The 72,089-nt window shown below is 46.7% G+C and overlaps 2 protein-coding genes across 2 annotated transcripts in view; both read right to left on the bottom strand.

Annotated features, from left to right (window-relative positions):
* Positions 1-31,309: 31,309 nt before the first annotated feature.
* LOC149328384 (uncharacterized) lies at positions 31,310-34,571 on the bottom strand. Its single transcript, XM_089558981.1, has 4 exons — positions 34,250-34,571; positions 33,120-33,317; positions 31,499-31,856; positions 31,310-31,448 (listed from the first exon to the last, which is right to left on the bottom strand). Exons 1-4 carry the CDS (start codon positions 34,569-34,571, stop codon positions 31,310-31,312), a joined length of 1,017 nt encoding a protein of 338 aa, XP_089415107.1.
* A 30,281-nt stretch (positions 34,572-64,852) lies between these two features.
* The window catches only part of LOC149328383 (organic cation transporter protein-like), a 38,480-nt gene continuing 31,243 nt past the window's right edge, over positions 64,853-72,089 (bottom strand). The window contains exons 5-6 of the mRNA XM_089558980.1: positions 67,061-67,242; positions 64,853-65,011 (exon numbers count right to left, since the gene is read on the bottom strand). Coding sequence (XP_089415106.1) covers positions 64,853-65,011; positions 67,061-67,242 — 341 coding nt within the window. The remainder of the gene's footprint in view (positions 65,012-67,060; positions 67,243-72,089) is intronic.

Raw genomic sequence — 72,089 nt, 5'->3', positions numbered from 1 at the left:
AAACGTGGCACGAAAACGGAACGTGCGCGGGCCCAGCGTTACGATTAACCGACCAGAAACGTGTCCAGTGCCGGGTCTTCAGGCAGAGCATGAAACGCTGATAAGCATATTTATATTCCATTCAGGTGAAGTTCGCGCTAGATAGATAGATAGAGAGGGAAAGGCAGGGATGTTAACCAGAAAGGATTCCCGTTGGCTACCCTGCACAGGGGAAGGGAATGAGGGGAATTAAAGAGGAAAGAGAGATGTAACGGAAAATAGTCACAGTCTGTCAATCAAGGCGGTCTCTCTCAAAAAGCGAAAGAGTGCCTTCTAAGCCTTGATGGCAGTTGACTGTTGTGGCCACGGACCGAGGATCTTGGCCTCTGTGAAAGGGCGAGGATCCAAGCGGTCCAGAGCACATCGCAGCTTATGCCGTTCGGCCATAAAGGCAGGGCACTCACACAAGAGATGAATGATTGTCTCTTCACAGGCGCAGTGCCCACAACAAGGGCTATCGGCCATCGCGATCAGGAAAGCATACTTATTCGTGAAGGTAACACCGAGCTATAGACGACACAGTAATGTTGCTTCACGACGCACTACATCCCACAGAAGGTGGAGGCGCAGTCTGTAAGTTCATTATCAGTGGCACGGGGTGCCTTGTTCCAAATTTATTTTAAGGCGGAAGCCTTTAATGTCTCATCGTTGTAAGCAGGAGTTGTCGACAGAAATGTCACGCTTTTCAGTTGGTCGAAACGGTCGTGACGTCACAGTGGGCCAATTTCAAACGGGGCCACTTGTACTTTGGCTAGTAGCCATGAAACCAATTGAAGGGATCGTATAGTGATGCTCTAAGTGGGAGTGAGCTTCGTTAATTCCTGAATTACTCAATTAGCCTAATTAACCTTTCTAGTCAGGCCATATAAATAAATAAAACCGAGTAGGAAATCGGTCGAGCTCGAGAATCGAACCCCGGTCTTCGGCGTGCGAGACGAGCATGCTATCCACTCTGCCATGCCAGCTTTTTTTTCTTTATTGCCTGGCTTTGGCTCATGACATTGCACAACAACTGCCATGCCAGCTCGATGGTTTGGAATGAACAAAGGCGCGCCTAGGGAATACGGTGTCTTCGCTCACTCTCATCCTCCTCCTTTCCCTTCCGGCGAGGGTTAGGTGTCCACCGAGATATGAGAGACAGATACATTTCCTTTCCTCAAAAACCAATTTACCGACGTGCGAGGCGTAGAACCGAATGGGCGATGGCGTTCTATAGACTCCATGGCAGCGTTGCAAGATGCTGTCGCGTTCCACTCTTAGAGTCGAAGCTTAACATCTTAACCACACATCAGTGACCACACTTTAGGTCAAGAAAGTGACCCCCTGAATTTTGACGGGTGTTCACCTAGATATGTGACACAGTTACTGCGTAATTTCCTTTCCTCAAATACAATTTCCATTTTCTTCATTACGGCCCTCTTTGTCTTCTTTCACTCCCACTTGCTCCCTTCCCCTACGGTGCCGTTCGGGTGTCCACCGAGACGACAGAGAATTACTGCGCCATTTCCTTTCCCCAAAAACATTGCGTTCAAAGGGCAAGGCAATATTAATTAGAGATATTAATTAGTGGTTTCTCATTAATTAGTAATTACTACTCAATTATATGTGACGCCAGCAGTGCCACAGAAGCAGCGAAAGTGGTGCGGAAAAGGCTTTCGCCTCTACGCACTTTAGACAGTCAAAGTGCCCCCTGAATTTTTTTCTTTATCTCACAGATGCTTGCTTTAGTTGAAGAGCTGACATGTGTCCGATATTAATTCGGATACAGGAATCAATTTAGCCGGCCTTGCTCTGCCAAGTGTGTCAGTGTTCTTGATATATGTATATATATATATAGCATAAGAGGGTTCTGACACAGCTTCCACCCTCGCCGTTCGATGACAATCGGCGTCATACCAACGGTAACTCAGGACGTACTATATCCGCCTCTTACGAACGTGGGTGGCGCTGATAAACACTCTCAAGGTTAGGTTACTTGTGAGCATAAATACTCCTGAAAGCACATTTCACAGTCGTCGCCGTAGCTGACAGGTAGAGCACCGGAACCGTAATTCGGAGGTCGTGGGTTCGGTTCCCACAGGCGGCATGTGATTGTTTTTTCTCCTACTTTTCCAGTCAATTATATTTAAGCAACGACATATTCAGTAATGATCTCTATTGGTCAACACCACAAAATAAATAAATATAAATAAAATCCCCCGTGTTCCTTCGTTTCTGTATATGTTGGCTTCTCTTAAAAAGTATAACGAGCCCCTCATTCCCTTTCACTTGTCTGCTTATATATATATATATATAGCACAAAAAGATAAACCTACTTGGTTGCTAGAGGTAAAATGCGAAATTGAGAAACGCTTCATTTAAGTAAACATTTATTGGGAGTCGACGTTTCGGACAGAGCCCCTCCTTTTTCAAGACTTCTTGAAAAAGGACAGTCTCTGTCCGAAACGTCGACTCCCCATAAATGTTTACTTAAATGAGGCCTTTCTCAATTTCGCATATATATATATATATATATATATATATGTGCGAAATTGAAATTGCGAAATTGCGCATATATATATATATATGCGAAATATATATATATATATATATATATATATATATTGTTCCGGCTATAATCTCACAGCCGGGGTGTTCTAGCTGGTTCAACAGGCCAGCGGCGAGAGGTTGAATTAGCGAACACTCTCAACTTCCCCTTCTTTCGTTCTCCGCCTTGCCCTTCCTGCGTTTCTCCAAGGCCGTAACACTTCCCCCGTCGCAGGCGAAGCCCGCTGGGCGAATCAGGCGTTGGCACGCGGATAACAAAGTTTCAGCCGTGCGACATGGGTGAGTTTTGTGCGGGCAGAACGTCGGCCGCTTGCGGTGACGCGCGCAATCCTATAAGTCAGGTCACTGAGTCGCTCCAAGATGACATAGGGACCGGTATAGTTCGCGAGCAGTTTCTGGCTTAAACCACGCTTCCTGAGTGGACGCCGAACCCAGACCAACTCGCCAGGGAGGTAGTTGACTCGGCGATGATGGTGGTCGTAGCGGGCTCTGGAGCGGTCTTGTGAGGCGAGAGTTCTCAGGCGAGCTAGTTGATGGGCTTCCTCAGCATTGCAGAGGATCTCAGCGATGCCAGGGTTATCGTCGGTGGAGAGCGGAAGTATAGTATCCAGGTTGTGTCGTGGAGAGCGGGCATAAAGGAGGAAGAACGGACTGTAACCCGTAGTTTTGTGTTGAGCGGTGTTGTATGCATATGTGATAAAAGATAGGATTGAGTCCCAGTCTTTGTGGTCAGGATCGACGTACATGGAAAGCATGTGGGTGTGTGTCCGCTTGGTTCGCTCCGTTAAACCATTGGTTTGTGGATAATAGGGGCTAGAATGCCTGAACTGCACTGCGCACAGTCGAAGGAGTTCTTCAACAATATCGGCGGTGAACTGGCGGCCACGGTCGCTGATTACGACTCGCGGGGGTCCGTGGCGCAGGATCACAGAATGCAGCAGAAAGACAGAGACATGGTACGCAGTAGCCGAGGGGAGAGCAGCTCTATCACAGTAACGAGTGTGGTAATCTGTACAGACGACAATCCAACGGTTGCAGCCATGGGACTTGAAAAAAGGTCCCAAAAGGTCTACCCGGACCTCCTCAAAAGGAGATATGGGGGGCGTCACTGGGTGAAGAAGACCAGGTGGAGGACCGGTGGAACATTTGTGACTCGCCTACTGTACACATGGCCACATACTTCTCAGTCGTATCGCTAATATGTGGCCAGTAAAAGCGCTCTTGGATGCGGTGGAGTGTCCTCGCAGAACCCAGGTGTCCCGAAGTGGGATCGTCATGCATGGCACGCAAAACAGAGGAGCGTAAGCTGTCAGGCACCACCAGAAGGAATCGAAGACCAGTGGCGGAGTAGACCTTCTTGTAGAGAAGACCATCGCGTACACAGAATCCACAGGAGGTTGTACTGGCCAGCGCAGCGATAAAGAGTGGTGTGAGATGCTGGTCCTTCCGTTGCTCCTCGTGGAATGTACGGGCGTCGGGGAATTTAGGTTCTGCAGATGCGATGTAGTGGTCAAAATGGTCGGCGTCACATTCCGTCGTTGCAAGCGGCAACCGAGAGGGACAAAGGTTAGAGTGGGCAATTAAAAGGAATGAAAAATAATAGTGCCCCGCCCGCACCGCTAAAAGCACAACGGGCTTAAACCAATATAATATAAATAAAAGGAGAAAAAAAAACAATTTTGCATTGCAGAAAAGGAAAAAAAGGGGGGCGGGTCTACCATCATGAGCGAAACCACAGCCGAGGGGGGGGGGGGGGCCCGGCTCAGCGGCTTTTATTTAATACAGCAGGTTATGTAGTAATTACATGGTATTATTGAGTTCTTGGTTACAAATCTCTGATTCTTCAAAGATTCTGACAATAACTGTTAACATGTTAAACTAAATATGCCAATTTATGACAATCACTGTCTTCTCTTCTTCTCTTCTACAATTCTTCATGTTGTGTCGTCACTGGGCGGTCATGTTGCTGAAGCAACTATTCTCCAGCTGGATAATGGACATCCAAAAGTGTCGGCCATGCCCATTGGTGTCGGCTGTCCCAGAATAATTGGAGATCCAGGCATTGCAGTCGCTGGTTCCCATATGCCATGCTCCTCCAAGTGCCAGAGGGACAGTCGGCGTGAGCTTGTCGGCGTCCACTCTTGTGCAACACGGCATAATAAAACACTTGCAAACGGATTGCCCACCGTGCAAGACGGCCAGGTGGGTCACGGAGGTTGATCAGCCAACAGAGGGAATGGTGGTCAGTAACCACTGTGAAAGGTCGCCCATACAGGTAGGTAGCAGCGAAACTGCTCAACGGCAAAAACTACCGCAAGGAACTCCTGTTCAGTAATGGTATAGTTACGCTCAGATTTGCTCAGGCAGCGGCTGGAGTAAGCAATGACGTGTTCCTTGTCGCCATATCGCTGAATTAGCATGGCACCAATGCCAACACCACTGGCATCAGTATGCATTTCTGTTGGGGCAGAAGTATTGAAATGGCGAAGATTTGGATGCTATGTAAGGAGAAACTTAAGCCGGCGAAAAGAAGAATCACACCGGGATGTCCAATCATAGGGAGCGTCTTTCTGGAGCAGGCTCGTGAGCGGGTGAGCAATGTCAGAGAAACGGGGAATGAAGCGGCGAAAATACGAATAAAGTCAGAGGAAGCTGCGAAGTTGCATTGCAGTCTTAGGTGTTGGAAAGGATGCTGCAGCCGCGGTCTTCTGTGGGTGAGGGCGGACACCTTCACGGTCGACGAGGTGTCCGAGCACCAACGTCTGACGTTCACTGAAACGACATTTCTTCGAATTAAGCACTAGACCAGCGCGTTTGAGGAAATCCAGCACAAGGGTCAGGCGTTCGTTGTGCTCATCGAATGTCCGGCCAAAAATGACGACATCATCGAGGTCGCCCATACAAATATGCCATTTCAAGCTCCGTAAGATCGCGTCCATAAATCGCTCAAACGTTTCAGGAGCATTGGAGAGCCGAAAAGGCATTACGTTAAATTCAAAAAGGCCGTCCGGTGTGATAAAAGCAGTTTTCTCTTTGTCCTCGGGATGCATAGGAATCTGCCAATAGCCCGACCGTAGGTCAATGGATTAGAAGTAGGATGCAGAGAACAGGCAGTCAATGGCATCATCAATCCGAGGAAGTGGGTACACGTCTTTCTTTGTTACAGCATTAAGGCGTCGATAGTCCATACAAAAGCGCCATATCCCATCTTTCTTTTTAACCAGAATGACAGGAGCGGCCCAAGGACTACAGGCCTCTTGTATAACACCCTTTTGCAGCCTATCCCGAACTTGTTGATTGATGGCCTGGCGTTCTGTTGGGGACACTCTGTACGGCTTCTGTCTAATGGGGTGTGTGTAACCGGTGTCAATCTTATGCCGTTTACGTGGCACGGGAATGCTACGGGAACCACTTGGCTCTGAAAATTTGACCAGCAAGGCTTCTAAGGCATCACGCTCGACACTTTTCAGAGACTTGCTGGTCATCCGACGCAGTTGTGAGTAGTGGCTGGAGTAGCAGCAACTGCGTATAAAGAAGGGCGTCGAGGTCGGCGAGGAAGCTGGGCGATCAAGGCCAACACGATCTGCGCGATGATGATGATGATGATGATGATGATGTCCTCGGGCTGAATGGCACGATGTCGATTCCACAACTGCTTCTTCTTCGTCGGCGTCCAGCGAAGGGATCCATCTTCTTCCTCACAATTAACTTAAGGGGACGAAGATACAATGGGGTCGTAGAACGGCTTAAGGTGCTGCGTATGTACAGCTTCATGGCCATAGCGCCGAAAATCAGAAGTGGGCGTAAGAGGATCAACAATATAATTGACTGGAGAAGTGCGCTCGACGACACGGTAGGGCCCATGGTACTTGGAGACCTGTTTTGTTGAGAGGCCGGGGCTGCCAGATGGAACCCATAGCCACACGAGTGAGCTGAGCTCGAAGTGTAGTGCATTCTTTTGATTGCTGTCATGGTGATGTTTTCGGCGCCATTCAGAGTCGGTCGTGAACGACAGGGCGATCTGGCGGCATTCTTCGGCATTCTGTGCAGCTTCGGTAACTGTGGTACATTCAGATGCATCAGGGTTGTAAGGGAGCACAGTACCAAGGGGAGCAGATGGACGCCGACCGTAAAGTAAATGGAACGGAGAGAAACCTGTGCTGGATTTTGTATAAGGAAGGACAATGTCTCAGTTGGTGTGACTGGATCCGACGTACTTCGCGAGCATGTCACCGAGGGTGCGATTAAATCGTTCAGTAAGCCCGTTTGTTTGCGGGTGGTAGGCGGTGCAAGCGCGCAGAATGATTTTGCTCTGAGAGATCAGGGCTTGTATGCCCTCAGATAAGAAAGCACGGCCTCAGTCGCTGAGTAATTCGCGAGGAGTACCGTGACGGAGAAGCAAGTTCGTCAATAAGAAACCGCCCACATCTCGGGCAGATGGAGCTGAGAGCGCGGCGATTTCGGCATATCTCGTCAGATGGTCGACCGCGACCATGACCCAGCGATTGCTGTCAGCTGTGTACGGAAGAGGGGCGTAGAGGTCGATGCCAATGCGGTCGCAGGGTCTAAGCGGAGATATGAGAGGCTTAACTCACCAGCCGAACAATAAGAGGCAGGTTTATGGCGTTTGCAAGCCAGGCACGATCGAACGTAGGTACCTAAGAACCGAGTTGTACATACCGCGCCGATCGTAGCAAAGACGGATTCTAGTGTATGTCTTGAAAACTCCGGCTTGACCGCACTATGGATCGTCGTGGAAAGCTGTACATATTTCGGTCCGTAGATGTAGCGGAATCACGAGGAGCCATTTCAGTCCACTTGAATTGTAATTGCGCCGGTAAAGGAGGTTGTCCCAAATCTTATAATGGGAAGATTGGTGGCGAAGGGCGCGTAAAAGGGTAATCATCGAATTGTTGGAAAGGTAGTCACTAAGAGAGGTGATCCATGGGTCCCTGCGTTGTTCGGCGGACGTGTCATTCACGTCAAGCGTAAACGCCACGGAGTCCAAGACGGAGAGGCTGGCAAAATCGGCTGGAAGCGGCGAGCGAGACAAAGCGTCGGCTTCTTTTCTTGCGGCCAGATTGGTAAACGACACGGATATCATGTTTTTCGCTTTTCGCGACGAAGAGCCCATCGTGCCAACCGGCCGGCAGGGTCTCTGAGCGATTGCAGCCAGCAGAGGGCATGATGATCAGTGACTGCATCAAAAGGATGGCTGTAATGATAAGGTCGAAACTTTTTGAATGCCCAGACAATAGCTAAGTACTCCTTTTCCGTTCCTGAGTAGTTCGTTTCGGCTTTCGTGAGAGTACGGCTGGCGTAAGCGACTATGTATTCCCCAAAGCCAGAGGGGCGCTGAGCAAGCACAGCGCCGAGGCCACGCTCGAAATGCACGCAGACGCCAGTGGTGTCCACTGGCGTCTGCGTGCACATCGGTGGTCGCCTGGGGGTCAAAATGGCGCAGGATGGGCGGGGCTGTTAGGAGGCGGCGCAAGGTGTTGTACGCGGCGTCGCATGCTGGCGACCACAGGAAAAAATCTGAGTTATTGCCAAGTAGCTTAGTCAGCGGGGCGACAATGGAAGCAAACTTCCGTATCAAACGCCGAAAGCGTGGAGCTCCCAGATGTAGAGGCGAGACGAGAAAGTTGTTCCACAGGCCCGGGAGGCGTTCCAGTGATGAGGCGCTGCTTGCGCAGCACATCGCAGCTCTGGTAAAGGTTGACAACTTGGGCAACAATAGTCAAATCCCGGGATGTTAACATTTGCAAGGCGTCATTTTCTATGCCCTATCAGGATGTGCTTTATCTTGTCTTTCTGGGACATCTGTGCGTTGACGCGACTGCACAGAAGTACTACATCTTCAGTGTAACTTATAAATGCTTCGGCGAGCCGCTGTGGTCGATCGTGCAAGCCTTGTTCGGCGTGGAGCTTGCGTACAGCAGGATACCAAACACGGTGATAAGGTTAGCCTTGAATGTGTCCCATGTCGTGATATCGGCTTCGTGGTTATGATACCACGAGTTGGCAACGCCGGTCAAATAAAAGATGACGTTTGCTAACTTCGTGACGTCGTCCCACTTATTGTATGAACTCACTCGCTCGTACGAAGCAAGCCAGTCGTCACAGCCTGTGTCGTCAGTCCCGCTTAAGAGCGCAGGGTTGCGCTGGCGTAAGGAGCCCGAGCAGACAACCGGCTGGGTCATCGGGGCGGCCCGTGGGCGTTCGTCTTCAGCCATACGAGCTCGTCTTGCCATACGTATGGCAAGGAGATCAGGCCGCACCTCCACCAAATGTAGAAGGACGTCGGGGTCGGCGAGGAAGCGGGGCGATCAAGACCAACACTATCTGCACGATGGGAATTCCACAGCTGCTTCTTCTTCGTCGGCGTCCAGCGAAGGGGTCCATTTTCTTCTTATATATATATATATATATATATATATATATATATATATATATATATATATATATATATATATATAAATATATATATATATCGGGTGTTTTTTTAGGAGGTCCAAAATTTTTAAAGAAAGGCAAATTTTTTTAGATTTCTTTTAACCCTGGGGCTATACTGAGGGCTACGGCGGACGCCAGGTAAGAGGAAAACTACTTTAATTAGTTCGATGATTAACTGAATACGTTAATTTACTCTTATAATTTTTATTTTAGGGGATATGTTGTATTAGCAGGATTGTAGACCGTCTTCCAAACAGTCCAGCCAAGAAAAAAAATTTTCATGAGAACATTTTTTGCGCGCGTTACGAAGCGATAGAAAGTCACCCTGCTAGGCAGCTTCACACTGTAACACAGCGTCTGTGAGCGCCTGTGACGTAGTTCGCTCCGCCCTGCGCTTCGTGCCAGTGCGTTTTTGTTCCAAGGCGACATTCCGTGAGGCCGCGGAGCGAAGCGAGATAAGCAGCGATAGCGCTGGCCGCCAGTCCGGGACGCCTGACGCAAAGCGCAGGGCGGAGTGAACTACGCCAGAGGCGCTCCCGCCGCTGAGCTACAGTATGAAGATGCCTACCAGGGTGACTTTTTCGCGCCTCGTAACGCGCGTGAAAAATTTTAAGTAAAATTGTTTTTTCTCGCTTGGACTGTTTAGACGATGATCTCCAATTCTGCTAATACAACATACCCCCTAAAACAAAAATTAGAACAGTTTATTAACATATTTAGTTAATCAGCCAACTAATTAAAGCAGTTTTCCTTTTTCCTGGCGCGCACCGCAGCCTCCAGTATAGCCCCAGTGCTAAAATAAATCTAAAGCAATTTACCTTTTTTAAAAATTCTGAACCTTCTAAAAAAAACACCCGGTATATACACCAGGTGTTGCAGTGAAAGCGATCAGTAATTTTTGAAAAAAGGGTTTTTGAGGTAAGAGCAGTTTTTTGTGGCATAGTAATAACAGTGTTGGCGGATGTCAAAAACAGGGGAATAATGTTAACCAGTAATGTTATTAATTAAATTCTGATAGCTAATTGTTTACCTTGCTGTTTGGAGCCCTCTTGCAATTAGTGATTAGTAGCCGGCTGCTAGTAATAAACGCATCAGCTTTTAGAATTTAGAAAGCTCGACTACCCTCGCCGCTGTGGCCCATCTATTTTGGGCCATTTGTGGCCCCATTCGAAAAACGCGCGCCAGCGACAGGGCTAAAAGCGACGTCAATTAAATCACGTCCCTTTGTCCCGTGGTCTGCACTGCCCAGCCCTGGCTGGAACACTATGACAATGCGTGCGTCTGCTGGCACTACGCCCATGAAATGTGATAAGGTGCTCTGACGGCACTCGCGGTGTACATAAGCTTAGGTGATGCATGGCGAGAGTGATGACCTATGAACGCCGACAGCGCATGCAACGCAGCATAAACCGGCGCAAAGTATTCAGAAATAAAACAAGAATGAAAGCAGCGGAGACAGCTTAGGAAATGTCTGGGAGTGGTCACCTTGTAAGCATCCTGTCTTCGCGTCAGTTCAGCGCTGACAAGGCCGCAACTGTTGGAGACAACTTTTCGACCTCTGAAATGTCTGACATTGTTACCGCCCACGTGCGCAAGCAGAATAATATCGCTTTAGCGGCACGATTGTAGGAATATGTGCATCCTGCTTGTTGTGGGCCCTCTCGCTGCACTTTCACAAGAGTCTTCAGTCCTTTTGTGAGAACAGCGTCGGTACACCCTCAACGTCGATAAAGTGGCTCAGTTTTGAGCGAATAGTGTGAAACTGGCGGCTTGGCCTATGTGAACGTCAACTCACAGGCAAGCGTGAGAGAAATCGGCGATGCATTAGGATACAGTTTCTCTTCTCTTCGGAGAGTTCTCAGAAAGCACAACATGTATCCGTACAAGGCATGCCTGTACCGAGCATTAGGAGGGTCTGATTTTCAGCGCCGCCTTGATTTCTGTGAGTGGTGCCTAATCAAATGCGAGAAGAGCCCTTAATTTTTCGACAACGTCATGTGGACGGATCAAGTGCACTTCTTCAGAGATTCTACGATAAATCTGCACAACACCCAATATTGGTCGGCCGCCAACCCACATTGGGTGCGACGTCAAAGACATAAGGTTAGGTGGTTTGCAAATGTATGGTGCGGGATATTTCAAGGACTCAATGTAAGCCCCTACTTTATCCATGGGAACCTCATAGGCAGGAACTACATCGAGCGCATCCTAAATGATGTGGTCGTGAGGTTCGCCTCAGAACTTCCGTTTAACGTGCTGAAGTTAATGTGGTTCCAGCATGACGGGGCTGCACCACACTCATTCTCTCGTGCTATGGACGTTTTGGCCACAAAATTTCCCAGGCACTGAATTTTGGCGAGGTGGACCTACGGCTTGGCCTCCAACGTCACCAGACCTATCAACCCTGGGCTTTTTTCTCAGGGGATACGTACAGAGTAACTTTTATATGACGCAGGTCTCCAGCTTTCATGACATGAAGCATAGAATTACTGTGGCCTCGACAAGCAATCCGCCGACCATGATTGAGCGCTCTGTCCACGCGATGAAAGGTCGCATCTTTGCTGTGCATTCCCATGGAAGGACTGATTTTCGACCACGTTATGTAATGCACTTGTATTGTACAGGGGCGATGGAAAGAAATGGGAGCTAAGCAGAGCCTAGGCGCTTCGTAATTCGTATTTTTATGCGAAGCATGCTAGCCGCACAACCGAGCTCTTCCTTGCTGCGCCGCGCGCGGCCGCGTAGCTACCACTTGACCTACATCGGCGCACCACGTGATATGACGTCACAACCGCTGTGAAAGCTGGGGCTCAACTCGTGCGCTCGCTTGCGGACGCGCAGCCTCCACCGGCGGCCTAACTCCCGCTCTTTCCGCTAGGGGCGCTGACGTCACAACAGCTGTGAAAGCTGGGGCTCAACTCGTGCGCTCGCTTGCGGACGAGCAGCCTCCGCCGGCGGCCTAACTCCCGCTCCTACCGCTAGGAGACACTGACGTCACGCAATTGTATAAAAGGCGACACACTCGTTGAGTCAGTTGAGCAGCGAGATGTCGGCCAGGGAGAGGGCGGCTCGCCAGACCGAAAAGCACGAGTTACAAAGAGCCACGGAAACGGGAGAAGAACGAGAAGTACGGCTATGCTTCACATCCTAGGCTTAACCATAAGCTAAGCCAGGCCATTTTTTTTAAGCGAAAAGCTTCACTACGAGGGTCGAAGCTGAGCCTCGCGTATGCGTATGCCGCGACCGCGTATGCCGTATGCCGCGACCGAGTGACGTCACGCGCTGCGCAGGAGCAGCCGCGCGCTACTGCGCATGTGCGCCACCTTCTTACGGTAGCTACAACAGCGCGCTTCGCCTCCTCGCCCACCGTTTGACCTTTCGTTGCAGCGGCGTGTTGCCCGCGTCGCAGCCGGCAACCCTCCTCTCCGCATCCCTGCGGGTAGTTTTAACCGCGCCGATTTCCGTCTCCTCCTCCCCCTCCGTACAGGCAGTGTGTGGACGGCCGAACGCCTTCACCGTTATCGTGGTGCTCCCAGTGCATTTTGCGTGAACTGCTACAGCCGTGACGTCAAACCAAGTATAACTCAAGCTTTTCGCTTGTATATCCAGGCTTAACCAGAGCTAAGCCACTGCCTAATTTTTATCGCTCTTTTACTTCGGTGGTAGCCGAAATACGCTGGATTCTTCCGTGATGCATTCTCGGACACCTCTGAGGTCTTTTTCTCACCACCCAGGTGTAAGCGCCATGAAAAGAAATTCGAAGCGCGGGCAATGTAGGCGTCGCGTTGTTCGCGTTTCTTTCCTTCGCGAGAGTACAAACAGCATAATTGCTGACTGAGACAAACACATTTTTTTCTTCCATATGGGCAAATTTTCTGCCGTTTAATAAATAGATTTTTATAGATAAATCTTTATTCCTCATGGTTGCACTGTCGAATATGTCGGACACTGTTTTTGAAGGCTCAAGGTTAATTTAGTCTGCTTGAGCGTCAATACCTTCCCGCTTAAATGTCACCAACATATGTTATTGATCTTCAGCCTTGTAAAGGTGACCTGCGTAGTTTGGAACAGAATCCATAAACTCATGTCGGCATACTGTTAGGTCGTGTGTTTTCTTTCTATTTTACAAATGATCGCTTGGGAAGAGACACCAGCACAGAAGACATACGTGTCGTTCTCTGACTCAGGTTTTGTTGAATATCAACGAGTCACTGCCTTGTTAAATATAATGTAAAATTAATTAACGCTGCTCATGTCCGCACACATTCATGCTAGTATTGAGAAAGCTATAGTTATTGAACAATCTCGGCACACGCTTTAACAAAATTCAGAGCCTGTGAAAAACTATTAAAATAATAAAAAGAATAAACGGGCAAGAAGAGCGAAGGCAATGAAGGGCAGGTGGCACAAGAAAAACTATTGAGCGAAAGGTATTATCAAAGCATCAATTTTCGACCCGGAAAAAAACGGAACGTCCAGTGAAATGAAAAAAAAAATATGCAGATATTTTACTGCGTTTAAACTGAGAGCGCATGGAAAACAACCATTCGGTGCGCATTCCTTGCTTCAAAATTACCTCCACAGAAAAACGACAAAAAAAAAGGACAGTACAGGTGCGGCCAGAATAATTCGGAGCACGCGAAAGGCGGCCAAGCTAGCGGAAAATGCATCTAAGCGCCACCTATCAGCACAGCAAAGACACCCCTGGCTATCGGCGCGCAGCGAGAGTGCCTGCCGCCGAGTCCCCCTCTTTGCTGAAACCCTGCCGTTATCACTGATGGGCCGAGATAACACGTAATGCCAAAACGGCCGTCTTGCGCCCGTTTACAGCGCGCTCCGCTCCTCGATGCGAGAAACGGGGCAACGAAGCGCATGGCGCTGTCAGCAGAGTATCAGTCGATCATAGAGCAAGGGATTGCAAGCTATATGCTGTGATGTTGACAGGCCTGCGGAAAAAAGTGGGTCCGTGCTACCGGCGCCATCTCGCCGCGTCCAAATTGGTTTGGTTTATGGGGTCTAACGTCCCAAAGCGACTAAGGCTATGAGAGACGCCGTAGTGAAGGGCTCCGGAAATTTCGACCACCTGGGGTTCTTTAACGTGCACTGACATCGCACAGTACACGGGCCTCTAGAATTTCTCCTCCAAAGAAATTCTAGCCGCCGCGGCCGGGATCGAACCCGCGTCTTTTGGGTCAGCAGCCGAGCACCATAGCCGCTGAGCCACCGCGGCGGCACGTCCAAATTAAGATAGTTCATGTCGCCACTGCTAGGCAGCGCGCATAAGCACGTTTCCACTGCTCCGCGACCCTTCCTGTGCTCCGTATTATTCTGGCCGCACCTGTACGTGCCTGAACTGATTTTACATGTGCCGGAACGACAAGAACTTCACCTGCCGGTGCTTTGCTAGCAAAGCGGTAGGTGATGCCAATTCATGCTCTTGGTATCTTGCAATGGGCACGGTAAAACTGAAACACAATTAAACAGTTAAACATAGTTAATCGCAAGATGCAGACAGTTCAGGACTGTAACTAGTCAAAGCCGCAAGCCTTGCATTGAGGCCAAGAAACTCGTTCGCCAAGTGCGGCAGCCAGTGACTAAGCTTCGCTTAGAAAGCAAGGCAGCAGGAGATTGGCGGGACACAGTAAGCCACGTGACTGGCCCCTTGAATGACGCGTTGTGGGAGTGGCTATATACCCGCATCGGCCACGCGGTTTCCCAGACCGAGAATATTTTTTCGGGTAGCGACAAGCAGATTCACATTTTCGAAATAAAACGGATATGGTTATTGTTAAGCTTCCTATGGCGTCAAGGCTGCCAGAACCGAGGCCCTCGCTAAGCAATTACGCATACAAGAGCAGGGGAATGAGGGGCTCGTTATAAATATGAAAGAAGTGAACAGCCACAGAAACCATATATATATATATATATATATATATATATATATATATATATATATATATATATATATATATATATACATAGTGTCCCAGCTAAAAGTAACCAAGCTTGTTAAAAAGAGGATGTTCCCTAGCCCTGTGAGACCAACTGAGGGTTGTTGACAGTCGCGTGTAATAGTCTGCAGTATTTTTTTACTATGCAAAGGTGATTAATTAGCAAAGACTAATTAGCTAACTTTTTAATCTTTGCTTTCAGGAAGAAAGTGTCAATGCAGGAGTTGTAGATCCCATAGATAAATAATCGTTTGCCGTGTTTGCAGCCAAGTACTACTGATACAACTTCTTTTATCTGACTTAAAAGAAAGCCCGCGAAATACAAAAAGAACCACGTGATAGGGAAGCAGTTACAGCGCTCCCAAACGAGTGATCAAGCAACGACATCCGCTTAGGTTTGCAACGCTGTCCCGGTGTTTTGAGGTGGTGAATGGATATGCGCCAGGAACTGCTTATGCGTCATGGAAAGTGAGCGGGTGCTGCTTTTCAAGGAAGTGAAGCGCGTCTCGCATAAAGCGCTTTTTCACGCGTAACCTCGCCTCGAGTGATAGGAATGTGGCCGTGCCGCTAACTTGCACCGTCACGCGCTGAAGAAACGGTCGCCCTAGCGCCGATGCGAGAGTTGCTGGCGTATATCTCGCAACCATCGCAAAACGCCGAACCCCGTGCGGGAAACGTTGCAAAGATAAGCGAATGTCGTTGCTTGGCCTGTCGTCTGGGAGCGCTGAAACTGCTTCCCTATCACGTGGTTCTTTTTGTATTTCGCGGGCTGTCTTTTAAGTCAGATAAAAGAAGTTGTATCAGTGGTACATGGCTGCAAACACTGCAAACGGTTATTTTTCTATGGGATCTACAACTCCTGCATTGACACTTTCTTCCTGAAAGCAATAATTAAAAAGTTAGCTAATTACTCTTTGCTAATTAATCACGTTTGCATAGTAAAAAAATACTGCAGACTAGGACACGCGACTGGCAACAACCCTCAGTTGGTCTCACTCGGGTAGGGATCATCCTCGTTTTTACAAGCTTGGTTACTTTTAGCTGGGACACCCTGTATGTATGTATATATATATATATATATATATATATATATATATATATATATATATAATAGAGAAGACAACAGCCACAGAAAGGAAGGAATGCGCAGGGGATTTGTTTCAATATTTATTTCTTTTGTAGTGGTGATCAAATAAAAAGTTTACTGAATATCTTATCGCTTAAAGATAATAACCGAACTCACGACCTCCGAATTACGCGTCTGGTGCTCTACCAACTGAGCTACGGCGACGGCTGTCAGATCTGCTGCTTTCGAGGGTATTTACATTTACAGGTGACCTAAACTTGAGAGTGTTCATCAGCGCCACCCACGTTCATAAGCGTCATCAAATCAACGTCTCCTGTTAATTATATTGTACAGCAGCTTACACCCTCTTCGGACTAGCGTCGTCGTCGCCGTGAACTTGTCCATGTCAGTCGCCTCAAGACTTATTAGGACCCGCTTTTCTTTCCATCAACTTAGGCCGCCAGGATGGCTCCTCTTCCATCCCGGGGCCTTTTTAGTGAATCATGATGAACGCGCCTGAATTATAATGAACGTGCCTCAGGTGGCCTTAATGGCAGACGAAGAAGTTGAAGACAAAGTGCCGGCGCGTGGCTTCAGCACTCTGGCTGTCTAGACTAACTGCGATTCTGCTTCCGGCCGCTCATCTGTTTCGTGAACTGTATCGCCGAGTTCACTAGTGCACGAATATATATATATATATATATATATATATATTGTGGGGACGCCTTCGTCCCCTGCGTTCGCTTTCCCGCAACGCACTAGTTCCGTGTGGTTAGCTCCCCCGCAAAGCACTCCTCGGTTCGGTTACTTTTTACTAACAGGGGAGGGCGCTCGCGTCGCAGCGACACCAGCGCCACGGATGGCGTTTTGCTGCGCGCGCGCGAGGGATAGCTGGCTCTCTTCTCCCTGGGAAGGGGAAGCTCGCGGACGTTTCCGCGCGCCACTCCGCTCTTCGCCGCGGGCGCCTCTTGGTCGGAACTTGCTCCCGCCGAGCCCGTCCCGTCGGGCCTCGGAGTTTATGCCTTTGCCCTACCGTGGGCGAACGTTCGCTCGTAGCCGTGCTGGTGAGTCGGATATCCTCGATTCCTCAGTGTATTTTGTTGCTAGCTCGCGTTATTGTTGTTATAGCAATAAATGCCTTGTTTGTGTCAGCCAGTGTGTCGTTCCTTTGTTCCCGCAGAGCAAGGCCCGCCGTGGTCGGCGTGCGCTCGGTAGCGTACGCGATCACGGGGTGGGGTCCGCGCGGTTTTGAACTGTGTCAGCCGCGGTTAAACGGGGAGAACGCATATATCTCCCCGATTTAAACCCCACAATATATATATATATATATATATATATATATATATATATATATATATATATACAGGGTGTTTCACCTAAGATTTACACAATTTTTAAAAATAGACTTTCTGAGCAAGAATAGCGATTTTTCCGGGAGAGCATTGTAAGCGGTGTACCACATCAGAATGCAGCCAATACGTGCTAACTAGCTGGCTGGTTTACTCATCCTGAATAGTTATGTTTTTAATCATTACAGTTACGTTCCTTTATTATTTACAGGCGTGTAGCCCACATAAAGTAATACCCATATCAGTTTTTATAATTTCGAAAACGCGGTTACCCTCGGCGCCTGTGGCCCAACAAATTTTGGCTACAACGCGCCAAAATACAAGCGCTTTCGAGAAGCTTGCAGGCAAAGCAACCTCTCCAGTGCACGCAACTCGTGTGAAATAGCGAAAATTTGTAAGACTACAGCTCCGAGGGTAAGCGCGCTTTCGAAATTATAAAAACTGATATGGATCTTACTTATACTGGGCTACAGCCTCTAAATAGTTAAGGAGCCTAACAGTGAGAGTTAAAAAGTTTAACTGTTCAATTTTAGTTAACCAGCCTCCTAGTTAACACGTCCGGGTGTATTCTTATGTACTATCGGGGACAAAAGTGGTATACTCCACGCGAGCGGAGACGGAGAAACGGAAAACTGCGTTTCAACGCCATCTGCAGGCGGCATCTCGGACCCAGACAGCCAATTTGTGACCCTTATTATCAGCAGGCATGTCGCTTGACTCGTTTCAATGTTTCGTGCTTTCGCTCGCCAAAATGCCGAGCGGCGCTGCAGCAGTAGCCCTCTATTCATTTTGTGATTTCTTTTTTTCAACGCGCGTTCGAGATATGGCTTCAGAGCCAGCGCTTGCATCGTCATGATGCGATCAAATGCCCGCGCGCGCGTGGCTATCTTGTCGTGGAAGCAGCACATTTTTGAAACATTGAAACGAGCCAAGCGACATGCCTGCTGATAATAAAGGTCACAGATTGGCTACCTGGGTCCGAGATGGCGCCTGTAGATGGCGTTGCAACGCAGTTTTCCGTTGCTCCGGCTCCCGCCGCGTGGAGTATACCACTTTTGTCCCCGATAGTACTTCACCACTGACACTGTTCTACCGAAAAAAGCACTTATCCAGCTCAAAAAGCCTAATTTTAAAAACTGTGTAAAGTCTTTGGTGAAACACCCGGTATATATATATATTGTAACGTACTCATTGACGAAGGGGGCTTTAATACCAAGTACGCTACAATATATAGGTTGCGATAGCATGAAGTACTTGACTGCTTAGATGAGTATATTGCGAAGTATACGCTTCGTTAAAGGAAACATTTGACTCGACGCTTCGATCGGAACACCAACCTTCATCAAGAGTGGTTTGTCTTTGCTGTTTCCCCTTTTATAGGGTGGGCAGAGAATACCCGAACGAGAAACACAAAGTGATAGAAGAAAAATACACATGAAAAACAAAGAAATAAAGGGGAGTTGCTGCAAGGCCACGCGCCCTGTTGTCCATCTCAGAGCTGGACACGCCTGGCAATAAGCAAAGCTGCTGTGCATAACAAAGCAGAGGCCGCTTTTGGGCATTGTATTTTCCTACTGAGCACCTGTTCTGCGCACTCTCCATTTTTTCGTGCGGATCCCACTCCGCTTTATTCCTTTTTTTATGTGTATTTTTATTCTATCACTTTGCGTTTCTCGCTCAACTGTTCTGTGCCCACCCCTATAAAAAGGGAAACATCAGCAAACAAAAAAACCACTCTTGGAGAATATCGGTCTTCCGATCGAAACGTCCAGTCAAACTGATATGTTTCGTTTAACGAAGCGTATACTTCGCTATAGTATATATACTGTAAAGAGGCAACTCCCACAATTAATGTGGATGGCCACAGCCTTTATTGCAGCGGTGCTGCTCATCAGACCAGCTTCGTGAGCGCCAACCCAAATTTCGTCAGCCTCGTCTTCGACTTCTTCAGCTTAGTCGGCATTGTCCGTTGGGCATCAAACCCCAACTGTCTCTCTTACGATACTCCCGGGGTGAAAAGGCGCCATCTTGGTGGCCAAAAGGCACGAGATGATAACTGTGTCCTAGTAGGGCTTCGGGCGGTCAAAGTGGACAATTTCACGGCCGCGGCGACGATGATGAGGCGAAGGTGTGAGGGGCTCAACGAGATAATTGACTGGAGACGTTTTCACGGCCGCGGCGACAGTAATCAGGCGAAGGTGTGAGGGGCTCGACGAGATAATTGTTTAGATACGTTTGCTGCTCAACGCGATAGGGCCCTTTGTATTTGGTAAGCAGTTTCGTTGAGTGGCGCGGGCTGGAAGAGGGACCCAAAGCCAAGCCAAGGATTCAGTGCGATAATACGGCTGCAGACAGGTAGAAAGCGGCACGGGTGCTTTTCTGATGGTGCTGGTCGTGACATGTAAGGAAAGGGGCGAGGTGGCGGCATTCTTCGGCATGCGTAGCGGTTGAGAGATGGTTGTACATTCGGAATAATCTGGGTGGTAAGGTAGTATGCTGTCTATAAGGGAGGAAGGCTCACGGCTGTAGAGAAGAAAATATGGAAAAAAGAAACCAGTAGTTGCTTTCGTTGCAGAGTTGTAAGCTAAGGTAACGAAGGGTAGAACACGGTCAAAGTTTGGGTGATTGGAAGAAATATACTTGGCATCATGTCGCCGAGAGTCCGGTTAAAGCGCTCAGTCATGCCGTTCGTCTGCAGATGGTACGAAGAATTTGTGTGGTGCAATTGCTAATCCACCGCGCCTCGCTCACACAGAACCACTTTTTAACAGACTTTCCATAGCCACCATGAGTTCCATATACAATGACATACCCCTTAGGTGATTTATAGGAAGCAAAAAACAGGGGAATAATTTATTTCATGAGCTATCTGACCTCACAAGAAATACCAACGTTTACGATACCCGGCATAACGAAACATGGTACATTCCAAAAACACGAACTAACTACGGAACCCAGGCACTAAGTTACAGACTGCCATCATTACTCAACTCACTCGGGAATATTACATGATCATTTGTGTCCAGCGATAAATGTCTGTGTGGTAAACTTTTTCATACTGTTTCATTTCAACTGTGATAATTTGTGATAGTGTTGTATTTTCCAAATTCTGTTTTGCATTTTTGGCTGCTACTTCATATTGCTATGTTGAATTGTATAGTAGCTATTAATGATCATTATTATTGTAACATATCTTAATCACTTGTATTCCAAATTGACTTTCTTAATAACCCTCATTGCTACTTCATACTCCTATGTCGAACTGAATACTAAACTATGTTTTTTAAAGGTGATCTTTGTACCATTTCCTAATCGTTGCTGTTGTCAAATTGTGTTTGTTACCAGAATTCATAACATATGTAGCCTTTATTAATAGGGAACATGGGCCCTCTTAAGCCGCGCCTTTTCCGGCTTTTTGCCCATGTTCCCGACATTGTGTACACATGATGTCAAATAAATCTGTCTGTCTGTCTCTCTGTGCGGGCAGGGCACTTTTTTCTTATTTCTTTTTTAAGCCCAAACTAAGTCTGTCTGGTAAACCATTTACACTCCTGAAGCAGGCCTTCCACGACACCGGACAAGAACACGCGACCCTGATCGCTGACCAAATCCTGAGGTGCACCATGATGACGAATGATGTTCTGAAGTAGGAAACCGGCGATGTCAGGAGCTGTGGCAGCTGATAGCGGGGCAGTTTCTGCATAGCACGTGAGATGACAATGGCAGTGATGATCGAACGATGCCCTACTGAAGTGCTGGGAAGAGTGTCATAAAGGTCGATCTCTGCACGGTCGAACGGGCGGGTTGGACACGGTAAAGGTTGAAGAGGAGCAGGTGAGTGCGGTGGTTGGTTCTTGCGACGCGGACATTCCAGGCAAGAGCAGACGTATTGGCGCAAAAAACTATACATGCTCCGCGAGTAATACCGAAGACGAAGGCGAGTAAATGTTTTCAGCAGACCGGCATGGGCGCATTTCGGGTCGTCTAGATACCTGGCGCAAATGGCGGACCGGAGATGCCAAGGAATCACGAGCAGCAATTTGCGACCATGCGGTAGGTAGTTCGGACGGCACAGCAGCTGGTCACGCATGTCAAAGTGAGGGCTTGACTACGAAGCGCTCTAGAAGAGGATGTGCTGAGCGGTTAGCTAAGAAATCCATCACGGAAGCGATCCAAGGATCATTGCGCTGCTCAGAAGCCATATCAATGGCGTGAAGAGAAGGTAGGAGGCCGAAAATAGATGGTGAATCAGGATCAGGGGGCTCAGGGGAGCTTGAGAGGGCGTAGTCATCTGAGCGTTTACGACCGGAGCGATAAATGACCCGAATGTCGTAATCTTTTAAGCGGAGAGCACCAAGAGCAAGGCGGCCGGACGGATCTCTGAGAGAAGACAGCCAGCAGAGGGCATGGTGATCTGCGAAGACATCGAACGGGCGCCCACGTAAATAAGGTCGAAGTGCTTTTGAGTTCGTTCAGGGATGCGAGCTTTGCGATATCAGAGCAGGGCAAGGTCTGGGAGGACACCGTCCTTGGACAAGACGTGGCCTAAAATAGTTAGCTGTCGGGCGCTAAAGCGACACTTCTTCAAGTTGTGCTGCAGGCCAACGTCACTGAGGCATTGAAGAACACTCTCAAGGTGCAGAAGATGCGATGGAAAATCTTGCGAGATGAAAACATCGCCCAGGTAGCAGAAGCATGTGTGCCATTTTCGCCCACGGAGGATGTCGTCCGACATGCACTCAAACGTGGCAGATGCGTCGCAGAGACCCATGGGCATCACATTAAATTCATAGAGCCCATCAGGAGTGCTGAAAGCTGTTTTTAGCAATCAACGTCGGCCATCGGCATCTGCCAGTACCCAGAACGCAGATCCAACGAATAAAAGTACTCTGCTCCCTGCACGCAATCAAGCTCATCATCGATACCAGGCAGGGCCTAGACGTCCTTCCGAGTAATTTTGTTTAGCCGGCGGTAGTCTACGCAGAATTTAATGGAGCCGTCCTTTTTCTTGACGAGCACGACCGGAGAAGCCCACGGCCTGTGAGAGGGCTGGAAACGCCACGGTGTAGCATGTCGTTCATCTGTTCATCAATGATGCGGCGCTCGGCGGAGAAGAGGCGGTAGGGGCGTTGGCGCAAGGGTCCATGCGTGCCAGTGTCGATATGGTGGCGAACCGCTTTTGCACGACCCAACAGTGCTTGAGGAGAGTCGAAGGACGCGCGGAAGCGCTCCAGCAAATCGATGAGCTGGGCGCGTTGGTGAGGTGGTAGAGCGGCATCGACAGAATGGGAAAACATATCCGGGGAGGACGGGTCGGCGACGTCGGCGGGAGGGGTGAGGGCGTTGATCTCATGGGCGTCAGGGTCATCAAGGACAGGAGAAGCGTCGTCGAGATCGATGACATCAACCGTGCCAAGCGATTCTCCCCGAAGTAAAGGGGTGGGGAAAGGCAACGGGTTCACGACGTACACGAGGCCACAACCACCAGAAAGTGTGAGCACGGCATGAGGGAGCATGACAGATTTGCGGTGCGAACAAAAAGGAGAGGGTGAATAAAGGACAGTAGCGTCAGAGAGGGCAGCACAAGTCAGCGGTACGAGAACAAAACAGAAAGTTGGCACGTCGACGTCGTTAGCGGCGAGAATAGGCGCGGCGGTAACAGGGAAGGCGTCCAGAAGAGCATCACACAGTGGCGACAAATCAATTTAAGCACGTGCACAGTCAATGATGGCGCGATGCGCGGACTGAAAGTCCCACCCGAGGATGATGTCGTGAGAGGAGCGCGTGAGAACGAAGAACTCAGTGGTGTAGGAGAGGCCTTGGATGACGAGGCGGCCGGTGCACGCTGCTAGAGGGTGAATGGGGTCAGCGCTGAGGGTGCGAAGCGAAAGATCAGAAAGCGGCGTCGTCACTTTTTTGGTTTGCCGCATAAGTTTCGACTAATGATGGACACGGCAGCACCAGTTTCAATAAGCACGTGAACAGGAACACCTTCAACCAGCACTAAAATAACGTTCATAGGAGCGGTAATAGGGCTTGAGATGGTCGTTGACGGCGCAGTTCTTGCCTCCGGAACTCATTAGCTGCACTTTGCACTAATTAGCTGCACAAGCCACGGCTTGTAATACATTACACAGCATTCGCCGCCACAAAGCAACGGTGCATTCATTTAGAATCCCAATCGAGACTTGGCGTGGACCAGGAGTCCGCGAAAGTGATCGAATTCCCTATCAAAACTATTTTCGTTTCAATTTTCGCCCGGAAACTTTAGGCAGGCGATGCTGAATTCATCGTTTCCAAACTTCTTTTACCTGCTTTTCGTCATCAAACAGTCCTAGTAGGAATGTTTAGAAAAATAGAAAAAATCATTTGAACATAATTTTTACTTGATTCTGCCCAAGAAACTGTGCTTGTATAGTATATATACCAGGGCTCTTGAGAAGAGTTCTATAAACCTCGGAATTGTGGAACGGCAGCAGGAAGTTTTCTCTGAAAATTTCCGTTCTGGCTGCCAAAATATTCCATCGGGCGTGCCACAAAGCTCGCTTCTGCTGCTTACTTTATTTTATCTTCCTAGTAGTGACCTGCCGAAGGCGTTCGAATGATTTTATTTTTGATCTACCAAATGGCTTATGGTTTAAGGGGTTTGATGTCCCGACCCCATTAAGGTTATTAAGGACGCTGTGCTGGACTCTGGAAAGTATCGACCACCTCGGGTTCTTTAAGGTTCTTTAGGAGATGGTACAGTTACAGGTAGAGGTAGTTGCACTTGAACGGCGTAGCAGAGGCGTTAATATCAAGATCCATGGTGCACCGAGACCAACGAGGAAGATCGTTTAGAAAAGGTGAATGACCGAGCGAATTAACTTAAATTGAGGGAAATAACCAGAGAGGACGTGCTGGCCCTCACAGATTGTGATTAAAGCCTTTAAAGATTCTAAGGATAATCATGCGCTGACCACATGAAGAACATATGAGTGCTCTTATGTCAAAAATAAAGGAACCAAATGATTCCGATTACAAGCGACACATATGTGAAAATTTGAGGTCTCGGTGAAGAAATCTGCCCACTTTCGCGAGAGATTGGGCAAGGAAATCTGGCTGTCAGTTTGTATGGCATTCAGGACCCAAGGTTCTTGTGCGTAAAGCTGCAGGTGCAACTGTAACAGTCATTAACTCTGAAAGTGATCTCGATGCTCTGCTTTTGTGAACGTGCTTTCTCTTTGAGGACGTCGTTAAACTCTATTTTTCTTTGTGAACAGTTTGTTGCATAAAACAAAACAACAATGATTTACTTGTCCTGGGTTTGTGAAGTCGCTAAATAGGAAATTTCCAGACCTAGAGGCCAATTTTGCTGACATACACAAGTGATGTGACGTTGTTATGTTCATTGAAATATGGTACAATTAAGACATCTTAGATATCAGACGCCTTAATGGGCAGTGCGATTTACACTATAAAGGTGTTGTACCTGCCTCTCTCATTATTTGGTGCAAAAAAGAAAAATATTGTTTGCGCCACTCGAGAATTCACGGGTTTTTGCTGTTCCAAGATAAGTATCGACGTTACAACAGTTGACCGCTGTGCTCAATATAGTCTTCTGCATTTATTGTCTTCTGTCTTCTGTGCAGGGCTGTCAAGAACTGGGCTAAGGGACAGCACTTTGCACACATCATGGAGCTGACGGAGGGACAGAAAGGCAGAGCATTTAGGGGCAGGAACGCTTAGTGAGCTCCTTAAGGATGTTAAGGCAGCTGGAGGCGTTGTCGGCAATTATGAACTTCGCGTCAAGTTTGTAGGGCCCGCTCGCGGGCCCACTCAAATCCAGCGCCGCTCACCGCCGGTACCCTTCCGAGTGGTGGGGCGGGGGGAACAAGGCTACGCGGGGGAGCCTACTTAAGGAAGGCGCGACCGCCAAGGCTCTCTCTTGACACCGGCTCTCCCGACACCTGCCCTGTCTAGGGACCACCTGACCTCCGCTGCCCCAACGACGCCTGAACCCCCTGCCGCAGCAGAATGCGAGATTAACCCCCCAATGCAGAAATTTAACTTGACTCGTACTTGACTTGCGCTGGTCTCAAGACAGCTTCATCGTGTGCCACAAACCTTACTCGACTTAGAACGAGGCTTGCGCCGTGCTTGACTTGACCGAAGGCGGCCAAGTTTCAAGTCAGCGTCTGGGCTAGCTTGGAACCGACTTGCTGCGTTCTTTTCCAACATGGCAGCCAACCGTAACGTCGCACGCAGGATTTCTGCCTATGAGTTCGCGTGCTACGCCATGGATGTTGCTTTTTCGGAGGCGCATTCTATCCCGAAGGTTCCGCGACCGGCACTCTGCGATCGGGGCAACCCCATCAAGGTTTACAATGAGGAACAATTCCTCGCGCGGTACAGGTTCACGAAGAACGCCGTACGACAGCTACTGGCTATGTTGCCTCTACGAGAAAGTGCCGACAACGGGGGACAGCCTGTGCCTCCCATGCTGCAGTTGCTGATGGCACTCAGGTTTTATGCCGCTGGCATGTTCCAAACAGTCACCGGGGACTTGGTGCGTATTCCGCAGTCAACGGTGTGCCGCGCAGTTGGCAAAATGACAGTGCTTATAGCGAAGCACCTGTGCCCAATGCTTGTGCGCTTTCCCGACGTGTCCCAGTTTGCAAAAGTGATGCGGGATTTCTATGAACTGGCCGAGTTTCCAGGTGTAACGGGTCGCATCGACTGCACGCACGTACGAATCAGGAGTCCCGGCGGTGAAAAAGCGGAAGTCTTCCGCAACCGCAAGGGCTACTTTTCAATCAACGTGCAGGTAAGCAATGAAAATTGTAGCTTTCTGCGCAGTTGTTTCTTGCAACGCGTGTGCTGTTTTTTTTTCGCGATGCTATGAACGTACTACCGTAATCTTGCTTGTCTAGGGTGCTGGCGGGTGAAATAATGCGAAATATAGCGCTCTGTACATTACTGCGCTCGAGGTTCAGCTTTTCCTTTTAAACACAGGGACTGCTTTAGAATGTAGCTTTGTTCACAATGCAGACCACCGTCGTAGCGCTGCAATGTGTTTCTTTTTGCTTGTAGCACTCGAAAGCAGGTTTCACAAGTGTTCTGGATTTTTTCAATGAAACACTACCGTGTCAACAGCGTCCATGCTGCGCAGGTAGTTTATCCCGAACCCACAAAATAAAATGCGCCGTACGCGCCCTAGTTTTGCTGACTGCTGTATTGCTGGTTTGATGCAGGCAGTCACTGGACCACAGCTTCAGTTCTACGACATCGTTGCGAGCTGGGCAGGTTCGGTGCGCGATAGTCGCATCTTTGACAATTCCCGCCTGCGGGTTTTGTATGAGGAGAGCCGGGTACCTGGTGTGCTGCTGGGAGACGCTGGGTATGGATGCCAGCCATACCTAATGACACCGCTCTCAAACCCTGGGCCGGCAAACACGCCAGAACAAAGGCAAGTTAATAAGCTGACAGTGACGTTGCATGACACATACTTTGACCACACCTTTGAGGTGCGGCTTCGAGGCGTTGCACATACGATCGAGGCCTCATTAATATGGACGACTCGAACTATGAACATTTTTTCTGGCTGGACGCATCTATGCACGTGTGTTTTCATGCTTTACAGTGGCAGTCAATCCGCCTTACCACCCCCTGCATTGCATGAATGGGTGCTAAAGAATTCTCTCCATGCGCTATGCTGAAAACCACAATCAGCAGCTGTCAGCACAGTGAGCAGAGTTTTTTGGCATGCAAACAGTCGTAGTAGGAGATACTTCATCTCACAAAGAGAAGCCATCACTCATCTCATGGGCCACTAGGTGCTTCAAACGTCCTTCAGCCTGCACTGCATGATTTTAAAGATAAAGGCAATCAGAATAATGTGCCTGGAGCTCCCAAGTTTTCCGGTTTCCACTTTGCTGCCTGCCACTATGCACAGTAGTAGTCCATAATCACGAAGCGTTTTCTTTTCAGAACATTTTTTATCCATGATTTTTTATTCCCAACGACTTGCTTTAGCAGGACTTTTACTTGCTAACCAAAGTGTCCATATTAACGAGGTATGATTGTACAAGGCAGTGTGTAATATTCCTTTATTCAAACAGGTACCAGAAGGCCCACATAAAGACACGCAACAGTGTCGAAAGGGCCTTTGGCGTGTGGAAGAGCCGCTTGCGTTGCCTGGACATGGGGCTGCAGCACAAGCCAGAAAAAGCGGCCTGCATCATAACAGCCTGCGCAGCACTCCACACTTTGGCTGCTTGATAAAGGAGCCGCAACCTCCTAATGGCACAGCTGCAGTGAACCCCACCAGAACTACAGCGGCAACGCGACAGCTGCACCTGCCACCTGTTAATGACCTGATTGACAGCACAACAGGGATGCAAGCACGGCAGCTTCTCATCCAGAAGAGCTTCACTTAGGTAAGAAATGCAGAATTCTCCACACTGTTCCATGCATTTGGAGTCAAACATGCTTGCAAAACGCAGGTACATGTACTGCCCACACCCTGCATTTAATTTTGCAAGGAGAAAGCCTTCAGATTTCTTCTCAGCTTGTACCACTTTACAAAGCTCTTTTCCTTGTTAGTGCTACTGAATTTGTTGACAGAGCGTCTGTTTTTCTCATGCCATTCTTCAAGAGTGCTGCATTGACCTTGCAGGAGGAGAATACAGTCAATCTGCTTCTACAGAAGGGCAACTTCTCCAAATGGGCGACCCGTTCTATGGGAGCCCCATCATTAATGGCCACTGCTGGAGTGACTACCGCGCCATTTCTGCATCTTTCTGCAGCAGGATTGAGGACACTGTTGGCGCTCACACTGCAGAAATATGTGCTGCTGTAATTATCTTTTGCTTGTGTGGCTGTCATGGCTGATCTTCTGTGGCTGTCATTTTAAAGGACTATAGACACAAGTTTTGCTTTCATGTTTTCTTCTTTCAAATGATGCGTTACGTATATACATGAATCACCTTATGGTATACACATATTACTGCTAATTAATTTATAATAGAATTTCTTGAGGCTGTTTCAGCTTATCAACCAAAAGATGGCCGTAGCGTATTGTTGACCTCTAGGTGTCGAGAGACAGGAAAAAAATTGGCATTACAACTGCCGATATGTCGTTTGCTGTCACTCTAGGTCTTGAAGCAGGCTGGCGAGTATTGTAGAGGCCTTTAAAACTACGCATCAGTGTTTATATTGCAGGTTTTTTTGTGCCTCACGTGGCCTAAAGGCCAACTATACGTCACAGCCATCCTTCGTTTCATGAAACCAAAAGAGCATGAAAAAACAAATTCAATTATAAATTATTTCACAGTCGTAGGCAAATGCCACACGCTGTTCCATGTATTTTTTAATGTCTACCGCGTCATTTAAAGCAGGAAACGTGCAACTTAAATCACGTTTCTTTCTTTCTGCGCGGTTTTTCACATCCCAAAGCGGCTAGGACTGGAGGGACGCCGTAGCAGAGGGCTCCATAATATCAGCCACCTGAGGTTCTTTAACGTGCACTGACATCGCACACTACACAGGCCTCTAACATTTCGCTTCCACTGAAATTTGACCGTCGCAGCTGGGATGTAACCTGCGTCTTTTCGGTCAGTAGCTGAGCACTGTAACCACGGAGCCATCGCAGCGGCAAACTCAAATTGCGTGTCTATAACGTTTAATGTTCTCACTGTCGTTATGCTTGGGCACTTTGTTGGAAAGACTCAAGGTGCAGACCCGTTCATTCATGAACAGGAAAGCAACTGTGTATTCAGAGTTAGAACTGTAGATTTTGTTACATAGCCGGCGCTAGCTGCAGTGCTCCAGCTTACGTAAGGCGGTGGAGTTGTTCTGTTTTTCGCCGAGTTGTCTCTCCGGACATCTCTTCGAACCCAGGCTCTATTTGGTAGCATGTCTCGAGTCTACAGGCTGAGGAAGGACTGAAGCTTTGAACTTTCGAAAACAAAAACAAACAGGTTTAGTGGAACTTTTACGAAAACTTATTTACATACTTGAAAGGTTTCACGAGCAAAGGGCCAGGAATGGAAAGTTCATAGTGACGAGCGACTGGATTAGCCTTTTTGCCAAGGCTCAGAGCACCTTGGCTCACTCAACATTACTGTTTAATCCCCTGAGGTCCAGCCCATCCCTCAGGCTGTAGGCAGTGAAACGCAGGGCACATCCCTCTCAGGATGGGAGCGGAACAAAACAGCACAACACTGCATCAGAAGAAACGAAGCACGGTCTTCTGTCAAAGTCGCAATAGCCTGAAATATTTGTTGGCAGTGCAGTTTATTACATCAATGTAGATGTCGTCATGTTGATCATGGTCAGACTGGTGAAAATTGGCACACTGATACGGCTGACAGATGGCACTTTGATGCGATTCACAGCTTTTAACCAATGCTTCAATTAGTGAAATGTATTATATGCTGTTATGATTATTATTATTGTTCACTTTGTTGTTTACCTCTGTACCCTTCTTGAATGTATTTCTTTGTAGGTTGAATGCCATGCTAATTTTATTCACTTGTTTTTTTCTCAATAATGAAGGGTTTCTTGACTTCTGTGCTTTCTCATTGCATCTCATTTATTGTTTTGCATTCACTGTATTCTTATGTTTTGCAGTCACTGATGGCTCTAATTAGTTGTCACATGCTGTATGCTATGTCTTGTAGAGATCTCTTGCACCTAGACAGCTGAGCTGGCAGGTTTTATCCAAGAAGTCACATTGCGTGCAAGTTCACAGTATTCTTGCTGTAGCCAGTATTTAGCTTGAAACTAATGCTTTCACCATGCATTCCAAGGTGCGATTGATGTCAATGTGGTTGCATACCAGGAAAAATATTTCAGCTCATCCTGCTGTCAAGAATTTTCAAGGAACACAATTAACTTTTTGAGGACCTGGTACCTCATTGGCTTTGCTTTAACATGCATTAAAAACTCTTAGAATTTGCTGCAGGTGTAACAGTCATGATCGTAGGGCACGGTAGGTGTGCAATTTGTGCGTTGTTGAACAGTGCGAAATATTGCTGCTTTGGCTGCGAGAACTGTGCTGCATCTTTAATACTATAACATTATGGTCCCAAATCAAGGTGCATTTTTCTCATTGCTTCAGCAGGTATGCTGAACTGCATCATCAAACTGCTCATTTTCTTTTGCTGCACAGTTCAAGACATCAGATGCATGTATTTACTTCTTCTGTGGTCTGTTTGCACAGGATATTGAACTGTTTTGATAGGAACTTTTGCCATGCGTCCTGCTGTTGTTCCCTACAGCGCATTTTGTGAGGCCATATAAGGTTCTGGCCGTTCCTCTATAGCATTACAGCTTCTACAAAATATAAACACAAAGTGCAATTTGAGTGCACATCTGCAGGCTCCACACAGTGATACCAGCAGGTGTAGACAACAATCCTGTTTGCCACATGAACAACCTACTGTTGTGCGATAGCTTGTCTAGCGTGCAAGGAAGTGGCTGGGCAGCATGTTTCTCCACACTGCCATGCGCTTAAAGGCACACATGTGCAAACAAGGTGTAGTTATATGAGCTGCCACATACTAGCGCAAACATTCAGACAGCATTCCATTTTGACGTCAGCTGGGGCACTGTTTATTTCAGAGCGTGATGCAACTCCAGAACCAAGCGGCTTTTCCCCGTCAAAGGACGCCCTTCCAGCAAATGGCGTCGGCCAATTCTCATGGGCCTGCTAGCGTGGCAATGCAGGCAGTGGCAATGAAAGGGGATAGTCCCGGCCTTCCATGGATGAGGATAGTCTTCTATCTGCAGTGTCACGCTAGCAGGTTCATGAGAATTGGCCGACGCCATTTGCTGGAAGGGCATCCTTTGACGGGAAAAAGCCGCTTGGTTCTGGAGTTGTCCCACAGCATTGCAATTTCGCCCAAGCTGGGGACTGTTCAATTTGGAGCCTCTTGCAGTCTGCGAAGCTGTTCCTGCTTTATCGCCTTCTCAGTTTGCAGAATTTCGAGGTCAGGCTTCACTTTTTCTATCTGCTTTTCTTGAACTTGTTCTTCAAACTTGTTATTTTTCGTTGCGCTTCAAGTTTTCAATCGTTGAGTTCATCATAAAAAGTTTTCTTGCGATGCCGCTCATAAAGCATGTCCTTATGGTCCTCCTCCATGAGTTGCAGGCGGAGCACATGCTCCTCCCAAAGGAGAGCAACTCGAACATCATTTTCGTCCGATAGGGTTCTCTCTAAAAGGGCCATCCGCCCTCTCGGAGCCCTACTGTCCCCAGTGGCCACTGCTGCAGCAATGGTGCAGTTTGCATCAGCTCCAGATACAACTGTGTTGGAAGCAGCATCAGGCCGAACGATGGGTGACGAGGTGCTGTTGTCGTCCTCAGTTTCCTCTGGAGCTGCTGCAGCTGTCCCACTTGTTCCAGCAGGGGTCACTGATGGCTGTGACTGGCCTCCGTCAAGGCTGGTTGGCTTCCACTGGTCGTCTGCAATCAACCAAAAAGACCAAAATATGCGAGACAAGATAAATGCAAGGTTATGAAACAGTATCCATTGCGTTTGCTAGCTTCACGTACAAACTACAGTGTACCACGGTTTTTTTCTCATGACTTCAGATGTTCATCTTGCATCAAAAATCAATTGAAAACTCCTGCAGTGTTCTTGTTTTACACTGGCACGTACAGCACCATTCTTGTAACCAGCGTCGCAACTGCGTACACAGCTGTGTTGTAAATAATGCGTGCACAACAGGCAATTGCATCTAAATGAATGACTTAATAAAAGCAGTAAGAAAGCTCTTTGCTTCACCTCCCTGCGCTGTTCTATTTTTCGTGGCGATGCTGCCCACACAAACTATTGCTCCACAGTTCCCCTGTGAGCAAATGCACTGCCATCAGTGATGCTATCTTCAAAAGCTCAGAAGCTTTCCAAGTTCATGCTACATACACAAGGTAAACAGCAGCCTACTATAAAACAGGAAGGACCATAGCTTAGGAAGCAACTTTCTAAGATGCAAAAAATCAAATACTGTGCAGTAACATCTCTGCATACAAAACTAAAAACATGCTTAAAGAAGCAGCCAGGTTATGAAGGCTTTGAGCATTGCAAACAGATCGGCTGCAGTAAGTATTTGGGGCAAGAAGTAGGCATTGCGGCATGCAAGTACATCGATATGACACTGCGCTAGATAAGCAGCACACATTTCAAAGAATTGCACCCAAATGAAAACTGTGTTACTGCTCCGAAAGTGATGCAAGAATGCCTAAACAAGATGCACAAACAAAAACATCCAGATGTGAAAATGTTGCAGTTAAGACCGCAGCACTGACAACGCTCGCCACGTACCACACCACCTGAGCTTACTCCCCAGCTTCTGGTGCAGAACAGCAGCACTTCACTGACATGCTTGTATGGAGGAAAGGCAAACGTGGCCTCTATGTACAGACGTTGCTTTGAGCAGCCTACCATTATAATGCCCATTGATGCAGCGTTTCTCTACTTGCCCAAACACTTGCAACCCCATGCACAACACCTTTATCTAGTGTTGTTTCCAGTCATGCTTTACTGTTTATTACCCATGAAAGATTCAACCCTTTCTGTCCTTCATAGCACCCCATAGTGTTCACAAGGACCACTCAACACAGTGTGTACTGTGAAATTGCATGCTGTATGTGGCATTAAAAGAAGTGCACAGGGTAGGAAATGCTTTTCTTGCTACTCCAGTACATTACTTATGCAGAATACCTTACCTCTGTAGTCAAACTCCATGTCATCTGTGCCGTCGATCATTGGCTGAAGCAGCCTCACGACGGGCAGAGTGTGGACGGGGGGCAGGTCAGGTGCACCATCAGAATCAAATTCATTCGGAATTCTGGTGCTCATATGGCTTGCCACTGCTCCCACCTGCTCAGTGACAGGATCCATGTCGGCCGGTGCGGGTCCTCCCCCTAAACAAGAATAGTGATTTAGCACACAGGGAAGCCAGCTTTGAAAAATAAAGTATTTCAATTAAAAATAAATTATCCTCCGCCGCTTTTCCTTCCTTCACTTCACTTTATTACCTTAAAGGACCCCAGGATTTGGGGTATTACATAACGGGTGGGTTACATTGAAACGCAGATTGAATAAACAAAGAAAAAACGTAAGGTACAAATATTATTCGCTGTTAAAGGTCGCTGCTAAACAGTTCGCAGATGTTCATGGGCAGGTAATTGGGGTGATGTGTGGAAGGCCTTTCCAGTCCTTGGCTGAGCGTGGAAAGAATGATCTTCCTCACGTTTATTGGAAACTAGATCTTTTAAACTGCTCGCATACGAAAAATTGTACACACTAGCCTGTGCTCCTACTTGTTTTCGTGCCTATATACTCGAAGAAATTAATAAGAACCAGTAAAGGCTGGCTGCTCTCTGTGCATGTCGCTGCTAGAGAACTGTTGACACAAACACAGGATGCATGCACCATCTTCGCGAAAAGCGACAAGGATGCCCTTTCCGATTCTCATGCTGTCAGGAAACCCAGAGGGGTACAGAGCGCGCTCACGTCACGCAGGTTATCCTGTTAACTGGTGACCGCGGCGTCGCCGCTTCGTCGCCGGCCGCTTTTTACGCTCTCATGGCAGCCTGATTACTTCTCGCAAAGCCGGCACATGGAATCATGAAGAAAGAAGCAAACAGCACATTTCGTTGAAAGCACGATTTACACCGTATATGCGTGTCCTACAGTTCCATAACGCTTTCCAGCACTTGGTGCTTACAAGCGTATTCCTGCTCAGTGCGCTGAACTGTCACGCGTTAATCCGCGAATACAAAATATGCAGGCAAGTGAAATGTAAACACAGCCCAAATGCGCCAATCGTGTGCGATTCGCAAAGTGTGCTTACCGGTCTTGTGGCGCTCCCGCTTTCCCTTGGCACTCTCCTCCTTCCACTTCTGTTTGGGATTCGCCCAGCACTTCTTGAGCTGCAGGAAGTCGCGCCGGGTAACACCGTGGTGGGAATTGAATATATTTGCCACCTCCTTCCATGCTTGATTTTTTTTTGCTAAAGACTCGAGGTCCGTTTTTTTACATTCCAAAACATGTGCGCGCTGCTTCACGATCGAGGTTAGCAGCGACTTCTCTTCCGCCGCGAATCGCGGTGCTGCCTTGCGTTGCGAGGGCGCATTGTCTATCGGCGACAAAGGTACTTGGGTCGGCTGCGACATTTTCTTCTACTGCAAGCGACAACACCACGACGAAAACTGCGTGAGCGGCGTGTTTTCCTTAGCACATGGCTGAACACCTGTGACGCACGTTGCCAACCGAAAACCTCATTCGCGCCATAGACGCGGAGAGCACTGGTTTGCAGTGCCCGCCGGAAGCTTTTTTCTCCAAAAAGCGCTCATACTATTTATGTGCCTGCGAATGTTCAGTGAACTATATACTTTTTTGGTCACGTAACATGCGTTATGGTTGGGAATCAATTGTTAATCTCGATCACAGACGACCAGTTTGTCCTCGCATCGAAGCACGCCCTCGACTTGACGAAGCAAGTCAAGTTGAGCATTTATGAAACACGAAACCGAACTTGAGGGTTCTGAAGTCGACTTGGTGCTTCAAGTCGACTTACCGTAGTTGAGTCCAAGCGCGACACAAGTTCGAGTGAAGTTAGATTTCTGCATTCGGGGCTAAACCTTTCTGTTACGAAGACCTGCCTCTAGTCACTGCCTGTGCGTCCCCGCTCAGAGGAATCGCCCACAAGTTGGGATAGGCTTCACGGTTCATTCTTCGAGACATCATTTTTACAGCGAGCCTTTAATTGCAGCGAGGTTCCCTGTGGTGTGTGCTGCGGTATGACGCCATGCTTGTCGAGGCTGTCGGTGTTTTAGCGAAATTCAGTTCACTGCTGTTGGCCACATGTTAAGGCCTTAAAGTGCTATTGTTTAGATATCCCTATCTGTGAGCAGCAATGAATTTGCAGTGGTGTATGTGGTGGAAGAGCAATGAAGCTTCAGGGATGTCGCATTAATTCTGACATCAACCATGTCAAGCTTTTTATCTGATTTTAATGTGCATGTGCGAGAGCTTGGTATTTTGCGCACTGCGATTTGTTCCTGCTTCACTGGTAGCAAGTGTACACATTTTCAACGCGGTTTTTTCATGTCTTCTTGTTTTGGGTAGCATTGTCAAAGCGTTCGTTATTTCGACTAAGTTCTTTGTGTATCATCCCGAGTGATACTTTGTAGGAACACTTCCCAGAGCAGTGGTGATATTCATGAGACCTGCCATGCCATTTAGGCCTCGTTAAACATGTGTCAACCTGTTCGCATTCGCGCCTTCTCAGAGAGTTGTATCCTATTTTAATTGCAATATCTGCGCGAGAAAACAGCATAAGCGATAAAAAGGGTTCTGGCCATGGTAAACCCTCAGCAAAAGACTGGCAACAATCTAATTACGAATTTCTTTCAAAACGAAGCACACTTTAGCACGGAAACTTTTTTATGTGCACGGCTAAATGCTGCTGCATGTGCGAGATACTGATATCAGCGTCTGAAAAAAAAAAAAGCTTTTTCTTTGTTTTCTTCAATGCCGCAACGACGAAAAAACAGCAAACTCATAGGACTACTGTGTACAGAGAGATCGAGCTACAGCTGTAGCTGTGTTTTTATTGCACGGTAAAAGGAGTAAAGAATTAGAGAGCGGGATGCATATATGCATTGGTATGAAGTACGTTTCTTTTTAATTTTCCACGCATAATTTTCTTCAATGAGCTCTCCTCCCTAGTCTGAAGTAGCAGGCGCGCGTCTCCGCGGGCGGGTCATTTCTCACTAGCCGCCTCTAATGGAGCGCGCTATACTTCTACGCTCTCGTCGTACTTTACCTGTTCTTACGGAAACCACTACTCGGGCAATATTTATTCTTATATTCTAACTTTTACAACACCGTCAGTTGTAGCGTTTCTGACTAACCCTGATTACTATTGCATACTAATGAGCCGGAGGTGGTATTCTCTTGAATGAATTGGGCAATATACTATATCCCTCCGCAAAGAATAAGGATCCCTTGGCAGAAATGTTTTTTTTTACTCGTGTGATGCTTTTGGCTTTTGGATCTTTCAAAATGCTATGACAATGTCAATTATATTCACGTTGAGTTTTCGGCATGAGAGATTTGGTGACCTCTTTAAAATATTTTCTTCCTCAAAGCAGATGAGTTCATAGTTGTTTTTCTGGGAACTTCGAAGCTGCTACAGGGGTCCTGCAAATTTCTCATGCTGTGAGGAGATTCTCCCTAACAGTGCTTTTCACTATGACGCATATAGCTTATCGAGGCTGTTCCGTACCTTGATTAGGTGCTACAATTTAACTTGTTGGTCATAGTGATTTTGTCGACAGGGGACTGCCTCTAGCATAATATCAATCCGAGACGAGTTTTTTTCTTCTTCAAAAGGTAAATAATCGCCATGAATATCAGGGGGCAAGCCTGCTTGTCTCGCTTACGTTCTGGTTGCCGATACCTGTACTTTGGTATAAATATTCACCCATTGATAGGTCTTCTTTATTTAGATGAGAAGACACGGATTTACAGAGCAGAAGGACTGGGTTGATTTTGAGGCCTCCCACAGATCTATATTTGCCCTCAACTTGACCTCACATTTAAGACTGCAGAAATAGAAATTCAAATCAGATTTTTGCTACGGGGTAGCTTTGTTATCAAAGGCTACATTAAATTATGTTTTCGGGGTCCTGAGGTTCGGTGACGCTTGCACCATTATATTTATTTTTTTTGTTCTCAGTAGGTAGCGCAAGGAACAGTGAGCTGTTTTGCTGGGTCTTCTATAAACAGTCACGAACGCTTATCTTTTCTAGTTTATTGTGTCGGAAAAGGTGTTCCTGAATGAATGGCAATGTGTCAAAAAAAGTGCTCCTTGTATGTTTTAGTCTTCAGTGCTCAGGGAATGAGTTTTCGCCGTGGCCTGTTCATTTTTCACGCTGGCGCTAACCGCCTAGTTCTTCTATTGATTCGACCATTGTCTTGAAATTTACACAGACAAAGAAAGAGAGGGAGCGCAAAATGTGGGCTGTGGCTTAGAAAAAAAGACATTTGCCACGAGGCGATGGCTCATCGCTTATTCCCAATGCACTGTCTTTCTTAAACTAGTTTCTCTTTCTGCAAAAAGCGGAGATGAAACAAAATGACGGCAGAAGCCATGTGCTTAAAGCTGTGTTCCATCCTCTACCGAAGCTATTCTGTCCTCACCTCTTTCACAGTGTTTCTTCAACTGTAATGACAAAGAGCAATTTCGCCAAACTGCCGCTTCTTTGCTCATTTATTTTATGTATGTTTTTATATGCGCGTTAAACTTCTAGCTCCCGTAGCTCTCAAAGGCAGCGCGCCTGCCATAGAAAAAAAAACAGTAGAAAGTGACTCTTAATTATGTCACACTGGGGAGAATTCTGACAATTGGAGAGGGTGATAAATTAGGCGGGCTTCATAATTATGCATGGTAAAACGAGGAAACAACTGAAACAGGAAGTTAATAATAGCGTACCTGCTGTTTGTCTGCTCGCGCATTGGAGAGACAATCCCTTAATGAACATAGAAGTGAACAAGGTCTTTCTTCGAGCGAAGAGCTTTGCGACACTTCTCACAGCGTAGTACGCACGCATTATGAGCGTTCTATTCTTTGAGTCCCAATTAAAGCGCATTGCTTACGAAACTATATCAAGAAATGAAAGAATAGAAGGAGTCTAAAGTTGGCTGTTTTATGGTAATACTAATGAATTCAGTAATCGTGTCAGGTATGCATGCAGGCGACCCTCTGAATTTCTGTGCTCATTCAGTAAAATGTGATAATGCGCACTCGGCTAACTGCACGTCAGCGTGCGGAACTGCGGGTGGCGGCTTTGTGCTGTGCGGGCCATGGTACGACGTGGTAGCATTCAGGGACTTTTCATGGACAAAAAAGAGCCTTGCTAGGGATTCAGAAGCCAAGTGAGAGAGTTTTTTTTTTCCATTGGCTCAGAGAAATGAACAATGATTCGTATGTGATCTTTTCTGGTTTGGTTTGGTTTATGGGGTTTAACGTCCCAAAACCACTCAGGCTATGTGGGACGCCGTAGTGAAGGGCGCCGGAAGTTTCGACCACCTGGGGTTCTTTAACGTGCACTGACATTGTACAGTACACGGGCCTGTAGAATTTCCCTTCCATCGAAATTCGACCGCCGCGGCCGGGATCGAACCCGCGTGTTTCGGGTCAGCAGCGGAGCGCCATAACCACTGAGCTACCGCGGCGGCTTGTTATTTTCTGATGTGGTGATGGCTACTATACAAATTTTAGGTGCGCCTTTCATCGCAGCTACCATGGTGCCCAAACATGCACAGGCAAGGGCGGAAACATGAGCAAGTCTCTATCTGATCCATGCCATGAGTGGTAGCACAAACGGACGAAGAATATATACACACACAACAGACGCTAACTTCCGAATGAAGGATTTCCAGACGACCCATGCGAACGCGACTTGAGAGGACTAACAAGTACACATGCCAGAAGAAACCGTGAGAGAACAGAACGAGGAAATAAAATGATGAGTCATTGGTTTTCGGCACGTAGTACGGTTGTATATCGTTTGGACGGGGATACGCGTATAGAAGGCTTGCTGCCGCATTTATTTTTCAAAGCAGCCAACTGCAGAGCTTCTATTATTCCACGAGTTAAATTTACTCTCATTTTGGCCATTATTGAACCTTTGTCCAGAGAGTACTCAGAGCCGCATTTCTTTCACTAGAAAGTTAGGTTACTGTCACTGCATGGTTTGATGTTTTCTGCGAAGTCCACCAAGCTAATGGGAGGCTTATTATTGTGCTCAACTCTGTCAGCGAAGGGCACGCTGCACTAGCTCATTAATTTTGCGTGAACAGGGGTAGGACCACACTATTCCAGATGCTATTATAGCAGTACTCCAAATGGGGTGATTAGGAGCGCAGAAATAGAATATGGACAACCTATAAGGACTGAAGAAATGAGCTACAAGTGCACCCGGAAAGGTAGACTAGGGGCTTTGGTAGGGGCTTTGGCGGAGAGGTCGAAGGTGTTCTTTGGTTACAGTGTGATTTTTGGCAATGCGCGTTTGTTCCACCTTCCACGATAACGAGTAGCACTCATTGTAGCACTGAAGAAGAGGGCATATCTAATTTTTTTTTCTGTTCCTGGCGAGGGCTGTCGAAGGAGGATAAGATTTCTTGGTGAGAAAAATCTTCTGTGGATCGGCCTGAGAGCGAAGGCGCATAGAATGTCGGATATTTAGGAAATCAATCAACGCGGCTCTGCTGAGCTGTGGATATTGTTTGCTGCAGCTCGTCGCGAGCTCACCAGCTAGTCTCTTTCGAAAACGGGCGATACCTCGAACGATGGCGAGTCTTCGATCTAAGAGCAGCTTCGTGTTTACCTCGATTATTTTCTCGGTAATCGCGGCAGCCACACAGAAGGCGACGCTTGACTGGGATGGGACGTTCACTTCATGGAACGTACTCAAGATACGTGATGCTCTGGTTTCTTCTTTCAAAGGTTGGGCTTCTTCCGTAGAAAAAATGACAGACTTGTATTGAAGTGCAATGATTGCTATAGATGCCAATTTAAACGTCCATTTTACGATCACGTCCCGGGAACATTGCTGCAGGACTATGAAGGTCACAGTGTAAGTACGACCGTTGATCATTACTTGTGCTGTGCACTGTAATTGCGGTGAACCTACATGGCCTCCAGCGGTGCGGACTTTTGGGACGTCCGCATTGAACGCCACTTTCTTGAGCTGAGCTCGAAGTCTTCCGCTGACGAAACAGTTGCCCGCTTCATGGCCTACTAGCGCCACTACCGAGCGATCGTCGAGAGCAACATAAAGGTCCGTGGTTCGTATCCTCGCGTTTCAAGTTGGCCTTCGAGCCTATCTTTCAATTCGGTGTCAAATTACTCGGTGTGGCGTCTTGATGCTGTGTGGTCGCTGGAGAGTCTTCGGCGCCTCCCTCCTGAACGGCGTCACCTCCAGAGGTTATTGTCTTTAGTTTCTCTTGCGGGGGCTGCGAGGCCGTCCTCTAGCGGTAGCTGCGTAGCTGCGACGTGGCGATAATAACCTGGTGTATGAAGGTTACGGGAACCTCTATGGGCTGCGATGCGTGTAGTCGGTGAGATTTAAGCCTAACTCTGACTCCTGTGGCCGGTGGCCAGTTTGGGATCATAATGCGTCGTAGGCGCATGCTCAAAGGCTCATTTTTCTGTATGTGCAGTGCCTGGTAATACGGCCAGGTTGTCTGCCGTGGAAGCATTGTGGGAAGCATTTATCTGAGGTCTTCCAGAGGTCTGAAAAAAGTAGCGCAGCTTGCTGAAAAATGGTGGGGCGGGCAACTGTAGTCATTCGGATGGCGGATAGGACGCCTTTGAGTGTGTACTACGGCAGCGTAGGTCATTCTCAGATGTTCTTGTGTAAGAGACGTCACCTGATCGACGTCCAATATAATTACGGGGGGTTAACCCCGCAGCAGACGGGACAGGCCACAGTTAGAAGGCACACCGAGTTAAATCACACCAGCACAAACTGCCATGTCCTCGTCGTCGTCCACTGCCGAACGTCCCAAAACAACGTCGTCTTCGCCTAGCAACTATGCACCGTAACACTACCCACCCCCCTCCTCCGCCGGGCGGAAGGAAGCACAGTCCCTGGGCGTCCTACGGTGGTGGGTTTCGATGGTAGGGCTGAAGACGGGCGACGTGTACGAGCTGTGTGGAGAGGGCTGCACGAGGAGTGGGGTTGTAGGGGCGCGATCTCGTAGGTCACATTGCTTAGTTGCCGCAAGACGCGGTAAGGGCCCACGTAACGAGGCAGCAACTTCCCACACAGGCCCACATGACGCGCAGGGAGCCAGATGAGTACGAGGTAGTCGGGAGGGTAATGGGCGGGACGGTGATGAAGGTCGTACCGTCGTTTTTGAGTGAGTTGTGAAGCGTCCTGCTTGGTCTTCAATGACTGCAGTATGTTTTAAATAAATGCGTTCCAAATTACACTGGAACCGTTTGCCCAGTGATGTTGCTAACAGTGTTGATAAGTAGAGTGAATACAAACGATGACTGCGTCGAGGCGATCTCGAGCGATTTGGCGGGCGGCGTCAGCTCGGGCAATGGCGTCACAAGCGTAACTGCTGATACAAGGGTCGTGAGGCAGGAGGCTGTCGAAGGGTAGCAACGGGTCGCGGCCAAAGAGCAGGTAGAAGGGGGAGTAGCCGGTGGTATCATGGCGTGTGGAATTGTAGGCGAACGTCACGAAAGGTAAACTGACGTCCCAGTCACGATGGTGGTCTGAGACATACATAGACAGCATCTCCGTCAGGGTTCGGTTAAGACACTCAGTAAGGCCATTGGTCTGAGGATGGTAGGCCGTCGTGAACTTGTGGCGGGTAGAGCAGGAGCGCAGAAGGTCGTGGACCGCTTTAGAAAGAAAGCAGGGCCCGCGATCCGTAAGCAGTTGACGAGGAGCGCCATGAAGTAGGACGACGTCATGGAGATGAAAGTCGGCGACATCGGAGGCACAGCTGGTAGGGATAGCGCGCGTGATAGCGTACCGGATAGTGTAATCGGTCGCAACGGCAATCCGCTTTTTCCCGGATGGTGATGGGGGGAAAGGACGAAGCAGGTCGAGACCGACACAGAAAAATGGGTCAGTCGGGATGTCGATGGGCTGAAGCTGGCCACTGGGTGGAAGTGGGGGCGTTTTCCGGCGCTTGCATTGATCACAAGCAGCAAGATAACCGCGGACAGAGCGGTAAAGGCCAGGCCAGAAGAACCGCCTGCGCACGCTGTCGTACGTGCGTGACACGCCTAGGTGCCCTGCAGTAGGAGCGTCATGAAGTTGGGCAAGTACTGTGGAGCGGAGATGGGTCGGGACGACGAGCAAGAGGTCGGCGCGATCTGGGTGCATATTGCGTCAGTACAAAGTATCGTGATGGAGACCGAGCATTCGTAGAGCAGGATCGGAAGGGTCGCTGCGGAGGCGGCCGACTATGAGGCGCAGAGATGGATCACGGCGCTGCTCGTCACCAATGTTGAGAAAGTCTGATACGGACAGTACACAGTCGTCGGTATCACGGGTGTGGGAATCAGGGGGATCGACAAGATGGCGGGACAGACAGTCAGCGTCTTGGTGCCGCTGGCCGGACTTGTAGACAACACTAAATGTGTATTCTTGCAAACGCAAGGCCCAGCGACCCAAACGGCCTGTAGGGTCTTTAAGAGAGGACAGCCAACACAAAGCATGGTGATCCGTAACTACGCAGAAGGGCCTTCCAAACAAATAAGGGCGGAATTTTGTTAACGCCCAAACAAGAGCAAGGCACTCCCGCTCCGTAATGGAGTAGTTACGTTCGGAAGGAGAGAGCAGGCGGCTGGCGTAAGCAATCACACGAGAGTGCTCGTGTTGGCACGGCGCAAGAATGGCGCCAATACCATGGCCACTGGCGTCTGTGCGAAGTTCCGTAGGCGCAGATGGGTCGAAATGGGCCAGCACAGGTGGGGCAATGAGGGCCGCAACAAGTGCCGTGAAGGTGCGAGCTCGGTCAAAGCCCCAGGAGAAAGGGACATCCTTCTTCAGGAGGGTGGTAAGGGGACGGGCCGTGTCGGCGAAGTTCGGGATAAACCGGCGAAAATACGAGCAGAGCCCGAGAAAACTGCGCACATCGCTCGAGGAACGGGGAGTGGGGAACTCACGAACGGGACGAACTTTATCAGGGTCGGGCTTTACACCAGATGCATCAACCAAGTAGCCGAGCACCTTAATTTGGCGCTGGCCAAGGCTGCACTTCTTGGAGTTCAGTTGGAGACCAGCGCGACGGAAGACCGCAAGGATAGTAGCAAGACGACTTAGGTGGCTTTCGAAGGTTGAGGAGAACACGACAACGTCATCGAGGTAGCACAAGCACGTTGTCCATTTGAAGCCACGCCGAAGCAGTCCAACATGCGCTCGAAGGTGGCAGGAGCGTTGCAGAGGCCGAAAGGCATACCTTTGAATTGGTACAGGCCATCGGGGGTGATAAAGGCAGTCTTCTCACGATCCCGTTCGTCACCTGAACGGAGATCAATAGAAGAAAAGTAGCTGTTTACCGTCATCATGGATGATGTCTGTGAGTGACGTAAGCTGCGCTAGCGATGGGAGAAGTTGGCGCAGTTCTTCGAAGAAGTCTTCACGTACAATCTCTCGCAAGTTCTCGTTGTTCGCAAGCATCATTGTTGGTAGTGGGAAGTTGTATTGACACTTCGGGCTTCGAGGGTTTCTTCAATTGCAGGCCATTCTTGAATGAATTCGGCACTAGCTTCGACTGGGTTGCGAACGAGGCCATCAAAAAGTTGCTCCTTGACGCCTTGCATCAATAATTTTAGTTTCCTCCTTCATTTCAGAGTCCGTGCCTCGGAAGAAGCGTTTAATTTCCTTGGCGCACATTGTGATCGACTCACTGAGCAGTTGGAAGCGTGATTCCAGCAGTAGCTCATCTCTCTCCTTGCGCACGACACTCGTGGAAGTTTTCACTAATCCCTGTTGAATAGATCCCACGTCCATATATGTTTCATGGTTTCCGTACCACCTTTTAGAAGAGCCGTCGTGGGCAAAGGAAATACATCGGAGCTTCATGTCCTCGTCCCACCTGTTGACTGTCGCTACGCACTTGAATTGGTCAACGCATTCCTCAAGGTCTTCACCAGCGGATCCGTTGAAGTCTGAAATTACCCAGGGCTGCAGCTGGATGACTACGGTCCACGCTTTTGTGGGGATAATAACCGATATCGATGCCACTCTCTGCTGTCGGGTGCACCCGGGAAGGATTCTCAGCTCAGGTGGCAGGCATGTAGACGGCCGCTGCATCAAGTCTCATCGCTGGTCTCGGTGGCGTCGGTGTCGTTCTTGGTCTCGCCTTCTCCTTTAGCTTTAGCAGCAAATGTTCGATGCAAACGCAGCACCCCTGCTAGATGTCACGTATTAGAGACGGTAGTCCGGCATCCGGCAAGACAGCGAGAATTTAAGGACTTCCGAAAGAAACTTTATTGCGCAGCCCTCCGGCTAACTGAATGATTTGGCGACGGCGACAGCAATAAGCCTGCTCGGTGTCGAGGGACCAAATCACTCCTGATTACGGCCGCGCTAAATTTGAACATGGCAAGGAATCTTCGAGATGTCTGGAACAGTGTGAAAGCCGTTTGGCGTGGCTCCGATCATTCTAGATAAATCTGGTCGCATATCGTGTCACAAAGTGATAAAGCCGAGTTCCGAGGGCTTTGATGGGGAACAAAGCAACTGTGCGAAGGTTCGAGGCAGTATTTTACGACTAATATTATAACCGTATTAGAGTTGTTTCCAGCTGATGGTTTTATTATACGTACATTCACAAGCAGTTCAGTTTCTGCATTTTTGAGGGGTGCCGTGTGTGTGCGTGATACCTTTTTTGCATACATTTCGGGCATGAAGAGAAAAAAAGTCCAATGCAGGTGGCGTTCTCTAGCACTTTTGAAGGCTGGTGGGGTCTCAGAATCACTAGAAGAAAGGATTGGTGGGGCTGTCAGAGTTCAAGTTTCAGAACGGCTTGCTAGTTTTGTTCTTGTTATTTGTCATTTCCATCAAAATGATGGAGGAAGTGAGGCAAAAAGCTGTATACCTAGTTTGACGACGGCTCCACATCCCGAAAACCAAACAGCAGTAACAGAGCACATAGACCAGGATCAAGCACATCGAAGTCTTAGACAAAGGGGCTCCAATTTGGTAGTGTTCAGATGTAGAAGAGAAATTACATTTTACGAGGGAAGCAAGAGAGATTGACGTAAACCTAAACCTACTGAATAAGCTCGTTATGAGAAATGACCGGGCAATATGGCAATAGGATCATTTGTTGGATTGTTATTTGAACATTGTGAACAGTTAACGTGTTTAAGAGTCGTGCGTGCTTAGTGATTACTACATATAACATATGTTACGACCATGAGTGGATCATTCTGAAAATCTGGCCGAGTTAGCTCAACACCAACAAACGGGACTATGAGCAATAAAAGATATATGTGCTACGCCATCTATTTCGTTTTTTAGAGGTCCATGAATTTAAATATTTAGCTCAAAGCGCTGAATCTAAGAAGTTGCTTATATAAAGTGCCAAAATTAAATTTCAAAATATGTTTCTGCAAATACTACGGCCTAATTTTTCGCTCTAACTTCTCCTAGGTCAATTTACCAGTAACAGTGCCGTCGCAAAAGATGCCGAGAATATTCAGCTGTGAGGCGTGCATAAAACTTCTATGGTTGTCCCAGTTTTTGTTAACTTCTGTCCGGCTTATTCTGTGCACAAATGCTGAACCTTAAATAAATATTAACAAAATTATCGGAATAGAAATCCCGGACATAACAAAGTTAAATGGCGTGAAATTTCAGCAGTGGCGCTCACTAACGCTGCTGCTCCGAATGAGGGGACAACCTGTTTTCTTCTTTCGCAAAGTCGCTTGACATTGCATGTCCCCAGGAAGCAGACAGCTGAAGATGCTTTCCAGCCTGATGGAGATGTTAAGTCTTCCAGGCCCACCTAGCGTCCCTAATACCGTCCGCAGCAGAGCGCTGCGAGCCGTGCAAATGAACCTGCATAGCGATCATAAAACGCTGCGAACATAGGACAAGAATATGCGCGACCCACGATGCTGATAAAACTTACCCAATTTTTTTTATTGTCTAACTGTAGTAGCCGCCGTTAGCGATTCATTCAAGTGCTCTGTACCAACGCTGCTAACACATCGCCATTTTCACGCCGCCGCGCTGGCTCAGTGGTTACCGCGCTCGGCTGCTGACCCGAAAGACGCGGGTTCGATCCCGGCCGCGGCGGCTGAATTTCGATGAAGGCGAAATTCCAGAGGCCCGTGTGCTGTGCGATGTCAGGGCACGTTAAAGAACCCCAGGTGGTCGAAATTTACGGAGACCTTCACTATGGCGTCCCTCATAGCCTGAGTTGCTTCGGGACGTTAAACTCCAATAAAAGCAAACCACACATCGCCTCCTTTCATCAATGAAGCGACTTGCTAGCGTGATTGATGCATGGCAATTTTGGCCTTAGGCACATCTCACTTTGCGCGCACCTCTTTGAAATTGAAGGTGTTGAACCTAGTTTTTCTACTAATAAATTTGTGCTAAAGGGCCTTCAAGCGAAAACATATTGAAAGCAGTCTGATAATAAAGGTGAGACAAATGCCCAAAATGAGGTATTCGATAATAACACACTGATACGAACAGTGAGACACGACGTGACCGGTCACAATCGATGCCCAGCTGTGCTAAGGAACTTCAGTTCTTTCTCAGAAAGACAGACGGATGGCATACTAACACAAAGGTCTTTGCCAGAAAGGAATTTGATGGCTTCAATTATCTTTCTAGACATATGTTCTCGTCCTTTAATGATAATCAAACATTTATTGAATACTGGAGTGTATTTTTTTACTTTCATTTTTTTTTGCTGTGTCTGTTCAGATTCCCGGTGATGGCAATGTTGCCAACATTGTTGTCATGTTCTTGCAGCCTGGTGTGTATGCAACTTCACGTTTGAACAATATATTGTTTCCCGCAGGAAAAAGATACTAATAGCCGACAACAGGAGCGCAAGAAACACCGGCATTTTTGCGCTTTCGCGCACAGCCGTGGTTGAATTATCTAGACAGCCATTTTTGATTGGCAATCGATAGTTTGATTGGTGACTTGATATCGGTAACGTGGTCGGTAATTGTTATTATATTCGATTAATATGATCGGTAATGTGATTGTGGATAGGTAATGGGTGAGAGTTTGAAAATAAAACAAATAAAACGAGAAAAAAGGAAAAGGGGCTATCGCATCCACACTTAAGGCAAAGCTTAAGCGTCCTCCTAATTTTTCACTTGCAGCGTTGCCACTTTGAATACTGCATCAGTCGCGTACTTTATTGTCACACGACAACTTCGCATTTCTATTATGGCTTTTCTGATCTTGGAGCGTCGCGCCCTTCTTTTGGCTGGCGATCTCTTTCCGGGGAAACTGAGGGCGATTTCTGCGCTAATCGCTACACTCATGGTCCCCTGCTTTCATCACCATTATCATCTTCAGGCAGAGTACGCCCACTGCAGGGAAAAGGCCTCTCCCATATCTCTCCAATTAACCCTGCGCTTTGATAGGTGTAGCCACCGTATCCCCGCAAGCTTCCTAATTTCATCCGCCCCCCTAACATTCTGCCGCCCCCTGCTACGCTGGCCTTCACTTGGAATCCACTCCGTTAACCTAAGGTACCAGCAGTTATCTTGCCTTCGCATTACATGCCCTGCCCAAGCCCATTTCTTCCTCTTGATTTCGACTAGAGTGACATCAACTCCCGCTTGTTTCGTTATCGAGTCTGCCCGCTTCCGGTTCCTTAATTTTACACCTATCATTTTTCTTTCCATACCTGGCTGCGCTGTCCTAACTTAAGCTAAACCCTCTTAATTAGCCTCCACGTTTCTGCCGCATAGGTGAGAACCGGTAAGATACAGCTGTTGTATACTTTCCTCTTGAGGGATATTGGAAAACTGCCATTCATGATCTGACAGCCTGCCATATGCGCTCCACCCCATTCTTATTATTCTAGTTATTTCCCTCTCATGACCCGGATTAGCGGTCTCTGCCTGTCTTAAGTTGATGTTTTCCCTTACCGCTTCCAACATGTCAATACCAAGTATGAACTTGCGCGTGCCATATCTCGAACTAAAATACTAGTTTAAAACATCTCAAAACCAAAATTTGTGGACTAACTTTACTGCCTCTGATTCACTATACTATTTTGTGCCCTGAAGCCAAAAATAAATTTGAAAAGCCAATAATATGTATCTAATCACCTGTTAACTACATACTACTCCGGAAAAAATGCCTGCCATGCCAGAGAATTCATCTTCGCAGACCGCATTAAAATTGAGTTTTTAAAGAACATTTTTTACGGATTCAAGACTAAAACGCGGAGAAATTGCTGCGTGCACTTATTGTTCAGTCATCTGCTATATATATTTTCAGATCTGATTGGCCTCGAACAGATGTTTGCTTTAATCTCCGTCTTTATAAAAGGTAATAAACATGTTCATATATCTTGTTCGTATGATTGTCGAATCTGTCTCCCGCTCCCGCAAGCAGCTTGGTTTTTACAGGCAGACCAGAGAAAGGCGTTGAACCGTGTCAATATTAATTCTCTTTTCATCTTCAGGAGAATGCAAATGGTTTGCCTTTCGTGCTTAAAGGAATGGAGGTAACTTTTTTCCGACCAACTTGATTATCAAGGCCCGCTTATTACACCTTGTGTTTACCAACGGATCCGGGAAGCAAGGACCCCCGCTATACTGTCAGGTTTACCTGGAAGTCGTTTGGACATTCTATGTACCACTCGTAAAACTTCTGTTTTTTGGTTGAAAGAGGCTCTTCTTGATAGCGATGATGTTAATTAATTTATTTATTTATTTCAAGCATATAGTTGGGGGTGTCTAGGCGGAAAAGGTGTTAACAGATTGGGAGTGCCTGAGTTTCATTAACGGCAGCAGTGAAGAATATCACAGTGAAATTACTGGTTGACACGCAAAAAATGTTCACAATTTTCTACAGTTCTAAGACAAATTACATTTCACACGCAGGTGGCCGAAATTATTCCGGAGCCCTCCACTACGGCACATCTTTTTTTTCTTTCTTCTCTCACCCCCTCTTTTATCCCTTCCCTTACGGCGCGGTTCGGTTGTTCACCGAGATATGTGAAACAGATACTGCGCCATTTCCTTTCTTCATAAAGATCAGTTCAACGCGATCAGCAGAGATCCATACCCAACAATTCTGGACAAAACTGTTTTTAACGGGAACCAGCGTATGAACGCCATTTATGCATATTTTGTAATATTTCACTATAACAATCAATATATCCACAGATCTCCCGTCGGGAGGCCGAAATTTTTTGACTGTTAACTTCTTTATTTTCGTCGAAAGCCTTTCCGATTGGTTTTGTATGGCAGTCAGTTGGTCGATGCTAGTGATAGAAACACTGGAAAAGAAATATTCTGTTATACATCGGTACACTGGACCATTACCTTCAATATTTCTATACGAATAGCCCACAACATTTCTATATTCAAAATTTTTCTCCAAGAATGTTCTACGTGTTCCTTACAAAAACTGATGCTGAATGATTTGATAAAATGCGCTGCGTAGCATACGAAAATTATCCACGGGAGACAGCTGGGGACATCGCGTTTTAAACGAGAAAAAAAAAACTCGATGGTGGAAAAAACTGTTTTTTTTTAATATGAAACAATCAATGAATGCTTTATTTCCTGCTGCGTGGCTATTGTTTACTCGTGCCTACCCCAGTTCGACCTGCCAAGGAAATTCACAGCGCCATGCAAAGCATTTCAGCCCGCTAGTTGCAGCCACGCGCCGAACGTGCTTTTCAGTCATTCATGACGTGAAACTAGGCGCAACAGTTTTGTAAGCAGCCTCCAAGCGGTACAAAGAGGTAGCGCTCGCGCCGCTGTTGCTCACTCAATGCCCTTTGCAGTGGTCGGCACAGTACTCTTCGCGGCACCTTTGTTGCGAGCGTAATTAACGGCATCCGCTCTAGGCGCGTTCTCTCTTCCGTTTGGAGTCCTCAAATTGTCAGCAGCAGCTCGAACGCGAAGCACGCTTGGAGCATCAAGCTATTGTTCAGACGTTAACCACCGCTACTTTAAAAGCTATATGCCCTCTTACAAAACGACGGAATAGCGGTTGCAAAAGCCGGTAACAAAGGAATGACGCAGAACGTATAACTGCCGTGTTTTGGAATGCATGCCAGGCAGCAATTTATGCAAGAAATAATGCCATGGAAAATGACATTCTGCCTTGCTTCGAAGAACATGCCGTGCCATATTGCGCAAGCTGGTAGGCTGCTCCACAAGCTTCAGTAAGCCGCGGCCGCCCATGGGCACAGCAGACACAGTCACTCTCCGGTTCCGACTCCAAGTGTGACGATGATCCGCAGTTGTATCAGTTTGAAAATTGCGAAGAAAAAAAAGGGGCATAGGTTTCACTGGTAGGTTTGTCAGTTCCTGACCAACTGCAGGCGGGCTGGCCTCGGAACATCCGTGAAATACGGTGCGTTTGCAAAATTCTGCCAGCCAAACCCTCCCATCTCTCGGGTACACCAGTGGCTGGCCGCAAGAGCAGCGAAACCTCTCAGGTGCTTCCTGTGTCTCTTCATCGCTTGCAACCATTCAGTGGGCTTGTCTGTGTAAATTGAATTTAACTCAGCCTGGGGAGACCTCGGCACACATTCTATATCTTCGGTGTTGCTATAACCTGGATGATGACCTGAATGTATGGCTGGACAGCATATTGACAAGACGGACAATATCAAGATGTTGCATGCGATATTTTTTTTAGATTTTTACTCCATAACTAACCTCGCCTTAGTTATTGCCTAAGCTGCTAGGGTGAGATATCCATCATAGGAAACTGAACTGCTCATTTTTCCCGCTTAATCCTTCTGTATGTGCTGCAACCTACTGTCAAACCAAACATTGAAGATATGACATGCGTCGCATTTCAGCATCCGCGGCAGGGTAAATGATTCTATGAATGTAGTCTTGACGCCCTTTGCCGCATTAGTGCATAAAGTTCTTCAGTCGCCCAGTGCTCGGAAATGCGAGCTAGATATCTACTTTAAAAAGTTTTTCAGCAATCGTATTTCGTTTAGCTTTCAGCTCTTTGTGCTTCAAGAATGCTGACAAGGGCTACAATATTGCATTTAATAATAATTGGCCACTTGTGTATTTCGGCGCGAAGTGCGACATTGTATGACGACAGAAGTGAACTCGTAACCAGCACAGTTCGTTCTCACATTAAGCGTTGGGACGAAGTGGCAATAGCGACGTGCGATGGGCATTGGAATTTTTCTGACCTCTTTTGGTTGCAGAAGATCCCGTGGCGTGTGACGTCATGGACATTGCCCAGCCGTGGATTGCCAGGGCTAACGGCGCTTGTGATGAGGAACACACGCCAGAGCACAAAAACAAATTTGCTCTTAACAGGTGTGGGACAAAACCCCAAACTATGCATAGGCGTAGCTATCGAGAGACCAGATTTTCTTTACTTAGTCGACTGGATTTTACTTGATGAGAATGATTATGGCAGAAGCATGTTAAGTCGATATATATCACTTACACCTGCAAGAAATTTCAGCTGCCAACTAGGCAGTGTTAACGTTGGGTTGAACGAAACCGGGAGTCGCTTGGTGCCCAGAGTTCCTTCGCTGTATTCCCGGGGATGCTATACGGGGCACCTGGAAAGTGGATACGGGTTCAAAAGACGTTCTCAGCTATGGAACAGTGCTATACATGTGGCTTGCGTTCACGTCGTGAAAGTCAAAATGCACAAAGGTGAAAAGTTCTGCAACAGTTGGGAAACGGATGTCATTTGGAACGCGATTGTTCTCTACAACGTAACTATACACCTTACTCGCTACACTGACGCTCAGGTTTTTGTGAAAGATCTGAGAGCTGGCTACGTAGACGTTCAAGGAAACTTAGCTGTATTGGAGGCATCTGCACTAGCAGAAGTCACTATTCCCGGTATCATCACATATCGGTACGAAACTTTCTACGCAAAAAGACAATCCTCTTCGCTTCTTCCGATTATGGACATCTTAAGCGAAGGTAGGATGGGACTACTGCTCTTGGTGGCAACGCTCACACTCTGCCTGCTTTTTTTGGTCCTTACTGGCCTTGAAAGACAAAAGCCGTGGTCACAAACTGTCGCGTATGACTCTTTCATGTTCCTTCTCGCATCGTTTTATGCAACATCTTCGCCAGTCCCTCGAACGAAGAGATGGGTCTTGGCTTGCGGTGTCATATATTGTTTTTGGTTGATGGGTATCCTTCCATTTTCTAACTACTTCCGAAGTGAGTTCACGTCAAGATTCACTATGCGAGCTTTTCCGGAAGTTCTTGACACTGTGTCAAAGCTTGAGAAAGCACTCGACGAAAAGCGTGTCACTCCTTGCGTTCCAAAAATGTACCAAACACTGTGGATGTTGGAACAAGATTTGGTAAACAGCGCAATTTACCGCAAGCTCAGCGCCGCATTCCGCGAGAACAAAGCTAAAAAGGACCTTGTCACTGCGGGCTGGGCATCTTGTCTGGACTGTGCTCGGCGAGCTGATCGCGTCTGCCTAAGTTACTCTCTGCCATCGTGGATATTTGCAAATATAAGGCGAGACTTAGTTGAGTCTCGGGAGCGGCTAAATACGGTCATGCTTACAGTACCAGTGAGGAAAAATTATCCTCATCAGAGTGCCTTGCGCGACTTCATAACCAAACTTAATGAGGCGTCTCTTATACGACCACCGAAAGAGTTTTCAGAAAGATCGGCTTCGACACTGAATAGGAAGCAAGAACATTCGGAACTGGAACCCATTAGACTTTCAGACGTTGCATCTGTCTTTGCCATTTATGTGGCGTTATTGGTTGTGCCATTTTTTGTTCTTTTGTTTGAGATGGAAATTGCGGAATAGAGAAAAGTAATTTCACGTGCACGGCATTTTTTGGTGCACTAATCATCAGTTGCTACAGTTATTTGGCCGCGTCCTTGTCAGGACTGCGTGGAAAGTGTTGTGATCGAGTTTTTCTTGAATGGAGATGCTCAGCTCAATAAGAAACAGTACAACAAAACTGCAGTAGCAAACAGTACGCCTTCGAGAGACTCGTGCAGAGTGTTGAAGATGTATTATGTTCATGGCTGTTACATCTTCATCCTTAAGTGCAACTAGAGCGAAAACAAAATTTTTTTTTTACCTCACTAAAAAAAATGGTTTTTCTTTCTTCAGTAGGTTTTTATTTTCATATCAAGTTGTTAAGCTTTAAAAGAGTCAACTGAAATCGAAATGTGTGATGCGTGCGCGGTAATTCTTTAAATTTGGATATGGAAACACAATAAGCTAATTTATTGTTTTTGCCCTCTTCTGAATATTGGCAGCTTTCCTGAACAACGAGCAGTAGTGCTGTGGAATGTTCACACAAAAGGTCGAGAAAAACGCTTGTTAATAGCAGCGGGATATTTGATTTTGCTCTGCCTACACAACGGCACCTTTTGGTGCCACGCCAGGTGTCGGGTGGAATAAACCATCCCTGTTATGCCATCTTGTGACCAGACCACATGTTACTAACCACTCCAGCCTCAACCACACTGGCGGCCAACCCAATGTGCATTGTTGGAAATGCCTGCAGCAGTGTTTTCACGCGACTTAAAACTACTTGTTACATGTTCAGCAAGGCATACGCTCAGTGTTCAAGCCCTAGGACTGAGTATTGCTGTTCAGCTTCACTCTATATTGTTACCATCAGTGATGCATTTGAATTTCTATTCTCTGCCATGGGTTTTCTGTAAAGTCATTTCCAAGCTCACTTGAGGCTGCGCGTTAACCATCGCGAAAAGATTTCATGCAGAAAATGAAAACATATATTAACTGCTGCAAAATATAGACTCTGCGCTGTGTATTGTTATCATAGTACTGTAGAGAGTAAAGCGGAGACAAAATCAAGAGCGCTGCATTAAAACAAATAGCCACCATTTTGTTTTCAGTTTCTGCACAAATCGCCGGAGCTACAATTCTAGATTTTATCTGGATAATCATGACGCTAAACATGCTTGTGTAGTTTTGAAATATTTTAAGGTTTCGTATAATTTCCGTTAATTTCTTGCTTTTCTCTGCTTCGATTACAAACGATGAAGAATATAGAACTTTTGCGCCTCTTATTGCACGCTTACGCTGTGTAGGCTGCCGTGTGTTGTTGCTTTCTTTTTAATGCACAAATATCTCTGCAAACTGCCCTCGTGAGTTCGGGAAATCTTTGCACAGCAAGAAAAATCTACACACTTCACTGCAGCGACGCACTTCCGCGCCCCACATAGGAAGCAAAGCGGCCCATGTGCCTGCATCTTCGATCTCGCAACCTCATCTTTCTCGCCGCTCGATGCAATTCCAACGATGAAGTGCTGGCGCCTGTAATGACTGGCCATGTCGGTAACGTCAACATCTGATATGCATCGGTAAACTGCTCGGTACAGCGACTCGACATATGAAGTCTAGAACTGTAATAACTCTCTTCGTAGGCAGACTTACGGCTTCTCCTGAAGCTCTCTGATATTTTGGTTACCAACCATATCAAGAACAGCGAGCGACTCTAGGACGGCCAGCGGGAGCCAAATGACTCGTCACGACCACGCCTGCCAACCTCGTCACCTCGAACTCGGTTCTTCAGGTATGCCGCACATTGGGATTGGAGTAGTGTTTCTGCGCGAAGTAGACTGATTTGACGCGCGGCCTTCTTTGTGTGTGGTTGTCTTGCTTTCTTGGAACCACAATACTCCCTCATGCACAATTTTGGATATTGCATTATTTCTGTAGAAACTGTATTGAGATGTGTAATATTGTTTAGGATGTTAAAACTGTGACTTGCTAGGCTTGTAGTTAGTTCTGCTTGGTATTGCTATAAAATGCGCTAAGCGGCACGTGCTGCATTTTCGCAATTTTTAAATTACACGTTTTTTTTTTGGTGTTCGTTTTTGAGTGCTGTGTCCTCTGAAGATAGGAAAGCTCACTGCCTGGCTAGTAGGCTGTTTGCTTTTTGTAAAATAGAAGAGCAGTTCAAAAGGCGAGGAAGTAAAAAAAAATTATGGACTGTCCGGGTGTTCACAGTTACTTTTTGGGGTGAACAGCTCGCCAACAGAGAGAGCGAGGAAGCAACAGTTAAGGATCCACTGAAAAACAGGCATGAAGCACTCTTAAAGGGCTTTCTCGATAGATTGAACCTGCTGGCTGCTTCAGGACTGTTCAGGGAGGGATTACCCTTTAGAAGGTACAGCCTTTGTCAAAATTTTAGAGCCCAGGGGGTTTTCTACTGGGCTGCATTGCTTTGCTCGTAATGTGACCTTGGCGCCCCAAATCTTGTGAAGGTAAGAAGATTTTTGGTCCTGCTCCCTCCGATGCGTAGGACTCCCACAAGTGCTGCAGGAGCGCCACAATAGTGCTTAGAAGCAAACCCCCTGGGCTCTAAACTTTTGACAAAGGCTGTACACACGTCTGACGGAGCCAGACATAGGCATGGCCTAAGCCTCCTTGTGCGATACTTTTTTCCGAGATGAGCAATGATAGAAGCATTTATTACCAAATACTTTCAAGAGCCAGCTGTTGTGGCCGAAGGCGGACTGAAGAAGTGCCAGTTGGAAAACAGTTACCATAACGTTAGTTATTTCTGGTAGACATCGCCACGCCTAACAGAACCCATGGTTACTTGAGGCATTCATAAAATCACATGCAATTTATTTATGGAACTTGGTGGATTCTTGAAGGTCAGTGTGCCATTGATACCAGCATTGCAGTAGCTGCTCAGGGGAAAGGTGGTGGGTATTTCGCGCGGCTGTGATTTCCCGTTAATGGCTGTGACCAGCGCGCCTGTTTGTGCACTTACAATTCTCACTTTTACGAACAAATGCAGAGACTAAGCTAACAACTAAGCCGCCACGGTGGCTCAGTTGTTATGGTGCTCCGCTGCTGACCCAAAAGACGCGGGCTCGATCCCGGCCGATGGCGACTAAATGCTAGAGGCCTGTGCACTATGCGTTGTCAGTGCACGTTAAGGAATCCCAGGTGATGGAAATTCCCGGAGCCCTCCACTATGGCACCCCTCATAGCCTGACTAGCTCTACGACATTTTGAACCGCACAAAATAGAAACCAATTAAGAGCTCTTTGAAGCGCGTTCGGATGGATCGAAAATGAGGCCAACTTTGCATGACCGATCACGTGACGTGTTACACAAATGCCCGGCAACGAGCGCGCCCAACTGTCCGTGCAGAACCGGTTATATCTATTCTTCTGAGCAATGCCTTGTACGAGGGGCACGCCTGCGAAAGGACCTTTAGAAAGAGCCTTCTCGCTGCGTACAACTTTTCCTGCAGCATCCACTTCTCGTAGAAAGGGACCTTCTTTCCTGCACCGTAGATTTCCTTGTGCGTCGGCAGCTGGTACGGCAATATCTTGCTTGCGTTTCCGCAGCGTTTATTGTTCAGGAGCATGAACAGCGGGATCCTAAAAAAATTACGCGCCTGAATATTTTATGCAGGCTTCCAGAAAACAAATTACCGAACATTTTTACGTAGAATATCAACTTTTTTTTACTTGCACGTAAGAAGTTTTACACAAATTTTCAGATGTTGTGAGTTGTAAGAAGGAATACTAGGGTAGCAAAAAAATACTTGCGGCAGTAGCGAATCTAATAATAATTTTCGAGATGTACGATATGCTAGAAGGCCTGTAAAAATTAAATGAATGGTGAAAAATGCGCCTAATATAATATGTTGAAGTACGAACCACCAAGGTTGTTGTTGTGAACAATAATAGTTACTGTGTCAGAAGCGGGCGTGAAAACGCCCTACAGTTAGCTGTATGATAATTACCGAAATCTTCTCGGTGAAGAAATCACTGCAAGATGCGCAGAACGTTTGGTAATTCTGGGAGAATATTGCGCCTAGAGGGCTCAGCTAATCCAACGAGGATCCATTAGCCCCTTCGGCTGATGGCTCTTCTTTCTTGGAGAAGATAGAAAAGCTTTTATTAGAAAACTATACACTGCTCATATTGTAGAGTGGGGCCCACCGTCCTGGGCTCCATGTGGCCCTGCGATCCTGCAAGCCCGTCAGAGCAGCTGTCACTGGTGTTGCGGGTTCGTGCCTGTCAGAGCGGTTTCAAAGAAGGGCTCTCAATCCACTACTCCACTGATCTGATATTGCAATGTCGTGCGTGGTTTGTCGTGAATTAAATGTTAAAATGCTTGTTTTGTGTTGTATAGACACATTCACAACATATGTTCCTCATCTGCATGCGTTGTGTCCTTTTTTAACGATTTGCAATGTGAAAGGCATAGAAGAATCTAACACTGAAGTCTGTCTATGCGTATTCATTTTTCTGCATATTTTGCTGAGAGATGGTATGCTGTGCTGTGCAGTGGATTCCACTTCGGCCGTTTTAAGAAATGTTTTCAGATCGACTTGTTGCTCACCAATAAAGCTTCTATGAATGAGATTCCTCAAATCGCCTGCGCTGTTACTTCAACTCACAGGTACACACTTATACATAAAATGTTATATGGGCGACATTTGAATCGTCGTCCCCTCTCTCGACGCATATGAGGAAGCAGTCAGGGTTTTCTGAATATAAACTAAGCTCCAACAGTGCATCTTGCAGATGAGTCGTTCTTTGTGGAGTATATGAAGGCTTTAAAAAATTTATAGCATGGCCAAGACATAAAATAACTAACCAGTGTCCCATGGCTTTCGATAACTACAACCGTTGCCTAGTGGGGCTGGCGATGCACTTCTACTGGATTGGAAACCAGTACATTACTGCAGCAGAGAAACATGAAAAATCAAAGCGCACTTAAGACTTCTTATGTGGTCTGAATTCTAAAGCACGTTTTTTATAATTTTTCATTTTTATTAACTTTTAATTTTTCTTTTTCATTGCCTTGCATAAAATAGTAACGCAACGCGTTTGCAAGGTTTCCCTTCGTTCAAAATGCAACGCAGTTTCGTGGCCTATTGGCTATGCACTCGCCGCATCATGCGAAAATTCCAGCTTCAATAGCCAGAACATGAAATTTTATTTTCCTTTGATATCATGGTAACGTCACCTGGTATCTTTAGGCCCACTGATGCTGCTTAAGGGCGACGCCGGACATTGTTGCCGATGAGCCATGTAATGATTTCGTAATAAAAGCAAGACAAACAGGCCTGGCACCTCAATAGGACCCTGCTTATGAAAAAAACATAATTTTATAAATATTCCCCGGTCGAAAACAAAAAATGGTGGTATTTGAACCGAGTGAACGTGCGAAAACTTTAGCTTCGCATTACTGGCCCATGATTTTGCTTTCTTGGGCAGCCGGCACGTGGGCAACGATATAAGTTCGATTATGGTATTAGTTGATGAAGACGACGTGGAATGAACAAAGCGACAGTGAGTTGTAGTTTAAGGTTTGTCACCACCTCTTTCAAAATTTCTTAAAAGTTTGACCATTAAATTTTTATTTCATATTTATCTTATAAAGCACCATTTTATATGATATTCGAAAGCAAAAAAGAGTGAAAAAAGCCTTGCCGGCCTTTATTATTCACAAAAAATTGCCCAAACATGGCTTTTATGCAAACCCGGATAAGTAGTGAACGAAGAGCAGGAATTTTAAACTTTTCGCTGCAGAGTTAGGCAATTAACCATACTGTGCAACCAACTAGGATCTTTGCCATCCGATAATTGTGCAAAAAGTTATAGAATAAATTCTAAAGAAAACAAAAAAAATCCGTCATTTTTGCCTGCATTCCTTGACATAAAACATGATTATATCAAAACTCACCATTAGATTTCATTTAGCCTAGTTCATTGCACAGGCTAGTAATAAATGAACGAGCGTGCAAAGTTTCATTGAAGAATATTTATTTATTTGGAAGTTATCACTGTTTGCGCAACACGAAAGTGCGAGAAATAGTTTTGAGAAAACAAGATTAAAGTTTTTCAATCCTTGTAGAAACATGATCATCATGCCCTAGGAAGTTAAAATCCTCCAGGTTCATAGCTAGGGCTCTCCTTAGCTGACACGAGCTCTCTTTTGGCATTTGTTGCTGCCCGTCGTTTCTTGCGGAGATGTTTTACCTCGCTAGTTGATTGACGCTGGGCCTCCATCACAAGGTAATGGTCACTGGTGCAACATGCTGCGAGAGTGTGGTGGCCAGATTCGATGCCTGCTTCCCTCAAAATATCTGCTGCACTTCACCAGCCATCATTGAAGGACGAATCCGGTAGCATTCAAAGCGACAGCGTGAAGTGCGCGCAAACTAAACAACTGAGACGCTTGTAGCGTCTTGCATCCCCCTTGCGGAAATTTAAAGCAATGTTTAAAAAAAAGGAAGCCTTACAAATTGCTTTTGAATAATCTTTTACATATCAGACTAAAACAGAACAGAAAATTTTCAATATACGCCGCTGATTATCGCTGAGTTATCATTTTCTGTTACCAAGCCACATCAGTTCCGGTTTCAGAACTCTTCACCGCCAGTTCGAAAGTTGGCTATAACTTTTGAACAAAATAAGATACGAACATTATTCTTGCTGCAAAACATATTTCAATGCCTGGGGATTCCCGAAATATAAAAAGAAAAAGTTTTTTACAAGAAAAAAAAACAATTTTTCAAAGGTGGCGACATACCTTGACTGGCGTGACTGGCTAAGTCGATAGCGTAGTGCTCTCGAGTGCAGGTCGCGGCAATCTTTATATTATTTGTGTATTTATTCAAGGGCAGTCTTCAGCGATGGAACGGCTTTTGGCAGCTTTGGCCGTGATCTAGAGGTTTCGCTCTAAATCACGATGTAACATTGCACTCCTATATTCAATGCTTCCTCCCCGAGAACCCTACTGTTCGGACTCTGCCTACCGTCCACTGTGTATTTACAAAAAACTTTCGATACAGCTTCAGAGAATCCTTCAGTCGTCACTGCAAAAGATGCGGCTTAAATGAGACATAAGAGTAGATTCCTTTACATTCCCATGAATATAAGGATGAGGGAGCCCGTCAATTTAGCATGACCGTTCTTACTCGTGCAATGAGTGCGATCGCATAATGGATGCACCTCCCACTTTGGTAGTCAAAAAGCTCTGTCGGAATGAAAAAGACAGGCGAACAACGCGGCTACTAAGCTTTATACTGTCGCATTAACTGAGTACTGACAAAAACTGAGTTGTGACAAAAAAAAGGATAGAGCCGTTAGTCATACATAAATGGCAACTGTAGCGTATTTTTCTTTCTAGCAAGGTACAAGCGCGACATAAAGAAAACGGTAACAGAAAGGCTCGCAGCCGCCGCGCTGTTTGCTTTTCTTTGTGTTGGGCCTGAGCAATACATTTTTCTCTAGAGTATTAATGCACTGCACTCATTTGTTCTGCAGTCTTGTGATAACGATTGTGAATGCTCGCAGAAGCCATTTTTTTACACCTAAACAAATACGCCCCCGTCGAATATTAGCACTTCTATACTTCACACCACGGGAGAACCCGTCAATATGAACGTTCCACGAGGAATCTGAGAACCACTAATAACCACTCGTGTTCGCAAAGGGTTTGTTTCTTGGGTCTGCCGTATAAAAGATTTTAACAACTTATTACTCTCAAATTTTCGCTGAGCAGTGTGGATTTTGTTTAAGAGGTCTTTATCTTAATTAGCCCGTTTACGGACAGCAGAATGGGCCGCTCCAAGAGTTATGGATTAAAGTGGAGGCTGAAGTTCCTTACTGTGCACAAGAATGCGGACACCGTGGTGAAGAGGGCATTTTTGTTACTAATAAGGCCAGTTATGCCCGATGAAGCATTTAATCCACGAACCTACCTTTTCCTCTGTGTTTTACTGCTCCAGTTTGTTTAAATTTCTACTACGCACAATGAACGCACAGCCTAATTTTTTTAGGCGTTTTTTTGCGCGAGAAATTTCGGGACAGTTTTAACCACACTCCTAAACAAGTGAATACTATAACAGTTAGGCGGCTTGCTTCAGTGTTTGCGATGAGTCTCTTAGGTGCAGTGAAGAGGAATCTGAACTCGTCTTTTTGCCGCGGGAACTCAATCCATAGGTTCCGAGCATTCTTAGGAACGTTGATTTCTTGCCCTGTGGGGCCGATTTCCCTAATTAAATCGAATTAACATCCGGCTCCCGCCTTTTTTTATTTTTAATTCTCCCCGTACGGTGGGCGTAGTCGACCAACGCGGGCAGTGCCTTTCACCCAGTCCCGTGGCGGCTTGCCGCTCTGCCATCGGCGGAGTAATATGCAGTAATCTGTAGTAGCAAATAGTCCGCGTGTATATTTATTTCTGCGGGCATGTTTTGCAGCTCTGTCATCAGCGAATGAAACTAGTTATTCACGGAAACCCAAAAAAAACAAATTAAAGGGAAAGCAAAGCCTCCACGGAGCTGGCTTAAAGGCACTCCACACGTTGGTCGACTCCGCTCACCGTACGGGGAGAATTATTAAAAAAATAAAGGCGGGAGCCGGACGTTAATTCGATTTAATTAGGGAAATCGGCCGCACAGGACACTAAGTCGAAGTTTCTAAGAATGCTCAGAACGTGTAGATCCAGTTCCCGCGGCAAAAAGACGAGTTCAGATTCCTCTTCATTGCACCTTTAAGTTTTTCGTTTTTGCTGCCAAAACTCCAGACCGAACCAGTTCTATTGCCTTTATATGGTACGCCTGATTTTTCACACAGAATGTGAAGATTTCTGCGGGGATTTTATGGGGCGTACCGCTGTTGCCTAGCATTTTTGATTGTCTACTGAGTTGTGCCAACTCTAACGAGACAGCAATTTGCGGAGTCGAACAACAGAAGTTCGCAAAATGTACACATGAATCCGCCACCGTACTGAAAATGAAGCATCCATAAGTATTAAAAAGCTGTGACGGTAGTCCCTGCACTAGTCTATAAACACGCCCAGCTGGTAGAGCAGATTTTAGCGGTTCGATTATTCGCTCGGCTGCAGCCTTTCTTGTCCAGAGAGAAGTTTTGAAATAGAAGGCTGAAAGCACTCCTCTACAGGACGTCCTCTTTGCAGTAATCCGGCGCTCTGGAAAAAGAAGTGGAATATGCGACAAGGATATACACCACTGAATGGCGTTTCCAGCTTTACTTCAGATTAAGAGCTGCCCACCCTCGACCCGCCTATACCCTACAGAACCGCAAGCTACTGCGCACTTGTTTCCAACCTCCAGAAAAGTGCATCGCATATGTGAAGGTTCGACCTAAATAAAAACAATTCATAATAATAATAATAATAAGAGCAAGGCAATCATCGAAGGTAAAACCAGCTGCTCTCGCAAAAGTTTCGCATCAGATTTCTGATCATTCCGTAAATTGTTAATGGAGCGTCTCCGCCGAAAACTTAATATACAGAAATTTTTTGGCTTTAATTGACAAATCAATTAGACACATAGGCTTTTTATCTTAAGTATATGAACAGTTCATAGTTTCTTAGTTTCCGAGGTAGCAAGAAGGTTGGCACGTTAAAGAACCCCACGTGGTCGAAATTTCCGGAGCCCCTCACTACGGCGTCCTTCATAGCCTGAGTCGCTTTGGGCCGTTAAGCCCTCATAAACCAATAAACCAATAGCAGTAAGGTTGGTCTTAATGCCGTTCGATGGACGGCAGACGGTCGTTCCTGAGAACATGACTTCAAATAACCTCTCAAAATGTTGAGGACTAATACGTTTATGATATAAACGAACAGTAAACACAAACTTATAACCTCACGTGGTCCAAATTATTCCGGGATCCTCCTCTACGCCGTCTGTCAAAGCCCATTGCAGCTTTAGGCTCTACCATACCTCTACCAAGAAGCACTACCATACCATGAGTAGGACAGATGACCACATGGCCATCATCTAGACTTAATGAACACATCAAAGGAAAACCGCGATTTCTTTTCTCGCAGCACGGAGCCTGACCAAAAGAAAGTCGGGGGACACAAGGTCTCCGTGAAGGGCATCACACGATAGCGTTAATGTGGTAATACCCATGCATACATAATTGCACATTCTCTACTTAACATTCAATATACCTGAGAGCCCTCATGCCACACCTGTCGCAGTGGTGCAGCGGTTAAGCGATTCGCAACCCCACTGCGATGGTAGGCGCTGCCATTGGTGAGGTATGTGCAACCCAGATTGCTGTCCCCGACTGACAAAGCATTAATTTAACTGTGACTTTCCAAGGTGCGCAGTTTGCTCACCATCGGGTGGGCAAGTTCTGATGACGTCACAAGGTTATTGACACAGGTGGCCCACCTGCTTATAGGTTGCTTCCCTGGGGATCTTCGTGGGTTTTCGCTCACGATCACAGACGCCGACGACGCCTATAGCGACGCTGTATTTTCTGGGACGCCTGCTCCTTAACGCTAACGCTTTAGTATGCACGCTGTTTTATTGGCTCTTCCACACTATGTTCCTGCGTTGCCGAATACGCTTTCTGTAAGTGTGATGTTTGCTCTCTTTACACCATCTACACCACTTTGCGCTGGTTTTTCAATTAAGTACCACCGGTGAGCAAAGAGTTCGCTGGCTAAGACAGCCGAGTGAGACAGGCAGTTTTTTTTGTCTTTTTGTGTAAGGAGTGTTGTTCCAAAAGAGACGCTCCACAGTACTTCAGAGGCGTTTCGGAAATGTTTGGGGCATTAGCTCGAATGTTGGTTCAGCTCCAGGGTGAGGTAAAAATGTATGTTTGATCCGGCTGCAGGGGAAATGTGGTTTTCTTTCTTTCGGTTTTGCTGTTCGTACCTTCGTAGCTGCATATTTTGTTCCTTCTGCGTCCATACTTCCTTTAGTGGCTAGTTTTTTAAGCCTTAATATTATTTTTAATTTATATTTATTTTTATCTGATTACTCGAAGGCCGCTGGTATGGGGCATTACAGTAGGTATGCGCGTCGGAGTTAAAGAGGAATGGTCTTGATAGCGTTCTTAAAGTGCATGGCGTTGATGTAATGCATGGCGGTCTGTGGTAGATCATTCCAGTCCGTGAATGACATGGCGAAATGAGATCGGAAATGAGCACTCGTTCCTGCGGTGGGGGCGTAGATGGCGTTATGGCGAGTAAGACGTCTGGAGAGGCGATGAACAGATGATGTAACGGCTTTGCCTAGAGATGAATGATAACACATATCAAAGAGGCACAGTCGAGAAAGGTTGGCTAAGGTGGCTCTGGAGTTTAAAGCAGATACAATAGTGTGGTATGAACATTCAGAATAAGTAAAGATGATAGTATGATTTTGTATTTATTTAAGGGTAAGGAGAGGTTAGACTGGTCACGGCACCATAGTGCTAAAGCGTATTCTAGTTCAGGGCGGACAAAAGATAGGTATGATAATATTTTCCATATTAGCCCAGTTCTCGACACTGAGATGCAGTTGCAGTGCACTAACTACCTTTCTTCTTAACTGACCTCACCACTTTCTGCGCACGACTGAGAAACGCACTGAAACGCTTCTGTGTATGTTATTACGCAACCATAGTATATTAAGCTGTTCATGCCGCGTGTAAGACGGCTACAGTTGAAAAATAATGGGAACTTTAATAGGAACATTACACCGAATGTTACCTCAATCACGATGGCACTGGTGATAGCAAAACCTATCTGTGCCACAAGGTGAACGAACTGAAACATAGTCAGAGTCACGAAAATGGTATGCTTTAATGCAGTTTGGAGCCGGCCATACTCTGTCTAGGCCTTGATCATTAATTACATGTGAGCAATACCCCACCGTGACTGAGAGGCGGGGGGGGGGGGGGGGGGGGGGTGCGGGGGTCTCTCCCTCAATATGTGGTATAGTAAGTGAAAACCATTCCATTCAGATGTCCTTCAACTCTAGTCCAAGGTTGTTCGCCTCTTCGAATGAGTCCGGAAGCGGCTTCCCCAACGTCTCTGGGAGGACGGCAACAGCACCCGCTCCACACACGCTGGCTCCAGTGAGGACGATTGTGGGAGCTGTGATGTGCACATGGATACCCTACGCAGGTACAATAGAATTAGCAACCTCCAACATGAACTTTGGGCATGTTACAACCTACAGTGTTTCTTCACTGCGGAAGAAGAGGAAATGCGAAAACATCTGAGTCGCTCGAAAAGTGCCTACGATCACTACAGCGCTTACAATAGCTCAAACATGCAGAGTTCATAGAAAAATGGCAGGTGGATGTTAAAACGTAAGTTTTCTTGAAGTACATCATCTTGTTTCACTCCTGTAGCTTTTAAGGATCTTGTGCTCTTTTACGCTAAAACATATCAGAGAGTAAACCTGACTTTTCAACCTTCTTTTGAAGCCGCTATCGCCATTTTCGCGAAGTCAGTGATGCTGGCTACATTTGCCTTCCCTGCTGAACCGAAGGGCAGGAATAAGTCGTGGTGTAGAAGAGAGATCGCATTTAAAAAGCATGGAATAAAGATGGGAGTCACGAAGTTCTTTTGTGCGCCTTGGCGGTGCTGTCAGGTGCTTCAAATTTTCCTTCTGTTACGCGTTGGGATGCTAACTGCAGCGCACTGTCGCAGAGGTTTCAGTAAAAAAACAGCTTCAGGTAATAAACAGAATGCTTGATTGAGAAAAATTTCGAATTTAGAATTATAACGTGGCCATTCCGTTAGCGCAGAATTGTTTGCTGTGCGTGAATTTATAAACAATGTTTATCAGTTTTCCTTTGTTTAACAGAGGGTTCGAAATGCACATACGTTTTCATATTTTTTTCGTAAAGCGAGTTTGACAGCGCTAGCTATAACTGAGTAGAAAATATTTAGTACAGGCTTTTATTCTATGTACTTTACAAGCGCTGCAATAAAACAACCCTGTAGTGATTTTCGCACCCAGAGCCTTTGCGTTCGGTCGGTGACACCTTTTAATGGCCAGTGAAGTGAAGGATACTGGTGCGGAGCATCCGTGACTGTGTCATTCCTCCAAATATTTTGGCCGTACAACGGTCTACCTGTTCACCTCTTGTGCTGCTTTCCCCGATCTAACTTCAGTCTTTCGCTTGAGCAGCTGCCGCCCTCATTTGAAGTTTCCGGTAACTAGACGTGACTAGCAAATTTGTTGCAGTGATTGAACTGTTTTTCTTCTTCATTATCAACGCTGAAAGTTGGCAGTTATGTTACAAAGATTCCTTAAATGACCAATATTGAGCTTATACTATGTTTTAAGAGAAAACTACAAGCTACAAACGGGGATTATGTTCCAGTGCGTAAGCGCATAGGGCGTGTTCCAGCTCCGCAGCAACCACTCCACTGCCGGAAAAAAATTGTTGCACGTTATAGTCGTTTGATGACTTGATAACGAGAGGAAACAAAAGAGGGGTCAAGGGTACATGCCGTGGTTATGTGACTTCGGTGTAGCTCTGCCCCATGGCAACTGGTCAGCGTGCAGTAACGCCACCAGCGACAGCCTATTGAGGCCGCGAGCGCTCTACAAAGCAGCCGACAAAAAACTAATAAAAATGTAACTTTTGCCACAGCCAACAGCACTCGCTGATCATCGCATTGTTCAGTGGTTGCTACCCTGTCAGTTTTTCTTTTCTGTCTTTCCTTGGTGTAGATATCCTGAGGGGGCCTGCCTTCTTGAACGACCTTTTACCTAGAGTTCTTTTTGTTACATATCGTCTAATGAATGGCCTGGATGTCATATTTGTCTCCTGGATTTCCTTCCTCTTGAAATCAGTAATAAAGTGAATTGCTAATTTTTGAGTAAGGTATAAAGATAGTCTAGATAATTCGTGCCACTCTGCATGATTTGTGGTCCTCGTGGGCAACGACTCGCTTCACAACAATCATGTTCTAATTGGTGCACATTAGAGCCTTGATTTCTAAGACAAAGGAGGCTAGGATCATGGTCCTAAAGAGGAAAGCACGCGTACTGACTTCGACGTGTCTTCCTTCTTTAATGGCCAGATGCATGTGGTTCGGTGAAATGACAAAATTTGTTCGTCTCCCAGAGAAACTTTTTCTTTGCGATCTAGCAGTGTTTCGTTCAAACTTTTCTTAAAAAGTGTGCAAGCATTGGGGCGTTGCTCACCAGATCTCTCATGAAAGGCGATAGAATGGCACCAATGCGGCCCATCGTGAAGCATGCCGCGAATCCAAAACACCTGGTTGATGTTGGGAAGAGCTCCATAGTGTAGACCCATAGTATCGCTCCCGAAGTGACCAGAAGAAAGCGAGACGTCATGTTCAGGACCAGTCGATGCCAAAGAGTTTCTGCAAATAAGCAGGAGGAGATGCAGGCGTCGCCATATTAACGAGACAGCGTTGGAGCGCTGGTTCACATGAAAATCCGCACATTTTTAACATCAGTGTAGGACTTGTCGCTAGGTTTATGACGCCACAGGCTAAGCTATAGAATGAAAACGGTTAAAACTCTAAATAAATTGTGGCTATGAGGTAGTAACATGAATAAAATGATTTACAACATTTTAGGTTATGAAGGAAATTATTTGCAGTGAAAGCAATATTTTCGGTTATTAGTTGCGAACTGATCCCATGATACATGAATTTTGCCTGACACGGTACCCGTAGACCAACGAGGAATGTTCTTTCGACTAGGTTAAAGGGAGACCTTGTGTATTTTGTGACCTATCGCGTGATCTGGTGCATCTACGCACGAATGCTAATGTGTGTGTAATTAGAAAGACGTACTATTTGCGAGAGAGCAAAGAACCATTACCGCGGTTGCGTCAAATTCCTAAAGGGAAGCTTAAGTGTCCCCGTGATTTTTAACTCTATAGACAAGATTTATTCCGCCATTACAATTTGAACACATCAAGCGAAGCCTCTCCTCCAGTAGTACTCTTGATTCAGTATCAGCGTGAAGTTACGAAGAGGCTACGCTCCTTGACGCAGCAGTCTGAAGGACATGTTCTGAATTTAAAACTACGCCCTTACGGTCGTAGGTGGGATATTAAAAAATGCCCGCCGCGATGGCTCAGTGGTTAGGGCGCTCTGCGACTGATCAGGAGTACTCGTGTTCGAACCCGACCGTGACGGCAGCGTTTCGATAGAGCGTTTCGAAACACAAAAGACGCCCGTGTGTTGTGCGATGTCAGTGAACGTTAACGAACCCGTTGAAATTATTCCGAAGCCCTCTACTACGGCACCCCTTTCTTTCTTACTTGTTTCACTCCCTCCTTCATCCCTTCTCTTACGGTGCGGTTCAGGTGTCCACCGATATGAGAGACAGATACTGCGCCATTTTTTTCCTCCAAAACAAATGTTCAATTTCATTTTTTTTTTCATTAAAGGGTGGTAAGGCAGTAGTTTTCTGTGGCAAGCCGTGCATAAGCATAAAAAAACAGCGGATAAAAGAAGTAGAGGGCTTAGGCCTTTAATCTTAGTAGCTTACTAACAGATGCCTGCTCTAGATGCCCCTGAAGGAGTCCGTAAAAGGCAAAGTTATGTCTATATACAACTTGCAGCGGCCAGAAAACTGCAGTGCTAGCTGCGACAGGGATACCTTGCCGCGGGAACGCTCCCTGTAGAGATAGTAGTTGTATCTAATGTGCAGTTATTCTCATATTCATCATATTTCATCACAGCCATGCTCATGAAACACTGTCATGTTCCAATTCAAGAGATATAGATCGTATTTCATTGGACAATCTATATAATTCTGTGAACATTATGCGCGTTTTCCTGAGGCAAAGTGACGCTGTCCAGTCTCACGAATATGCTTCATTATCCCTCCGTATACATGGCACTATATAATTCCTCATAGTTTTGATCATCTTCATCATCTTCTTCTCCAACACAAGTATTAACGGGAACGAGTCTTGCCAGCTCGTGCCATGATTACGGCGGCGGAAACAGCGTGGGAGAAACTTGAACCTCGAAGAGAAGATATTACACCCAAATGCTAGGAACTGATGGTTTACTGCAGTGCTCGCAATAAGTATAAATAATACAAGAATGAGAGGAAGAGCCCTTGTGTCACTTGCGACTCTTTATTAGTCTGCTAGGTATTCAATATCTTTTCTTATCAGTGTCAGGGATGGGGTGACGTGGTAAATTTGACGTTCATGGCGTGAAAAGTCCGTTTCCTTGCCTTAATTGTTTTTTTTAATTGCTCTTGAATTAATTATTACGAGCACTGCATTATACCTTCAGTTGGTAGACACCGCTTGTCTGTTTTTCTTTTTTCGCGGTCCCGTTTTTCGCGCAGGGTTTGCGGTGTAACCAAAGTACGTCCACTTCAGGACTGAAATGTGTCCCAAGTATCTTGAATAACTACGTCCTTAACCTATAGTGCGAACGCAACCGCAGCGAACGTACTTCGCAATATTATCCAGCCACCTCACTGTTGGCCACCCTAAGCTACGCGTGTCTTCTCTCAGAATCCATTTCTTTACCGCAATCTTCCATCAGATCTCTTGCCTTTGTTTTCACTGGACTATCCATGCCTCTTTGGACTTACTCATTGCAGCAAGAAAAAAATACCGCACATTTTCTCTCTCACCTGACTGCTGCCCGTCCTGCCTTTAACGTTACACCTACCGTTATTTCTTTCTCTAAGTTGCCCCACTTTCCCCTTCTTTCTTCTCCATAGCTAACTACCGACAAGGTACAAATTCTAGATTCTTTCGTCCTGGCCGACATTAGCAAGCTCTTAATTATGCGGTAGTCAGGTCGCAAAATTCTAGATATTCAAGAAGAGAGTTTATACGCTCGGCCTCCACTCCGCATACAGATCGCAGTTTCACGACTCAGTCATTCTCGCTAAAATATGCTATCAGGCAGAAGATCTATTATAGTGTTTTTTTTAAGGAACGATGCATGATTACTGAGTTAGGCAGACCAGTACTGTGGGTGTAAAAATTAATATGTCAAAACTAAAGCATCATTCAGCAGTCTTGGAAAGGAACAGAGGGTTTACAGTTGGTAGTGAGGAGCTGGAAGTGGTAAGGAAATACACCTAGATAGGTCAACTAGTGACCGCAGACCCCAATCGCGAGAGCGAAATAACTAGATTAGGGTGGAACGCATTGGCAGGTTCTCTCAGATAATGAAAGGCAGTTCACGAATATCCCTCAAGAAAAAACTGCATAACCTCTGTATCTTACCTGTAGTCACCCATGGGGCAGAAACGTGCATACTAACGAAAAGGGTTAAACTTAAATTAAGGACACCACAGTGAGCTATGAACAAAAGAAAAAATGATAGGTGCAACGTTAAGAGATAGGCAGTGGGCAGAGTGGGAAAATGATCAAATACGGGTTAATGGCGTCTTAGTAGCAATCCCCAGGAAGAAATGGGCTTGGGCAGTGCATACAAAACGAAGGAAAGAGAACCGATGGTCCTAAACGGTAACAGACTGAATTACAAGGGAAGGGACGCCTAGCGGCGGGCGTAGACAGTTCGCTGGCCGGATGATATTAAGAAGTTTGCCTGGATAGTGGGGCGCAGATGGCACACAAAAGGGTTAAGTAGAGTGATATGGAAGCGGCCTTTCTCCTGCCGAGGACGTTGTCCGGATGATGATAATGATGATACATGAGGTAATATAGTTATTGTCAGGTGTAGTCGTTCCCATAAGCAAATTTTAACTCCGAGGAAAGACTCGCTAGTATGAGGATAACCTTTAGCAGTTGAGCCGACATCGCAGAGAATATAATATTGTCACGTAGGGGTGACGGCAGTGCAGGTAGCGAGGAAGACAGCGGAAGAAGGCTTACAAAAAAAAGTGTTTATTCGGGCTGACCTGCGCCCACAATGAAATGGATGACTCGGCGGTGGCGTAGCAACAAGCGTCCTCGGCAGTCGTTCCACAGAACACCTGCCGGTCTCAGCTGCATTGAATTTAAAGCAGATAGCAGACTTTCGAGATACGAGTGAAAGGTTACCACAACATTTTGGAACAACGGAGAATCGACTGCACCTGGATGCGATCGCTCGAGATAAATCTCTTCTTGTCTTGCGTTTCAAACATAGCGATAAATCGACGTGCCGGCAGCTTTGAAGAATGTACACACACTACAAACAATCGCTGCAGTATGGAACCGTTGAGCGTAGCGCCAAAATTTGCAGCTTAGAGCACGTTACCCAGGCGCATTCCTCATCAAAAAAATTGTCGTTAAGTTTTCAATGGTGGAAAAATCACTACTGGTGCAGTAGCCATAGAAGCTGAAGGATGTTACTGTATACTTGAGAATAAGATATTTGCAGCGCATAATTTGTAACATGTTCGTGAGGCCAGCAGCATATGGTCACGTTGTAGTGACGGCATTCCAGCAGTCAGTAGGACACCAACAAGACTTGGAAACGAAGCTCTCTATTTGGGCTGACTTGCGCCCGCAAAAGAAGTGAATCACTCGGTGGCGGAGTAAGGAACAAATGTGCTCGTCAGTCGTCGAACTAAGAATGCCCGCTGCTCGCGGCATCGTTCAATTTAAAGCCGGCAAGGAAACTTCTAGATAACAGGTCAAGATCATCTAGAGTATATCTGGAAACACGTAGATGCTGCTCTTCATGGCTGTGATTAATCGAGATTAGTGCGGTCGCTTCTCGCGTCACGAACAAAAATGATAACACCCCTTTCCTGCGGCCTTGCGCGAACGAACGGACACTACAATGATATGTGGCATTACCCCCCTCCCAAAGAAGCAGTGTTTAGATGCTTTAAAATGAAAATAAACACGGAGAATGAGTCCTTTAGCGTTCATAATATGGCTTCAGGCGTACGAGATGTACGACTTCCGGGCGTGTGCGGCGTCGCTGAGATGCTGTCGTGCCGTCGGGGATGACTTCATAATTGAGGTCACCGATGCGACCGAGAACCCTGTACGGGCCAAAGTAGCGTCGCAGCAACTTTTCACTCAATCCACGGTGGCGAACTGGCGTCCATATTCAAACTCGGTCACCTGGCTTGTAATGCGTGTCTCGTAGGCGCAGCTTGTAGCGTCGGGTGTCGGTGTGCTGCTGGCCTTGAATGCGAAGCCGCGCAAGTATTTAGGGCTTCCTCGGCGCGATGAAGGTAGGTGGCGACGTCGAGGTTGTATTCGTCGGAAACAAGCGGGAGCATTGCGTCGAGTGTTGTCGTGGGCTTCCTGCCGTAT

This window comes from Amblyomma mixtum, chromosome 9 (assembly GCF_055824585.1).
Source record: "Amblyomma mixtum isolate Tamu chromosome 9, ASM5582458v1, whole genome shotgun sequence".
Taxonomy (NCBI): domain Eukaryota; kingdom Metazoa; phylum Arthropoda; class Arachnida; order Ixodida; family Ixodidae; genus Amblyomma; species Amblyomma mixtum.
The sequence above is the reverse complement of the archived record's forward strand: the minus strand, read 5'-3'. Positions and strand labels throughout refer to the sequence as shown.

What these genes read in the sequence shown, in the direction of transcription:
- LOC149328384 (XM_089558981.1), bottom strand. Translation starts at nt 34,571, where the DNA reads ATGTCGCAGCCGACCCAAGTACCTTTGTCGCCGATAGACAATGCGCCC. An exon ending in GCGGGAGCGCCACAAGACCG is followed by an intron (nt 33,318 to 34,249) that starts GTAAGCACACTT and finishes ATTCTTGTTTAG; the next exon opens with GGGGAGGACCCGCACCGGCC. An exon ending in CATGGAGTTTGACTACAGAG is followed by an intron (nt 31,857 to 33,119) that starts GTAAGGTATTCT and finishes GGTTGATTGCAG; the next exon opens with ACGACCAGTGGAAGCCAACC.